The sequence below is a fragment of the Camelus bactrianus genome, chromosome 14, assembly GCF_048773025.1.
Source record: "Camelus bactrianus isolate YW-2024 breed Bactrian camel chromosome 14, ASM4877302v1, whole genome shotgun sequence".
Classification (NCBI taxonomy): Eukaryota; Metazoa; Chordata; class Mammalia; order Artiodactyla; family Camelidae; genus Camelus; species Camelus bactrianus.
This window is the reverse complement of record NC_133552.1, coordinates 46713976-46785862: the sequence shown is the minus strand read 5'-3', so window position 1 is coordinate 46785862 and position 71887 is coordinate 46713976. Positions and strand designations below refer to the sequence as shown.

General features: G+C 40.9%; 2 protein-coding genes and 1 pseudogene across 3 annotated transcripts; all 3 read left to right on the top strand.

Moving 5' to 3' along the window:
• The first annotated feature begins 18435 nt into the window (after positions 1–18435).
• Positions 18436–58312, top strand: OBI1 (ORC ubiquitin ligase 1). Of its 2 annotated transcripts, XM_045509143.2 has the most exons (7): positions 18463–18586; positions 21157–21223; positions 30817–30952; positions 33108–33199; positions 35265–35513; positions 38326–38414; positions 55579–58312. In XM_045509143.2, the coding sequence occupies exons 4-7, from the start codon at positions 33131–33133 to the stop codon at positions 57092–57094; spliced, it is 1923 nt and encodes a 640-aa protein (XP_045365099.2). In that variant the 5' UTR covers positions 18463–18586; positions 21157–21223; positions 30817–30952; positions 33108–33130; the 3' UTR covers positions 57095–58312. The 2 variants fall into 2 exon arrangements, with proteins under 2 accessions (XP_074234475.1, XP_045365099.2); XM_074378374.1 differs by lacking the exon at positions 21157–21223 and having other exon boundaries at positions 18436–18586.
• On the top strand, positions 44136–44978 carry LOC105083654 (cytochrome b-c1 complex subunit Rieske, mitochondrial pseudogene; annotated as a pseudogene).
• Positions 58313–67520: 9208 nt separating the features above from the next.
• Positions 67521–69890, top strand: POU4F1 (POU class 4 homeobox 1). Its single transcript, XM_074378643.1, has 2 exons — positions 67521–67891; positions 68535–69890. The coding sequence occupies exons 1-2, from the start codon at positions 67769–67771 to the stop codon at positions 69675–69677; spliced, it is 1266 nt and encodes a 421-aa protein (XP_074234744.1). The 5' UTR covers positions 67521–67768; the 3' UTR covers positions 69678–69890.
• The last annotated feature ends 1997 nt before the right edge of the window (positions 69891–71887 follow it).

The following is a 71887-nucleotide window of genomic DNA, read 5'->3' as shown; positions in this document are numbered from 1 at the left end:
GGAAAATGCAAATATGTCCCACTTATTCCTCCTGCTGTAGCTCTTGTGATGTGGGCTCAAGGAATCTTTTAGATGGGGTCCTGAAACCCTTGTGCCCTTGGCTTCTCCTGCCATGGCTATTTCGTTGAGCATTTCGTGTCTTTTTTCTTTTTCTGTTTTTAGTAACAAATGAAATGAGACTCGGGCTCAGTTTTTTTCCTAAACATCCATTGTTCTTACTGGATTCCTATGCTTGTGTTGACATTTATGAAAATGAGCCTTTGCAGACGCCTATTAAAAGAGTAAAGTCAAGCAGCTGCACTAGCAGGCACATCCCGTGTCCTCCTCCCCTTTCCCACTGCACGTCCAGCCACCAAATACAGAAGTAGCTCTTTCCTCTACTTGTAATATTTACTTTATTTTACCTCAAAACATATGCAAATAAAGATTAATTGCACCCAGACTATGTAGATCATTTTTTAATTAGCAGAGTTCACTGTGCTTAGAGAATATGGTGATTAAATAGGACAGCAAAATGGCCAATCTGTCATAAAATTTATAAGTTCCTCAGCCCCCAAAATTTCAACTGAAGATGCTTTTATTCATTTGAACAACTCAGCCTCACAGTAAAAGACAAGAAGCCAACTAATGTGAGCTAAAGCCCCATATTTGCATTAGCATCAGTCAATAGAAGAAAACAACATAACGTATTTTTAATTACATTCAAGGTGTTCATCCTATTAATCTGAAAATTAAACATGCAAAAATGAATTCCATTGATGAAATATTACCTTCTGGTGTATTAGAAAAAGAAATAAAATCACTCTGGATATAAAGCAATGTGTGGTGAAACAGTCTTACAAACTCTTGCACGGTGGTTTCCCGGGAAACCAAAACTCTGCAGATGTACAAACTAAAATGCAGATGTGTGCATTTCAAAGAACTAAATCCAGTTTTTATTCCTAATGAAGTCAATTCATTTTGTGAGTTTTACACAAAATACCATGTCCCTCTAAATTGGAACAAAAATCTGATCTCCTAAGCATGAACAATACCATTTGAAAATTAACATTTATTCAATCAAATTTGATTTTTAAACCCATATAATATATGATCTCCATAGACTGGCAACTAGTAAACCACTAGGTAACCTTGTTCTTTGGTATCTCACCAGGGGCCCTGCTGAATCATCGCCTTCCAGGTTGTGCGCCAACTCTGGAACAAACACAAATGTATATTTCCTTTCCAAATGCCCCACTTCTGCCAGGAAACTAACAGATGCACCAACAAATGTTGCAAGTCTGCCTATTAAACATGGAGCTCATTGAATTTCTATTGCATTTCTCCAGCACAAGTGCATTTGGGGCAAAGAAAGAAATTAAAATGAAGTCAGGTGTCATTCAAGAAAATTACAGTCCCACGGAGGATAGTTTTGAGTTGCAGCTTTGAGTTGCCATGCTGTGCCTTTCACAGCTGCCTACAGTTCTTGTCATTAATAATCAGTAAATAAGATCTGCAGGTGGGCCTGGAAGGCACCCCGAGCCAAGAAGATGGTAGTTAGGGCTTCTGTCTCTAAGATGGGTGGCCAGGCTCATTTGCACAACCCAGCTTATGTTTCCACACAAAAGTGCAACCCTACTTAGCATAGCTTCAGGGAAGCTGCCACAATATAGGGAATGCTAATTACTGTAACCAACTGGCAACGATGCATCCAAAATTAAATGGCCTGTGACTGAGCAGATGAACAATTTTTATGGCCCAAAGATCAGGGAACAGGGATAGTTTGTTAAATTAACTGACAGCCTCTTTGGTTTAAGTAGGTGAGTTGAAGTCATTTGAAAGCCACGTTTGCACGCAGTTACATACCAGTGTCTCTCCTGCGTAAGTACAGTTCCCCCTGCAGTTTTATGTGGGAGTAGGGCTACATTTAGTACATAAAATTCAAAAAGTTCCCCAGTTCAGTTCATAAATGACCAGAAGAAGCTATTCTAAATCCCTACAGGATTGATTTTTCACACACAAAAGTCTGATCGTCTTTAAATTCACCTGAAACTAATTCAAACAGTTGCATAGAGAACTCTACAGAACCCTGCATGAACAAAAGCTTTTAACTGCTAATTTCCAACATTGATCACACTTAGAAACCAAGCCGATTCACTAGCATATCACAAGTTGCTGTTATTATAAGTTCATTCCCAACTGTTAATGCAAATCTAAAAGTCTTCCTGGAAAACAAATACAGAGCTGAGAGCATAGCCTCTAAAATTTCCAAAGTATTGCTTTCAACACTTTTCCATATCGCAGTTGAAGCTAGGATTTCTTAGCTTCAGCACCATTGACATTTTGAGCTGGAGAATTATTTGTTCCTTAGGGTGGGGAAGTAGGGGGCATTGGGGGTGGTGCTAAACGGACTGTCCTGGACATTGTAATATGTTTACCAGCATCCCCAACCTCTACCCAATAGATACCAGTAGCAACACCTCCTCCCAAATTGTGACAATCAAAAATATCTTCAGGCACTGCCAAATTGATGAATAAAATCCTCCCGTTAATTGAGAATCACTGGCCAACAGTTCAACAAATATTTATTGAATCATTATCCCAGACTCTGTGCAAGGTGAGGGATGGGGTTAGGGATAGGTTGAGAAATAATCTGTGTCAAATCACAATACAGTTGTGACCTGGAGGAGAGTGCAGTTTTACAAGAGAGACAGGCACATAAACAGAACGTTTCAACAATGTATGATAAGGGTTAAAATAGAGCGTGTACAGGGTGCTCTGGGAATACAGGGGAGAGGCGAATAACTCCTGAAGGTTCTGATGAGATTTCCTCAAGGAGAGTCTGAACTGGGGCTTGAAGAATAAGTTAAAGTTGGCCAAGTAAAGAAAGATGGAAAGAACACAGAAGACACAAAAAAGACTCACAGGCGTGAAACAGCAGGGTGTGTGTGAGGTTCTGCATCCGTTTCTAAGCAACTCTATCCATTGACACTACAATTTTTAAACGCACCTCAAAAAAAGAAAGGCAAAAACACTGAGAGAAAGGAGCATGGCATGTTTTTTGATGTTCCAAGAAAGTTCTTTCTAATCATTCATTCAATAAATATTAATTTACTACCAACCAGCAATTCAAGGACATATACCAGACCCCTTGCCACCTGGATGCTCACCATTTGGTGACATATGAGAAGTACAGGTATGACTCAGATCAAACTACAACTCTCTGTGTTACTCCAGCCTCTAGAAACTTCTCTTCGTATACTGAATTTCACCAGGAAATATTTGAATCGCCAGATTTCCATGACAGCCTTAGGGGAGAATGTGAAGAAGTTGAGGACATATAACCTACAAGAAACATACAGTTTGGTTGGGAAGATAAAACTCATGAAAAGATAATGAATCATACAAATTATAAAAAGTATCGAAAGGAGGTACAGACTCAGAGTAACGGAAGAGGCAGAAATCATGGTAGATTTCCACGGGCAGGCAAGAACTTGAGAAAGACATGGAATTTGTTTTGACCTTAAATTTAGGGTAGTATTAAAATCATAGAAAGAAGAAAACATTTTAGACAAAGGCAAAAAATGGCAAGTATAATGAAAAGATGTTGGCCCATGGCTGGCCTTGTAAGGATGCCGAGGAGACATCTGGGGAAAGCAATGAGTTCCTACAGGAAGGAAGAATTAAAAGTCGACCATAGCAAGATGTGAAGGATCCTCAAGCTGGAGGATGAGTGTAGTGGAGGACAGGCATGAAGTTAGATGGTAGTTGGCATTTGTGTCTGTCACTGAAAGATGTGTCTGTCACTGTTGACAATAGTTAGGGGGAAATATAATGGCAAGGAGGTGGGAAAGTACAGTGAATATCCAATATGGCTGCAAAGTTCTATTGGCTTTGGGTATCTCATTTTGTGAATGAAGGGATGTCTTTCTTGCCCTACGGATTTCTTATACTTCATGATAAACACCGTTACTGTTTTAGCATTGTGCTAACATGTTCATTGCCATAAACAATTACAAGAAAGTTTGTATTTTGTTAGAAAACATTTAAAAAGCCATGCTTTTTTAACATGTATCATACCTCTGCAGCCAAATGCCAAACCTCTAGGAAATGACTTCTGCTGTTCTTCTCCACGCCTTCAGACTTCAATAAAATGACATCCACTTTTCTCAGCCCCACAGAATAGGCAGTAAATAATGCCTCCCAACCACAGAAGCCTCTGCCCCATACCCCTTAGGGACTCTGTTGCCTGCAGCCAATAGAGTTAGGTACATTCCTGCCTAGAGCAGGTAATAAGCCAGCCCTGCTAGTTAGCATCCTGCAAGTTAACTCCTTCTCTCCCAGAGGCAGGTCTGGGAACTTCCTCCTGTTTTCATTACACTTTCATTAGAAGCACGTAATTTTGATTGTAAATGGCATGGAATTAGATTTAAATTCTGCCTTTCTATGATCCTTTTGCCCCAGCACAGATGCCAGTATTCATATTATATGACTGACCAAACATACAAGAAAAGACATCTCTGCCCATGGTTCTCAAATTTGTGTATAAATGAAAATCATATAGAGACTCACAGCCTAGAAATTCTGATTCAGTAAGTATACGGTTGGAAACAAATATCTGCATTTACTTAGATGGTTTTGATTTTTAGAAAGGTTTTAGAGGAACATGGAATATGTTTATTAAACACTATTCTAGATATCTTTCTGGAATTAAGTCCATTGTTTTTAGCTTTGACTTTCTATTCTCTCCAAAGAAATAAATGTTGCCTCCGAAGTGTCTGGGTGATGACGAAAATGTGTTAGGAGTAGTCAGTACTTTAAAGTCACTGGAGGTATCCTCAAGGAAATCTACAAGCGCAAGTCACAGGCTTAGAATCACATCTTCCCTTCCCACATAAATCACACTTTCAAAGGATGCAAGGGATGCTGAGAAAACACCTGTCAAGGAAACTGCTTTTAGTGAATAGAAGAGAAAATCCTTCCAAATTCTTTGGAGTGGGTTGAATGCCAGTCTTGGGTGAACTTCATATCTGTTGATAGTTCCCATAACACTTCCACCTTACCTGATCTTTTCTTCTACTCCTCTGTTCTTTGCCACAGAAACCATGGAGTCACAAGCGTACAGAAGGAGAAGTGCCTGGATTAAAGGTGGGAACAATTTGACATGGCCCTGACAAGGTGGGCCAAAAGAATCTGCCTCACTCCTGGAATCAAAGTGTTGGGAGAAAGAGAAAACAAACCTTCATCAAAATTAAAACATTTTTCTCTTAAAAGATACTGTTAAGGAAATAAAAAGAGAAGCTACAAACTGGGAAAAAATATTTGCAAAGAAAAAAAATCTCTGACCACAGACTTGTACCTAGACCTTACAAAGAACTTTTGCAACTAAAAAAAGAAGACAAGCATCCAGTCTTAAAAATGGGCCATAGATTTGAGCAGACATGTCACCAAAGAAGATATACGATGGTGAATAAGGATATGAAAAGATCCTTTAGGGAAATGCAAATTAATACCATAACAGATATCACAATGACTAAACTTATAAAAACCTAACCTACCAGCTTCTGGAGAAGATGTGGAGCAACTGGAATTCTCATGCACTGCTTGGGGGAGTGAAAAATAACAAATCACCTTGGTAAACATTTTTCCAGTTTCTGAAATACAAACATACAAACTACAGTCTGACAATTGCAGGAAGGTTGCTGTGTATGTAGCAATGGCATCGCAAGACCTAAGAAACACAAAACGGAGTCTCCTGATCTCCTTTTGAAGTAAGGTTACGGCTGGTATTTTCCCTTCCTGGGGGAGGGAAATGCAGTAAGTCAACCAGCAGAAAGGGACCTGCCTTCAAATGTGTGTCTCAGGACTGGCCTGAAAGCCTGATGCCCAAGTGCCGAGCCTTGCAGATTTCACCACTTCTCCGGGGGTCCCCAGCAGCCTGTCGCCTATTGCTAGCAGCAGCCGGCCAGCAGGGGCTGTCAGTGGCAGCTGTTTCCCAGCTGTTTACAGCAGAGCTACATTGCTTCAGGCTGAGCTTCTGTGCTTTGTCCAACCACCTGGTCTGACTTCCTCCACCTATCTTCTATAAATCTAATGCTGATTGTTTAAGTTTTGATGCTGTTGGGAATGCCATAAAGGCTGCTATTCTCCTTAAGAGCTGAATTACAGTTTTGTGGCCCCCAGAGTGGTGCTAAGCATTCTTCTTGGCCTAAACTTGTCATAAGATTAGGTCACACATCCCAGGAGGCATATCTGGCCCCTAACTCTGCATTTCTGGATTGATTTCAGAGCTTCCTGAACCCTTGGATTCACTCTGGGGGCACTCCTGTTTAGTATTCACTTTCTTATTCTAAGGGAGTATGTCTTTTTATTTCCAAAAGGACCCTGCTAAGAGCAAATGCTGTAGTCGCACTCATTCTCATCCTCATCCTCATCTATCAAGACTTTCCCTTAGCAAGTTCAACCATTCTTCTAAGCCCAAACCAAGTCACTCCTGTGCCAGGAAATCTTTCAATATTCTAGCCTATAGAGATTCATCTCTCTCACTCCTGACTATATGCATCATGTATAATAGTTTGCCTTTTTATTCCATAATCCAATCCATTTTATACACTGTTGATAGGTTGGATTTTCTGAAGCATAACTCTGATCACATGCTCCTTTGCTCAGAAACTTCCACTGGCTCCCAAGAGCTTACAAAGCAAAGTCCAAAGTCATGGGACCCGCTACCATTGGCCTCAGCCCATCCAAGTCGTCTCTTTACTGTTATCCTTACCCAACTCATTTATGCTCCAGCTAAACTGTGGGCTGTTTCTTAATGCTTTTCTTTTTCCATAGCTTATGCTAACACCCCTACCTACAATATCCTTCCCCCTACTTCATATGTCTATATATGACAAGCTGAAATGCTGTTTTCCTATGAAGTCTGCTCTTTTACCCACTTAATAATCCTCCACACCAATTCCTATTGCTGCATATTAGAATCTCTCTTAAGACTCTTGTCATTTTATTCCTTCTTAGGAGTTACTTGTGTATAAGTATCCTCCCCCTGCTGAACTACAAGGTTTTTAAGAATATGTAGGGTCCATACTCAGTTTGTCTTTGTTCATAGTGTCTTGAGTATACAGTAAGAGATTAATAACAATTTTTTTTCCAAGACAAGCTCAATTTTGTCCTCCAGACAGAGACAGCTGGACCAGAGTTTGTAAGAAATATGAGTGTTTGTCCCAGTGTCTGCTAGTTCTGAGTTCTAGGGTAAACCACTTAGCTTTAGTGTCCACAAACATAAAAGTGAAAAAAATAGGATCTTTCCAGTCTGCTCACTGGGCCTAAATAGTGTCAGAGACACAATTATGAGGATGTCTGACTCTCAGTCTTGTGCTATTTCTAGTAAACCATGTATAATAGACACTCAGAAATACTTGCTAAACCAAATAGACTCTGTGACATTTGACTTAAAATTCAAAAGTCACTATAGATTGAGGTTCCCTTTAGAACTTACATGGCTGAGAAAACAGTATTGAAACACTGGTTAGGAGCACATGCTCCATGTCCCACCCCACAGTACATGTCCTATTTTGATCAAGGTCTCAGAACATCTCTGAGCCCACACCAAAATGTAATCTCTAAGAGGGTGAGGACTTTGTGTCTGTTTTATTCATCACTGTGTACCTCAACCTAGATCAGCGCCTGGCAGTTAGTATGAGTTCAGTATGCATTTGTGAAATGAATGAATGCACCTCAGTTTTCTCAAAAGTGAAATAGTAACAATCTCATAGGGTCATCCTGAGAATTAAATGAACAGAAGCACTTAAAGCTCTTGATAAAAGTGACTGGAGTCCAGTAAGCTGGCCATTATTCCTATCCTGAAAACAAATCTCTCATCATCCCTACTCACTGGGGCTGCGGGCAAGGAGAGGGCTGTCTAACCTGAACACCCAGTCTCAGTTACTGTGGATTGCAAATCTAGAGAGAATTAGGAAGCACATTCTGGTAAATGTTGACTGCCCAGACACACCCCTGCCAATCCAAGCATCATCACTGAAGATCAGAACTTGGAACAAGTACAGACAGAGCTAGAGGACGAAAACATGAGAACTAGGCATTAAATGAGAACAAAAAGGGCTCGCTAGTGCTGTACAATGATATTAGATGTCAATTTACTTTATAAACCAAAGAAACACATTTTTCGTACCAAATGCCTCAAAAATTTAATGTAAAATCAATCATATAAATAAGATAGCAGTAGGTTTTTTAGGTTATAGTCTTTTTACATTACAGTGATGTTTTATTAAATGCCACATTTACAGCTGCAGTTGAAGACCAGTTATGAAATTAAATGTGCATGCTAGCCACTTTTTCACCAATTTTTACACCAAGCAAATTAAAACACAGTTAAGTAACTATTTTGGGGAAATGAGAGCAACAGTGTATAACACAGAGGGATAACCAAGATTTTAAATAATATAACAAAGTATAATTACTTTGTTAATAATAAGAATATTGACCTTGACATAATTTAATATCCCCTTGAGGATCCCAGAGGCATCCCAAGATTCTTCAGAGTCACAGAATCATCATTAAAAATTTCAGCTATAATTCTGAAGTATTGATACTGATTATCTGAGCTTCCTGGTTGTTTAAATTCAGTATGAGATGTTAGTCATATAGGTATATGAAGGGAAGTGTGTATGGTGCCGGAGTTGTGTATACATATACAGCACGTATACAATTTGCATACAAAAAGTATACATTTCCTTCCTGCCTTGCTTTCCTTTTCTAGAACATTGCCTACATTTTCCCCTAAAAAGCATAGAATATTCTTTTTTTTTTTCTTAATTGAAGTACAGCGGACATAAAATGTTGTATTTGTTTCTGGTGTACAGCATAGTGAATCAAAACTACAATGAGGTTATCAACTCACACCAGTCAGAATGGCCATCATTAAAAAGACCACAAGTAATAAATGCTGAAGAGGCTATAGTGAAAAGGGAACCCTCCTACACTGCTGGTGGGAATGTAGTTTGGTGCAGCCACTACAGAAAACAGTATGGAGATTCCTTAAAAAAACTAAAAATAGACTTACCCTATGATCCATCAATCCCATTCCTGGACACAGATATGGAGGAAACTCTAATTTGAAAAGACACAGGCACCCCAACATGCATAGCAGCACTATTTACAATAGCCAACACACAGAATATTCTAATAAAACATTTTCACTAGTTTAAAAAAGGGCTTTATGTAGTCATTAAAAAATTTTCCTCTTGGCACATGCTTTGACTCCTGAAGACTTGTGCTTTTACACTTTTAACAGTTTATTTTAAAACAGTGATGTTTTGTCCCTTGCAGATCTATACAAATAATGGTTAAATGACTAAATAATGACAGATCCATTCAAACATCAATGAATTAAAAATTTATTTTTAACAGTATCCTGTTACCTTTCAACAAGGCTGAGTCTTCTGGTGATTATCTGTCTACTCTACATTGACTGCATTGTTCTCTCAAATCTACATAAATATTCTAAAACTGACCTCTCCTAGTTCATTAATCTTTTAGATATAGATTTAAATCAATAGACAAGAGCCGTTCATGGAGAGGTTTGCTGACTGAAATGTGTCAAGATATATTTTGCTTTTCCAAAATAAATTCCTGCAGCAACAACAATTAAAAAAAAAAAACCTGATTTTAATTAGGAAAACTTTTCCCACAACTTACTTACTGATGACAAATATAAACCTAAGAGTTTGGAAGGTGTTCATTCTTCCAGGCAGAGAGTGCCTGTGTTAAGCCCACCATGCTAAGTCTTGAACAAAATTTAAAAATTAATTAAAATTATAATTCAGTAATTGCTAATATTCCACTCCTTACCTTGTTATTCAAGCTAGAAGTCCTGGAATATTCTTGACACCCCTTTCCCCACCCAACAGCCAAACTATTGCACACATCCTGAGAACAGAAGACTCTGTCTCACCCAGCCAGTTCCTCCCCACTCGAGGTTCCCACTGTTCTGAGGGGCCTTATCATCCCCTCTGGCTTCTGGATATTCTAACTATCCTTTCCTGGGGATGCAAAAACTTTCTGACCCCCTACTCTGAAAAGACTTTCTCCTCAAGGTCCCTGCAGCACCGTGCAGACCTCACGCCTGGTCCAGAGTAAGTACTCCACGAGTGGTGGTTATTATGGCTCTATTATCCATCTATATTTGATCAAGTTTTAAATGTATCAGTAATCCCAGAGTGATTCAAGCTCCTTGAGGGCAGATACCATGTCTCACTCAGTTTAATAGCCTCCAGGTATAATACATGTTTTCTGGAACACAGTGCATCCTTGATAAATGATTATTGAATGAACAGCCACTGGGAGTAAGTTCCAGGAGTACAGAAATGGTGGGTGTTATCATTCAAAGTCTGTAACTGCAGAAAAGGAGGTAGGAGATTTGTGTGAGGCACTAGAGGATGGTGGCCATGAGAGCTGGGGCTGGACACAGTAGGATCTCAATATATTTCTATGAAATTGAATTGAACTTGGGTTTTCATGTGGATTTTCTTTGAATTTAGTTCATTACAAATATAACCTAAGTAGCATATCCACTAAAATACATGGCATAATGATGAGTGCTTTGAAGAACATTTTTAACATTAAAACTTTTATGGTTATGAAAGTAATACTTTTATAACTTAAGAAAAGCACAAATAAGAAGTATCATAAATAAGAAAACAGTCTAAATAAACGTAAGTAATAAAAATATACAAATAAGTATAAGTAACAAAAAATATGTCTTAGTTCAGGTTGCCAAAACAAAATACTATTAGACCGTGTCGCTTAAACAACAGAAATTTATTTTCTCAGAGTTCTGAGGCTGGATGTCCTAGATCAGGTGCCACCCTGGTTGAGCTCTAGTGAGAGTTGTCTTCCTGGCTTGCAGACAGCCTCTGTTGTGCTGTGTTCCCACTTGAAAGGTGAGGGTAATGAGAGAGAGAGAGAGAGAAAGGTAGATCTTCCTCTTTTTATGAGGCCACAGTCATATCAGATTAGGGCCCCATCTTTAGAATCTCACTTAAACTTAATTATCTCCTAAAGACCTTGTCTCCAGATACAGTCATACTGAGGGTTAGGGTTTTAACATATGAATTTTGGGGAGATACATGGTGCAGAGCAAACATTATAAATAAAAATAATCTCCCAAAGTTATCATATTGGGAGAGACTAGGTTATGCTATGGTAACACATCTTAGTCACTTATGATAATAAAGGTTTAGTTTTTTATCAGACTATCTGCCTGAGATTTGACTCTATCAAGAGTCAGCCAGGGCTATTTTCCTTTCTGCACTCTGGTACTGAAACTAATGGAGCAGAAACCATCTCAAACGTTACTGGTTACCAAGGTAGAAAGAAAGAGCATCTTGACCTCTAACAGGCGATGAAAAGCTCCAGCCAAGAAGCCACCACACTAATTGTACCTGCATCCTATTTGCCAAACTAGACCCAGAGCCCCACCACAGAAAGAAGAGCCAGGCAGGACAGACCAATCACGCCTCTGGAAGCAGGGAATTAGGCATCACTGTCAACAGTATTCATGGCTACTGTTATAAGTTGAATTGTGTCCCCCCAAAATTCATATGCTGAAGTCCTAACCCCATTTCCTCAGAATATGACCTTCCACAAAGAGAAGGTCATCACGGGTATAATTCATTAAATTAAGATGAGGTCCTACTGAAGTAGAAAGGCCCCAATTCCAGTATGACTGTTGCCCTGATGGGGAAACTTGGATGCAGACTGCACTCTGGGAGAAGGCCAAGTGACTATGAAGGCAGAGACCAGAAGGATGCTTCTACAAGCCAAGGCCCACCAAAGATGGCCGGAAAACCACCAGAAGTGAGGGCGGAGCGTGGAACAAAGTCTTCCTCACAGCCCTCAGGAAAAAAATCAACCCTTCCAATACCTTGATCTCAGATTTCTAGATTCCAGAACTGTGAGACAATACATCTGTATTGTTTAAGCCACCTAGTTTATGGTACTTTGTTGTGGCAGCATTTGCAAACAAATACAGCCATCATAGTAACACTTGTTCACAGCAAAAAACTTCCAGGTATGCCGTTAACTTACGGTGAATTATAGCACCTACTTTCTCACACCCTTAGTCCTCACTGAATATTCTCTTCTCAGGTTACAAACGCTAAACTCTAATAAAACAGCCATGCCTTCATTTTTAAGCCATGCTGAGGACTCTGGATAAGGGTTTCCAGAGAACTATGATTTAATCACAAATTACTACACCTACAAAATAGTTTTGTTTATGTGATGGTTCTAAAGTGATCACATAATTTCAAGCCTTCTTTGAATAGCAATGAAACTCAGCTACTTGGAAGGAATCTACTGTCCTTGCAGAGTCCACTTCAAGTTTCTGGAAACAGAAGAACAGCAGTCTCTAAGGGAGGGTAACGAAGACCATGAACACGGTGGAGTAGGAGAGTCAAGGGTGCTTCTCTGTCACAATCCTGCTGCTGTTTCTGAGACAATGCCACTCATTACCTGTTCCATGATATGGCGGCACCTTTCCCTCTAAACTGAATTTAAATGCTGGCTAGCAGAAGTGGCCATTCCCCCCAGCTTACCCCATAAGGCTCTTGCCCATGGACTTGGTACTCTGGACAGATCCTACTATTTAATTTGTATGATGGTTTGAAAACATTCTTGAGTGAGAATACACACACACACTTTTCTTTTTAATCCTGAGAACAACAACTCAAATAAATTAATATGCATTCTAAAATGGTGATATGGAAATAGAAAGAGATATAGACATAGAGCTAAAAACTGGTAGACTCCCAATCAGTAAGCCATGATGTACAAGGAGCCACAGTGTGCTCAGCGCTGGGCTACATGTGATAATGCAGAATTCTTCATCCTCAGGGACTTTCAGTCTAGTTAGGGAGAGGTTTTCCAAAAATGTAGAATGCAACAGAGGTGCATATGCCTCTGCCATGGCTTAGTTGGGTGCTCTCCCTCTTTATTCCTGCAGGAATTAACTGACTGTACAACTGATGACTTACTAATGTATTTGCCTTCCTGCATTTAGAATGTAACCTTTATCAGAACAGGGTGGTCTTGTCATTCGACCTTTTAGCTTGAGCACCTGTCACAGTGCTTGACCCAATGCAGATGCTAAATGAAAGCTTGTGAAATAAATGCATGAGGTGCAAAATTGGTTGATACAGATCATAAGTGATAAAGAATTTGAAAGGCAAGGGGATTATGAGGAGGCTGGAGCAGACAGGATAAGCATCATGAAAGAGATGAAACTTGAGACTTGGTCATAATGAATGGAGTGAGAGGGGAAAGAAAGAAAAGTCATAGATCAAAGAGTTGAGAATGGTGATGTGGGGAAATGAAGCCATATTTTAAATAATACTGGTAATGAAGGATTCAACTGCTAAAATAATGACTGGGGGTGTTGAGTGTATAAAAGAGGTGTTGATGCTTTACCTAAAGGAGGTAAAGCCAACTTGGCAAGACTTCAGCCAGCTGCTGAGGACTCCATGGCCAAGTTCAAGATGTCTTTGTGGGAGAGGTGCCCAAAGGTGGATTGCAATTATTTATAGGAGTTCAGTAAATAGGATGAACAGGGGCCTGGCTGTGAGTTCCTATGGGAGATTTCACTTTGGAAGGCCTGGTCACACTTAAACTAAGAGCAGGAAGAAAAGGGGTGCTCTGTTAGGCAACTTAAAGACAAAGTAGTCAGGCTTTCAGAGCTGGAGTCCCTATCCTGCTACTTTGGCAAATCCTACAACTTCTCCATCTTTGTGATTCCTCTTATGATATTACTGAGGGGAGTATTTCCTACATATATTCTCCAGCATTCAACAAACATTTGTGAAGTACCACTTAGCCTTAGCTGGAACTAAAATATTCTTTTTAAAAAAGCCTAATTTAAAAGAATCACCCAATTTGCAACATTTTAAAAATATTTAAAATTATAACTTGCTGTCTCACAATGCCAGGCGCTAACCAACAGTGAGAACATCTAGAAGAGAAATGGCTGTTGAAATAGGCATTTTATGGTGGAATAGAAGAGTTGGGCTCACTAGTTCCGTTTATAAAGTGGTTCATTAATAGAAGAGTGGTTGGCACATCACTGATAATCAATAAAATATTTGTTGAATGAATAAATGCTGGCCAGGACATTGTTTGTCTGATTTACAATCGTCTACCCAGCTCTTAGACCAGTGCCTGGCACATAAAACATATTCAAATATCAGTGGAATAATAACAAATAACTAATTACACTTATTGATTTATTCTGCAATCACTTATATTGTGATTACATACAAATTTGATGTGCAGATTCAGTATTAAAACCTCAACTGCTACTCAAGAGGCCAGGATTTGGTTCCAAGACAGCACAGCATAACTAAATTTTCTACTCAAAAGTTAGCTCCATGAGATGTACTTTGTCTGAGTTACTTGTTCCTTAGTGTTTTTAATAAAAACACATTAAGTGAATGAATGCTAACTTCCAACAGTTTATCCTAAAAACACACACATACAACAAAACAAGAAAAACCACTGTGCAAAAAAACCCCAAGTTCCTCCCTCTGTTGTAGCAACAAGCATTTTTCATGCTACCATCATGAGACATTTTAGCTCAGAATTCCCAGTCTGTGAGAATATGGTGCCATCCTTGACATCCATACAATTGGGCCAACACCTCTGATGAATCTTTAATCCAACTTTTATGAGTTTTCTCAGTGTTAACCACAATCTAAGTGGCGGTGTATAAATGTAAAACCAAAAAAAATTTAAAATAAAAAAAAGGACTGTCTTTTAGGAATGAAAAATAAATGTAATCTGAAATCAATATTTATGAAGTTGTGATTAATTGACTGATGACCAAATGATTACAAAACGTCTGTCTGAAACACCTACTCAAATTTATTAGCTTTGACCAAAAAAATTAAAAAACAATCTGAACTGGGTCAATGAAAGAATAATGCATTCCTAATCAATTTTTAATAGCACTTAAGATTTTACATTTTTTTAAACTTGCTTTTAAATAATTTATCATAAAAATGAATCTGATTTAAACAAGGGGTAAAAGGTGTTCCATGGCTATTTGATGGTTTTCTTAGCAAAGAAATTCAATTATGACTGACTTTTTATTACTGAACTACTTTATTAATAATAATACATCTTGCTCTTACACGATGGCATTTAGCCAACAATCTCAAAGAGTCTAAATGAGATCTAGGATTTAGCTCCAATTCTACCATTATCTCGTGGTTTACATTATCTAGGCCTCAATTTCCTCATTTGTGAAAGGAAAGGCCTGCATAGAGTCCTTATAAGATCCTTCCTAGTTCTGTTTGAGATTTACAAGTGTTAGCCATTATATATATAAAAATAGATCTTTTTAAAAAAGTTCTTCTGTATAGCACAGGGAACTATATTCAATATCTTGTAATAACTTTCAATGAGAAAGAATATGACAATGAATATATGCATGTGTATGCATGACTGGGACATTGTGCTGTACACCAGAAATTGACACACTGTAACTGATGGTACTTCAATTAAAAAAAAAAATCCTTCCTAGTTCAAAAAGTTTAGAATTCTAAGAATTTCAGAGGTTTTACCCCATCGCAGGTGTTCTGATAGACCTCCTTAGGTCACAGGATGCCTCGTAGGGCTACTAAGAAGTTGACAAAGAAATTAAGCAGGAAGTCAAGGAGCCATGTAATCTTTGTTTTCCTATTAAAGTAATGGCAGCATGATTTAACGATTTTGGTTAAATAATGTCTATTTAGAACATGATTTGTCAAAAAAGAGAAAATGTCCTTCATAGAGCAGAGGGAAGAGAGAGTTCCTGGCCTTAAAGTATTTGCATTATTTAAAGCAAAGCCTGGGAATTGGCCTGGAATCAGTCTGGACCTAGAGCAAGTCCTAGTCAGCCTGTATTGCTAACGATATTAGCCAGATGTGTGTGTACTTATTCACAAAGCTCTAGTGAGCAGAGCAGGCATGTTAGGGTGCAGTCCGACTTGAGCTTATGCACACAGTGATATAGGAATGAAAATGTTTGCAGGGCTATGCTCCAGCATGTTGACAGTGATTACCACCCAAGATCGAGAGGTGAGGCAGGAGCACAGAGGAAACTTTTGCTTATTGTTTTATATATTTAGAAATGGCTTAATTTTCAAGATGATGCTTATTATTTTTATAATTAGCAAAGTGCAATACAGTCTTCCATTCTGAAGTGAAAAACTAGTAAAGACAGTGTTTAAAGCAGCCTGGGTTTGTAATAAGGGTAGTTTGTGGCTAAAGAAAAATTACAGTTTGTGGACTAGTCACTCGGTACCAGACACTAGATAAATCAAAAACAATCCCGGACCTCAAGAAACAGACAGTCCGTTGTGGGGGCAAGCACATAAATAACCAAATATAATAAAATGTGATTAGCTTAGGGCAGAAATAGCTGTATGGACAGAGCACTGTAACAGCACTGTGACGATGGTAGCAGATGTGGGAAGGGATGTTGGAAAGAGTCTAGATATTAACATCCTATTTAAAATGTACATTATGACTTTTTAAATATATTTTTGTGACTGAGTATTAACACCAATCATCAGGATGATTAACAAGAAATGAACTTTCCCTTGTAGCTCTGGAAAAGACTTTAAAAAGTTGTCTTCAACATGTGTTCCCGCAGCACTGTTTCCAGGGATGGGTGTGAAAGGCAGACCACTCTCAGCCCTACATCCCACTCAGAGGGTGGGAATGACAGGCCCTAAAACATCACCTTAGGTGTAAGAAAGGGAACAGGGAAGAGCACAGTCAGGTGGGGGAAAAGGCAAAATTTGAATGACAGTGCATTATGACCTAGAGCTTTCTCTTTCTGAAGCCTGAGATCAGAGACAACCAGGAATGTGAAAGATGCATTAGCAAAACATGTGAATCCCAGACCCCATATAAATGCAAGCCCAAACAGCCAGGAAATAACCAAACCAGAAGACCTTTAGGCTAGGCATTCTGAAAGAGTGGCAGTTAAACAGACAATCAATATGATTATTTTGCCTAGATCTCCAATTTCAAGCACACGATGGTTTCCAATTCCTGGGAAATTAAGTTACTAAGCTGTTTGGAAGAATTCTGTCACCTGTGAGCTGATTTTGAACTGGGACTGGGCTTACTCCAAGTGAATTACTAGCTGCTCCAATCTCATTATTGTCTGTCCCTTTTATAGATATGATAGTAAATTTACATTGGCCTCATTCAATGAAAACACACACACACACACACACACACACACACACACACACACACACACACACACACACACACTTTACCAACAAGAAGCTAAGAAGCAGAGAGGTTAACAAATAGTTTGAAGCCAGTAGAGCCAGGAGGTTGTTCAGAAAGGGATTTCTACCCTGGCAGTCCAAGTCCAGAACCCCCTTCTTTTAACTACGAGGTTGCTTCTTGTAACTATACTGTATTTTCCCCAAAAGATTAATAAAGGTAGTTCCACTGGTTTTCTAAATCTCCCACTCACAGATTGTATGTTTGCATAAATTGATCACACTGGCTCTTCCTCACTTAAAGTAGATTGCAGTTAAATTCCAAATCTGTTATACTCAAGATTCTTTCAGGAATTTTTAGAGTTTTTCTTTTTCTTTGGTAGCTTCCTACTATAACTTCCTGCTAACTTACAACCTTATACATTCTTCTTCGGAGTTCAAACAGCAGTGGTACATTCCATGACCAACCAGGCGCCTGAAATGGTTTGAAACGCTTGTGCAAGAGCTGTCGGGGAGTGTGGATACTATTAGCAGCTTTCTCACATGTGGTGTAAATCAGAATCCACGACTCCGACACTGAAGTCTCTTTTAGATAGAAATCAAAGGACCAACAGTGAAAGCTTGTCTTCAGGGAAAGCTGCGATTAAACGTAGCCAAAAAGTCTGAGAAACAAATGAGACAATCACTGTTTGTTGTTTTTAAGTGACATTTAATCACCTAAGAATGGAAAGAGAGCTGAGCGCAGCAGAAAGTTGCTTTGAAAAATTAAAATGTAGAGATAACGTCTTTCCTTTTCCCTTTTTACTTGTGCCCCGTGTTTGCAGACTGTGTGAGTTTAATCTTTAAGCGGAAAACTCTTCCCTCCGCCCCACCCTCCGGGAAAGGTTCAGAGATTCAAAGTCGCCTTTCCTCATCTTCCTCTCCTCTCGCCACTATTACTTTTTCATTTAAACTTTCAAAATCCTCGATGCCCGTAGTAAACATCCTTCCTTCCCAATTCTCAGGGATCCTGCAGCTCCCTTAACGGGGGAAATTTTTTTTTTTCAAACTGAAAAGGAAGGAAAGAAGGAAGGGGGAAAGCTCGGGCGGCACGCGTTTGGAAAACGCGTTTTCGTTTCCTCCGCCGGCGCGCCGTGGCCCTGCCGAGCCGCCGTAGCCGGCCGCGCGCGGCCTCAGTCGCGGCGAGGAGCCGCTGTCGGCGGGACTTCCGTGTTGGCGGGATTCTGAACGCTGCCATGGCTCAGACCGTGCAGAACGTTACATTGTCGCTCACTCTGCCCATCACGTGCCACATTTGCTTGGGGAAGGTAATGGGTGATCCCGGGCACGGCGACGAATCGGGGTCGGGAGTGCAGCGGCCCGCCAGAGACGAGGGCGGTCTCCGTGTGCGGCGGGGACGCGGCTCTAGGCGCCGACCTGGGTGAAGACGCCGACCCTCGTTCTCCTCCGGCCGGGGAGGCCCGTCCTGGGGGACGGAGGGAGCGCGCCGTGATTCGTGGGGTCGTCTGTGCGCCTTTTGGTGGAGGATGACAGCGGCCTGGGGTCTGGAGGGAGGGCGGCCTCACGGGCGAGCCCGGTGTCGAAGGAGGCCTGGTCAGAAACGAATCGCGACAATTTACGCCCCTGTGTATCCCCATCAAAGCACCAAAGCACGTTTCGTGGGATCCTCGCTAAGGCCCCTTCGTCCCCTACACCGCGAGAGTGTTATTGTTCTTGGGCCTCCAGTGCTAGTTGAGGAGTCTTTTCCATTTCCAAGATCGTTTCCTTGACTTAACCCGGCCTTGAGAGTGGCCTTTGCTGTGGGTTTAAAATTTGAAGGGTAAATAGTACGTGCTCCTGAATGATGCTTAGAATGAGAGGTGTGGTCATTAAATCTGAGAACGGATCGGTCACGACATAGAATAAATACCCTCTCTTTGTGATGCAAGAGGTATCTTAAGGTGTTTGTGAAACCAGGTGGAGAAAGTAGTTCTGAATTAGAAATGGAGCTTTGAATGTTCTGATGCTTTTGTCTCCTCTTTAATTTCCGTTTGTGCCTCCTGTTCTGTTTTTAAGAGCATTTAAAAAAAAATTTTTTTTACTACGTATATCCAGAAGGATTTTTTTCCCCATTTTTCCCCACCCTAAATTATTTTTGTTTGTGGTGTACGTGTGTGTGTGTGTGTGTGTGTGTGTGTGTGTGTGTGTATGTGTTTACCCCCACACTGAAACTACAGCCGCAGGCTTAGAATTGAGAAATACAAACTTCATAGAGCAAACATTTGAGTGCCAGCCAATACGATAGTCTGCTTTAGGTCTGTGAATTTCCTGAGTTCAAGAAGTAGTAGGAAGTGAGGCTTGAAGAAACTGATAACTCTTGATACCCATCAGAATGAAATTCCAAGAAAGTAGCAAATGTGCTGTGAGAGGATGTAGAGCTGGCTTGATCAATTCTGACTGGCGAGATCAAGGATGGCCTGTGGAGGGTGGTATTTGAGCTGGCATTTGCTACCACTGCCTACACACATGGCTGGAAGGAGGAGGGGGTGTTTCTATTTGCTACAGTCTACATTTGGCTCCTGACTTGAAGTTCCCACAAGCATAAGTTAAATTCTGAGTGAATTTACTTCCAATAGTAGCCTGAAAGGCTGATAAAATATACTTGGGAAATAATTTTCGTTTAGTCTTAGTTGTACACATCATATCTAGTTCCCATTAGTTAGTGGTCTGTCTTTTGCAATTGTGTTGAGAATGTGTTCTGCCTGGTTGACTTCCCATTCCTATGTGTTTTGTTTAGCAAAAGTGACCCTTAATAGAATATAGTGATTTGCAGTTTACAGAATGCTTTTGTATGCAAGTAATTATTTCATTTACTGCTCTCACCAGTGCTTTGAGATAGATAGTCCTGGTTTCCCCACTTTTAGAAAAGAAAACTAAGGCTTTGAGTCTGTTGTTACCATTTGTGTCTTCATTAGGTTACTTCCTAAAGACTCACTTGAGCTCGTACATGACAGCAGACATTTTTTTTTTCTTGCTCTGTCTTGGTTAGCTATATTCTAGAATTAAATCTGATAATAAAAGATTAATGAGTTGTAAATAGGCACTTTTTTCTGTCTGCTATGAAGGCAGACAGATGTGGTGGTTGAGGGCCTGAGTACTATGTTCAGATTGCATGAGTTCTAATCCATTAGATTCTAATCTAATCTAATCTTTTACTTACTAGTTATATGACCTTTTACAGTTACTTAACCTCCCTCAGAGCAGTTTCCTTATTTGTAAAATGAAAATGGTAATAGTAATACTATTACAGTACACTGTGATAGTAATAGTAACATCTATCCTTGCATTTTGGGAAGGATTAAATTAAGTCATTTATATACAGTGTTTATCATGAAGTCTGGCATATAATAATATTTAATAAATGCTAACCTTTACTGGGGGCACTGAGGCAGCCCCTCAAAATGAGGAAACTGGCCTTTTGCAGTAACTGTTCTTCCCAGTTGCCTTGTGAGGCCAGTACATTCACTAGATAAAGATTTACATTCCCAACATCATGGGACCTGTTTGTTCTGGAAATTACCACAGTACCTCCAGAGGTTTTAGCTGGTTCAATATGGCACTGTTACCCTTTGTACAGTTAAGGCAAATCTGAACTGCTTGTGCTACTTAGCCTCCCACACACACCTGTATTTGTAGGGTACTGGAGATGGCATGGTCTGGAGTAGCACCGTGTTCACAAGGGTACTTCCATCTCCCTGACACACAGCATCTCCAGCCACCTCTGAGATCTGTCTAAAGGTCCTAACTGCCTACCCCTCTTCTTGATAGTCATTCTTTTGCTGCCCTCACCTTTTGTCCCATATGGGATTAACTATCTTTATTTTTGATTTTTCAACAGAATTAGGGGCCATTATCCTTGGAGGATTACTGTTAAAACGAAACAGGTGCATATTAAAGGAGATCAGGTAGGGGAGACCTTAAATCTGAAGAGATAAGATAGATGCTGATTGGAATGGGGAAAGGGGTTGGGGAAAATGGAGGGGAAAGAAGCCATGGAGCTAACCTAAGTATGCATGTGGTTAGTGCTTTATCTTTTGAATACAAATGTACTTAAAATTGGAAAGTTTAGATATTTTGCATTTGCTTACCTCTGACTCTACCTCAGTCTTAAAGGTGGATTCTCTCTACCCAGTAATGTTTAGCAACCTTGCCAGTACTATAAGAACTCTATGTGGCCTGAAGAAGTTAGGAATGTCCTGTGGGATGATTTATATATAACATTTCTTGCCTATTCCTCTTAAATTTTTTCCCCATGCCTTGGGCTAGTGGGCCAGCAAGCAGAAATACAGAAATGATGTAGCCTAGGATATCTGTTAAGTGACATTTTGGTATTGCCACCAGAATGGTGCGGACCAATTTATCTCTAGATAATCCCAGGCCTTTATCTCTTCAGTTAGGATTCAAGCAATGAAACCAAATTGTTGTGTGTAATACTTTTATTGATCGAGTCTGTGTTTTGCCGTAAGTGACAGCCAAATGTGGCCAGTTTTATCAAAGGACAAAGGAGGTTCTCAAGAGAAGTGCCGAGTGTAATGTTGTTTAACATTAATATAGCATATCCAGTTATTCCTCACTTGAGTATGAATCTGGTTTCATTCTGGGGTACCATGCTTTAAGATAAATATAAATAGAGTATTTGAAATCACTTGGAAAGAAGTTAAAATTGAGGTTGGAATATATAGATGGAAAGGAATACTGTTGAAATGAATGGACATGATAATGAATGTTTAAATAATTGAAGTATTTTCATTTGGAAGAGAATCAAGCTTTGTGTAGCTCCATAATATTTAAGATTTGTACTTCATATAAATACAAGCTTTCTGGCTGAAATAATCAGAAATGGAATTAGCTTTCTTAGGATGTAGGCTGTCCATCTCTTGAAGTGCTAAGTAATAGGATGGACTATTTCCCACTAGGAACACTTAAGAAAGGAACCCTTTTCAAGGAGGACTTCTTGCTTTACTTTCACCTATATTGTTGATTAAAAATGTTGAAAAGATAGGGCTAGAGACAAAGCCTTAAGCAGCTAAGCGTTCTCACTCTAGGTTGACTGAATTCATTCATCAGTGTTCATCAAGAGCAGTTGATTGGCCACAAGCCATTCACCTCAGTCCATTGAGCCCACGTTTGAGTCCTGATTGCCTCTCAGTTCCCAAGAGTGGATTTAAGAACCAGCTTTGTACATAATTGTCACGAGTAATTTGCTTTGAAAAAAAAGCTGTATGGAGTATAAGTTCTGCATTTTCTCTTTTCTAGATTCAGTTAAGTTTGAAGAATTTAGATACTTTCCAAAAAGTATAACAATATCGTTTTTACATAGAGTATAATAAAAAATTAACTCAAAAAAGTGTTGATACATCCTAATAATTTTCAAGGTTGGTATGCAACAGCGAACATATTTACTTCACAGGTAAGGTTCCAGTTTATCCTTGAAGTGTCCTAGGTAGGAGTAAAGGTGGGAGGGGAAGATGTATTCTCTCTCCTTTTACCTAGACAGAAGTGAGCGCCTAGACCAATAGGCATTAAGTAGCTAGTTTCAGGATCACACAGCTTTAAAGATCTTGGACCTAAATTCTGGTCCAGAGCCAAAGATTTCTTGAAACACAGCAAGAACAATTCAGGAATTTTCTTTTTAAAAATTTATAAATTCCTAAGGTTGAGTAAGCAGGCCCCTACTACAGTCATTTGTACCTCAGCCTAATTTTTCAGTCCTTTTAGTTCTCCTCTAGTGAAAGTTTTGACATAGATGCAAGAAAGAATGTTCTTTGGAGAAGAGGGATTAGCTTGTCTCTAGTAAAGATGGCAAAAGGGCAGAGGAGTTGAATTTAAGTGTAATTGCCAGGTCATTTGGTAAAGCTTATCTATTGCTTTTCCCCTCCCATCACCACCTCCCTGTACCTCTTTTCTGTAGCCCCTACTGATGCCAGTGTCTTGATCCTAATCTCTTGCTTCTTACATGCGTGTGTCCTCTATTTCTTACTCCCAGATTACTGTTTACTAAATCTGCTCCAAGGAAGAAAGAACTATTTCTTAGTTGAAAGAGCGCCCAGTTTGCATGTGTAATAGTAGTTGAGTGCTGGCTCTGTCACTTAGAACCTCTGTCATTATTTCCTTGAGCCTCAGTTTCCACAGCTGAAAATGAGTTTGCTACTATCAATCCCATTAGGTGGTTAGGGAAATTCATGTGAATATCCCAGGCCAGTAGTTCTCAATGGTGAGGGGGTGCATTTCATCCTGCAAAGATATTTGGCAGGATGACATCTGTCTAGAGACATGTCTGATTGTGTTCAGAAGGGTGCTACTCACATCTAGTGGCTAGATCCCAGAGATGCTGCTAGCCAAACAGTACAGCCTCCCACAACAAAAACATTTTTTGTTCTAGAATGTTAGTAGTGCCAAAGTTGAGAAACCCTGTCCTAAACCAATGCATAACTCCTATTGGGTTTAAGTCTAGGATGGAGATTAATGGACAACACCTTTAGGCATGATCTTCCCAGGTATGTTTGCTTTTTAAGAAAGGGATTTTGGTAGTAAAGTTTCTTAAAACTGAAACATTTTCAGAGAGTTCAGGCAAGGAAGTTTAGCTAGGAACATTGAATTATAGATTAAACGGTTAATCTTTTTGCACCTGAGATTGCCTCCTTAGGCCCATTCCAGTGAGAAGAGCCCACTTTTCATACCTTGCTTTGTCTTCTATTCCTTCTCCTCACCGGCCTCTGAGGCATTACCCTAGGATATCACTTCAATGGGCTTACTCCAGATGAGCTTGGAATTGTGCATGGCACTTACCTTTGCCATTGTTGTCTTGTATTTTTATTTCATAAGAATACTTACTGTTTTATTGCCACAGATCTCATTTGAGAGTAAATTGGATATAAAATCTAATAACATAGGCAAATTATGACTATTTCTGTATCTTGAGGCGATCTTAGTAAGGAAAATTATGTATGTGTTTTGGTGTTGTATATAACAGGAACAGGGTAGATGGAGATGAGGGGCAGGAATTGAGGGAGGGCTAGATTCTTTATATTTTGCTTCTATGGGTTATGGTCAAATAAATAAGAAGTAATTTGTTTTAGTAGTTCTTTCTCCTTTATAGGTTTCTGTTCTCCTAAAGTAAATTTAAACCATTGTCTAGAAATCATAATCTGGGAAGTACATGGTCCAGATAAGTGGATTAGTCAACTGTTTCAAAATCCAACACAATGACTGTGATAATACTAGGTATGGAGCAGTGGAAATGATTCTCCTTTGGGTGACATTGCCAGTGGCTCTTAGCAGACAGAGCCAAGTAGTCTGCCTGCGGTTGCTCTTCTGTATCATTTTGGCAGATTAAATGGAAAGGTTAAACTTTTGCTTTTTCACAATTTGGCAGTGGCCATTGGCCTTTTGCTTCTTGAGACGCTTTTAGGAGCATTATCTCAGCCTTTAATTTTAATGCATCAAAATTCACTTCTGTTAATCTTAAAGTGTGTAAGGCACTATATCAAGTGTTGTAGGTGGACACAAAGATGAGCAGGATGGTGCCCCTGCCTCCAAGGAGCCTGACATCTAATAGGGAAGACAGGATGTAAACAATTTTCTAAGTACAGTGAACATTAAATCGATGCATAAGGAGTGCCCTTAGAATCAGGCAAAGATCCAGTTAATTCTAAAAAGGATTACTGAAGGCCTTACAGAAGAGGTGACATTTGATTTTCATCTTAAAAGCTGGGAAGGATTTTATTTTGATTGGGGAAGTTGGAGGCCCGCAGGACATATCAAGCTAAAAAGTGAGAGCAGAGTAAACAGAGGCCCTCTACGGTTAGTATTCTTTTTGATGAACATCAGGTAGATCTGTGTGACTGAAGTGTAGGTTTTGTCAAGTATTGGAATAGCAGATCAAGGGAAATGGCTGTTTAAGAACCAGATTACATTGTTCTTTGAATGTTCTACTTAAAAGTACGAGCAGGGGAAAAAACGTTTTGCAGGCAAGCAGTGAAAGCTGCTGCTCTGTATTTTGGAAGGGTATCTCTGGCATCAGTATGAAAGGTGGACAGAAGTAAAGATGTGGAAGCAAGGAAGCTCGGGAGGAGGTCATTGCATAGATTGGGGAAAAAGAATGAGAACCTGAGCTCATTATTGAGGTGAAGATGGAAAAGAAGGGGTAGATGATAGGTAAAAGAACATTTAGAGGTAGATTTGCCACATTTTGACTATTTGGGGTTTTTTTTTTTCTTTTTTTTTTTCACATAACATCTCTGAAATCTGGTTGTTTCTTACAAGCGGTGGCCTCTTACTGTGTAATTGGCAACATTTTTCATTCTTTCTTTTTTCTTAGTGGTACGTAAAATATGGGTACATCTTAAAATCTCTGACTTCTTAGTCTGATATATGGTTCCAGGATTTGGTGACAGATTGGATGGTGAGGATAAGATGAGTCAGAGACAGCTCTGAGTATTCTAGCCCAAGTGGTGAGGTGGGGGTACCAGTAACTTAGGAGGGAGCACAGGAGGAGGAGCGAATGTGTGGGGGCCAGGCTTGGTTTTGGACATATTTTTATGATTGAGGCAGCTTTAAGATCCCTACATGGTGTTGGCTCCTGGACACATGGATATGGTAATTGCCTTTTCTTTCCTTTTCTTTCCTTTTTCCTTTCCTCTTTCCTTTCCTTTCCTTTTGTTTTCTTTTTTCTTTTCTTTTCAAGATTGTTATGTGGAAGTCTCTGTGCTTAACATCCTTATGTTATTAAATCTTAAACAACACAGGAATGGAAAGTGTACTAGGTTAAACCACATCTTTGGATGAGGAAACTGATGCCACTTTAACTAAAGGGCTTACCCAAGGTCAAACAGCTCAATTAGTAGCAGAGCTGGAGTTGGCTCCAGGTTTGTCTCTCAAGCCTAAGCTCTACTACTTACTGAGGTCCAGTTACAGAGGAGTCTTAGGAATTGTTACCATAGGAAAGATGTTAACTATGTGATACATGAGATTAAGAGAGAAAATACAACTATGTCAGGTAAGATGTCCCAGGACAAAACGTTAGAGAAGCTGTACCATCTTTTATATTTTGACTATAAGCATCTCGCTCTCTGATCCTCCTCTAATCATACCTACTCTCCAGCATTACTTCAGCCTTATCAGGACCCATTGGTCATTAGTGTCCTCTTCTTTCTTTCTTTCCCTTCCTTCCTTCCTTTCTGATTCCACATGTGAGTAATATCAAATGATATTTTTCTTTCTCTTTCTGGCTTACTTTACGTAGAATTATCATCTCCAGGTCCATCCATGTTGCTGCCAAAGGCATTGTTTTATTCTTTTTTATGGCTGAGTAGTATTCCATTGTGTAAATATACCACATCTTCTTTATCTAGTCATCTGTCGATGGACATTTAGGTTGCTTCCATGTCTTGGCTATTGTATATAGTGTTGCTATGAACATTGCTGGGCATATTTCTTTTCAGATTAGAGTTCCCTCCAAATATATGCTCAGGAGTGGGATTGCTGGATTATGTGGTAAGTATATTTTTAGTTTTTTAAGTAATGTCCATACTGTTTTCCATAGTGGCTGCACCAAACTACATTCCCACCAATAGTGTAGGAGGGTCCCCTTTTCTCCACGGCCTCTCCAGCATTTATCATTTGTGGACTTTTGAATGATGGCCATTCTGACTGGTGTGAGATGATACCTGATTATAGTTTTGATTTGCATTTCTCTGATAATTAGCAATATTGAGCATTTTTTCATGTGCCTATTGGCCATTTGTATGTCTTCATTGGAGAGTTGTTTGTTTAGGTCTTCTGCCCATTTTTGAACTCATGTACAAAACAGAAACAGACTCACAGACATAATAAACAATTTTATGGTTACTGGGGTAAAGGGGATGGGAAGGGATAAATTTGGGAGTTTGAGATTTGCAAAGGTTAACCACTGTATATAAAAATAGATAAAAAACTAATTTCTTCTGTACAGCACAGAGAACTATATTCAATATCTTGTAATAACCTTTAATGAAAAAGAATGAAAACAAATACATGTATATATATGCATAACTGGGACATTATGCTGTACACCAGAAATTGATTATACTTCAATTAAAAGACCCATTGGTTGACTCTGTGACTGTACCACTTTTTCACTGTCATCATTGTCATTCACATAGTCAACCGTTTGGAAATCCTGATACATACATGACCCTAGTAAATTTACTCTCTTACCTTTCAAAATAACTGCTTTATTTTCCTATTTTCTCAAGTGGATATTCCTCCCTGTTTCTCACTTTGTATCTGGTGACCTCACCTCATATTTAATGACAAAATATAAGCAATTGGAACAGTTGTGATCAAAAGATCTCTCAGCCGCTTTGTATTTGTTCTCATACCCTCGGCCTTCCCTTTTATTAAAATGGAAGACAGATCCTCACTCATGTAAGCCAGAGTCTCCCCCTTGTGCTTTGGATCTCATTCTCCGCTTGACTTCTTAGGGCTTTGCTATTTATGTCTCTAATCCCTCCCCCTTTTCCTCCATCCTTAATTAATCTTCCCTTTTTACTGTATCGTTCCTGTTTTCATTTCTTACCATGGCCGCTTGGCTCTCTCCTTTTTTATGCTCTCTCCTTTACAACAAAACATGAAATAATTGCCTATATTCTCTGTCTTCTTGTCTTCACTTTTCCTTGTCTTGCAGCCTCCAGTCAATTTTTCATCGCTGCTTTTCACTGAAATGGTGCTTGTCAGAAACAGATCACAGTGACTTCCTTGCAGTTAAATCCCATAGTCACTTTCTTTGTCTGTATCAAACTCAGTCCCTCTTCAATATTTGACATAGTTGGCCACTGTCTCCCTCTTGAGAAACTTCCTTCTGACTTGTGTGAGACCATACTCTCCTGTCCTCCTCCCTTTCTCAGTTCCCCTTGCTGGTTGCTCCTCTTCTTCCTCTGCTTGCTGGAATGCCTTGTTCTGCCCATGCAGGGATCTCCTCCAGTCCTGTGGATTTAAATGCCATCTTTATTCCAGCGAGCCTCAGACTTTGCCTTGTCCACTTAGAAGTCAGCTTGGTATCACAATGTAACATGGCCAAAACAGAGTTCTTGATTTCCATCACTTGTAAGACCTTCCCCTCCTCTATCTTTCTCACCTCAGTTCATGATAACACCAACAACTGAGTTAATTAAAATTTTTTTTTGTTTTTTTTATTTTAGGAGGGGAGGTATTTAACGTGTTTTTATGGAGCAGTTACATAGAAAATGCTAATTGCCTTTAAATATGCTTCTAACGAGGGAAGCCTCTAAGGGGTGGGAGAGCATCTTGAACTGCCTTAAATAATGTGCACAGTTTTATGTTTTGAGCCTTTCATCCATTTTCAGATAAGTTTGTGACTTAAAAACGGAATTCAAATCACTGCTCTAAAAGTCCAAGGAGATGACTTTTCTTCCTTTAGCTAAGCTTCTTACTTTGGGGGTGTACATACTTCTAGGCACATTGCAGGAATGCGGTGTGTGTGCTTGTGTCTAGGTGCCTATGTTTGGGGGAAGCTATAGGATAGACATGGCAATATCTCCCTGGTACTTAGTTTGAGAATTTTTTGTTTTTAAAACAATTTATGACTTAAGGATGAAATTAAAACACCCATGAATGTATTATGGCCTGGACTTTGAAATCATGTGAAATTTTAGGAAAAACAGAACCTTCAGAGACAGAGTTCAGGCTTGTCTGCCTCTTAAGACTCTGACCAGGAATAACTCCTAGATAAGCATTCATTCCTTACTGTTGATAGGAACACTTTGGAAGAAGTGCTGTGCTTCATGGTCTTATTATGTCTGTCTGTCTGTATTTTAATTAGTCTTGTCAGTTAGTGGAACAAAATGCATTATCAGTTGAACTCAAAGAATTAGGATTGGTTTCTCCAAGAGGAGGTCTAAATCTATGCTGAATTATCTTCTCTGTTTAGTTTTCTTATGCTAGTGTTTATAATCAAGGAAACTTCTAAAATGTTTGGAAAGCCAGGCTAAGCCCAGAGAGCTTTTTGCACCGGTCCTTAAAATGGTTACCTGCCTGGCCTGGATTATCATACATCTGTGATTTCTCTGAGCGTAGGGACCCCTTTCAGATTGGTGAATGCTCTTAGTATCCTTCTGAGGCAGACATAGCGCAGCACAAGTGTTTTCTCTGCAGAAAGAGGTTGGTTTGTGGTGGCTCTGTCTCTTTATCTGCCCTCTGCTCACTCTGCTTTCCCTTGATCTTCTACTCCCTAATGCAGAAGGACTCTACAGTGATACTGTTGTTATTAGAACAGCAATATATTGAAAGTGGCTATACAGGGTTTTGAGCCCCACAGTAAGAGTACAGTGTGAATCAAGTGAAAGCGTGTTTCTGTGTCTTTTTTGTTTTTGTTTTATATTGTTAAATTTGTGCTATTTGAAGAATATTAAGTCATTATTCCCTCTGGCAAGTTCTCCAATTAATTGAATTTTAAATACTTAATAGCAATTACTTCACCCAACAAACCTTTACTGAGTACCTACTGTATACCAGGCTGTCTTCTAGGCACCAGGGATGCAGAAGTAAATAAGACAAAGGAAGTTCTTGCTCTTACGGAGTTTCCATTCAAATGGGAGAGACACGTAAATTTACAATATATATATAAACAAACATATACTATCAGGTAGAAAACTAAAGCAACTTCTTGCCCTTGTCTACTTTCCCTCTAAGAAAACAGCTACACACAGTCAAAACACCTACATCGTTAACCCTGAGCAAGCCACCTAATTTCTTCACACTTTGGTTTCCTAAGTATATTTACTCTGTTGACCTCACAGGGTTATTAAGAGAGAGAGAATATGCATGGAAAGCCTATTGTTAAATATAAGACAATATAAATGTAAAGTATTATTATTTGTACTTGATTGCACTGAGTCAAAGATTTGTATATTTGGTGTACATCAACGTTCCTGTCAGCGTTGTTTGCTGTTTAGTTTGTAAACCACTTGAGAGTATGTCATGTCTTTTAGGGTTGTTTTAGCTTTCATGCCTCTGGTTTCAGGGACTTTGTAGGAAGGTGTCAATGCTTAATTGTTGGTCACTATTGCTGTTTAATACAGTGGAATAATTTGAGGGAAGGATTTCAAGCATCAGATGGGTATTTGGACTAAATACTCTAAAGAGCCTCCTAATTCTGACATTTTATAATTCTAAAATAGAATAGTTGAAGGAAAATCTCCCTAGCCTTAGTGGAACAAAATGCATATCCTTTTTAGCAATGAGTGTGGTTAGAAACAAAATAAAACTGATTCATAATATGTCAGAAATCTCAGTCTTTGCAGCCAGATATCTAAGCTAGTATCTCTATTACACGTATAAGAAACTGTGTGGTAGCAGCAGCAGTATTTTTGTGACTCCTAGATACTTCCTCTTAAAGCACCTGCTCTGCTGTAGCAGTTTATATGTTCCAAACTAAACCTATTGGGATTCTGTTTATGACTGTTGCCCTGTACTAAAAGTAATGTTTCTTTTTTCAAAGGTACGCCAGCCTGTCATATGCATCAACAACCATGTATTTTGTTCAATTTGTATTGATTTGTGGTTGAAGAATAATAGCCAATGTCCAGCTTGCAGAGTCCCCATCACTCCTGAAAATCCTTGCAAAGAGATTATTGGTAAGGGTCTATTTTATAAACACATTGAAGTAGATCTGAAACAATCTTTAAATAGTGTCTGTTTGGAGGAAGACTGAAATAGGCAATTTTCAGTGATGTTATTTTGCCTATATCATACTGGATGGATTGGTTATTTGCATAATCTGTAATTGGAGCAACTGAGGGACACACAGCGGTATGAGAACTCTTACAGCCTCATGGAACTTACATTCTGGTAGAGGCTGTGCATATGGACCAAAATATTAATGGTTCAAAGCAGCAGATGCTAACAGCCAAAAAAAAGAAAAGCCCAGAAAGTTCAGGCAAGGAAGTTTATCTAGGAACATTGAAAAGGGATTCATGAGGAAGGTGGCCTTTAAGATGGAGATTTAAGGATGGATAAATTTTCAGTTGGTAAAGATTAGGGCATTTAATGCAGAGAGGATAGCATGCATACAGCTTATGTTTTTGGAAACAATCAGTAGTCTAATTTGTTTCTGACTGTTGAAATAAGACTAGAAAGGTAAATTGAGACTTTGGTGCAGAAAATCTTGAGTGACAGACTAAATCAGGGAATTGCTCTGTGATTGAGAAGGGTGAGGTGGGCATGATGGTTTTGAGCAAGGAAACGACATAATCCAAAATGTGCATAAGGACTATTACTCAGGTGGGATATGTAGGTTGGGCTCTCCGGGAGAGAAAGGACATGAGTAGGTCAGGTCCGAGGCTCTTGCCCATGTGAGGGAGAATGTGAGTCTGGATTAAGGGTACAAAACATTTAGTGCCACAGTAGTATGGGTAAGAGAGGGGATAAAACTTTGAAGATTCTTGAAAAATAAAACATTTAAAGAGCTTTTTTACTGTTTAGTTATTACTCTGCTTATGTAAATTTTTTCTTTTAGATTGCAAAAATTAAAAAGATTTTTGTTTGTTTTTGCTTTAGGAAAAATTGAAAGTGAATCTGTCATTCACTTTCGTGTATCTATCATGAATCATAAAAAAAAACCTTTCAGAAGACTTAAGTCATTGTGATAGTCCCAAATTAGGGAAAATAGACTTAAAGAAAATTTTTATAATGGAAAGGGAAAGGAAGATATGTATGCTCAAACAAAAGAAGAACTGTGGAACTTTGGAGAGAAGAGATCTGAAAGGGGACTCCAAGATGGCTCCAGGGTTTCTTTCCTGGGTGCCTGGGTGAAGTCTGATAGAGGAGTGTGTCTCTGCTGTGCTGCAAACTGGAATGTTAACCTCTCTGCCTCTAGTTTTTTACCTGCACCGAACCTCACCAGTGTCAAGTCTTTTCTTGCAGAACATGAGCTTCATTGATAAAAATAATTTGAATGCTTCTTCCCGCAGCTTGTTTTCACATCCCTTCTCTCTTGCCTTCATTTGTTTGTATCTAAGTGATATTTCATAAATTCGCTCAAGTGAAATAGTTCATTTATCCTTGCATTTGCATAGAACATTCTGAAAAAGAACATCTGTAAATTCCTTTACGGTCATGATGCTAAGAAGTACAACAAAGGTAACCATAGCATAAGTGAAGAGCTCTCAGGAAGAAAACATTTTGAGTATGCTTGTAATGAGTTATTATGGGCATACAATTAATGCCGTGATTTATAATCCATTGTAACTAGATTGTTAGAATCAGTGAAGAGACCAGTTAATCTTTTCAGTTGTGTTACTAGTAACTAGATATGTTTGAATGAACACATTGGTTATCATAATGTATGTATCATCTATTATGATATATGCAGATAATATATATTTGATAATTACATATAGAAAACATTGATAATATATTATTTATACAACTTATTGGTTAAATATAATCATTGGTTTTATCATTAATAATTGTCTGATATTCAAAATTTGCAGTTGTCCGAATGTGGTAATTAATAAAATATAGCCTTTGCCTTCATTGAGCTTACAGATCAGATACATAGGTAAGTAAACACAACACGATATTTTACTGAAAGTATTGCTTCTGGTGTTAAATTTGAGATTTGTCTCTTCACAAGATTGAAGTGGAAAAAAGGCCTAGGTGGCAGCCCCAAGTGGATATAAGGGAAAGGGTAGAAATTAAGCTAGAGAACTATATAGAACAATAAGAAAAGAGTTCATTTTCATTCTACCCAAATCAGAATGAAAAGTTAGATTTTTTTTTCTCCTGTAGGAGGAACAAGTGAAAGCGAACCTATGCTAAGCCATACGGTCAGGAAGCACCTTCGGAAAACTAGACTTGAATTACTCCACAAAGAATATGAGGTAAATAATAGTTAAAGTGCTAAATGCTGACAGCATTGAACTCAAGGTAAAACTGACCTCTCTCAGTCCCTGGACTTCTTAGAGTAAACATCTAATGAAATCTTTAAATGATAGTTTAAAAATATCTTAATTGACAAGTTCTTTTTTCTTTTTCCCTTTTCTATTTCAAATAGAGGAGAGGAACAGATGGAAGTACTGTTTTTGCTTCTTTTAATTTTAAATTTGTCCTTAACAGAAACATCATTTTGTAAGTTGCTCCCTCAAGAAGTTAAGAGATAAGGGAAACCCTCTTGTCAAAGTCCATCTTCCAGCCCCAAGAGGCATTATGAATTTTCTGTCAAACAGGGACTATAACCTTCATTCTCTTTTTGTTCCTGCCTATAAATTCACTGCTAACTATAAGTCTGATCAGTTCTGATAAAGAAAATATGTCTGTGTCAGCTACCAGCAAAGAGATTTTGGTGTGAAATATGCTATTCTTAATTATTTTTTTACATGTAAAGCAGTGTTTGTATTTTTTAAATAAAAGTTTTATGTATTTAAGGTGTACAACATATTTTGATATACATAGTGAAATGATTACTTCAATCAAACTAATTAACATAGCCATCTCCTCACATCCTTTTTTTCTTTTGTGGTGAGAGCACCTGAAATCTGGTCTCTCGGCAAATTTCCAATGTACAGTACAGTATTATTAACTAGTCATCATGCTATCCAGTAGATCTCTAGACTTATTTATCCTCCATCCTGCAGCATTGTACCCTGTAACCTGTCTCCCTGTTTCTCCCACCTCCCGCCCCTGGTAACAACTGTTTAACTCTCTGCTTCTATGTATCTAACTTTTTTAGATTCCACAAATGTGTGAGATCATGCAGTAGTTTTCTTCCTATGAGGGTGATTTGACATGGTGATGGAATTTTTCTAAATTAGCTTCATGCTAATGGACTATATATATGTTTGAATAAACATTAAGCCCAGTTGTCATTTCATATTGAGTAAATGGGGGGTGTTAGGGCTCTCTTCTTTTGACATCAAATATCTTTATGTTATACTACGTAAATGGAAACTACTTCAACTGCCTCAAAACATTTTGAAATAAAGTGAGGCATAAGTAAATGACTGAATAAATTCATTCATATATGTTTTCCTGTTTGTATTTATTTATTCATTAATACATTGATTCAAATAAGTAAAGTGATTTTCTGATTTTATAATGCTATTTAACTTGAAATATATTGTAATTTAAAATAGTAAATACTGCTATCTGTGTTAATTCTAAAATGTATTCTTACATACTTAATGGGTATTTACCACACTTAGATACTAATCACATTAACCCTTTCGGAGATCACTAGCATACTGGGGTTTATTTTCTAACAACAGAATTTCTAATGATCTTAGATGAAGTATCCATTATAAACGAGTAAATGTTATCGCAGAAAAGAGTTCTAGCCCAAATGTTTCGTTATTGGATTTAAGGTAATAAGCAGTTCCACATGGGGAAACCTAATTCTTGGAATAGTCACAGTGGTAATTGAAGAGTCAGAATGTAGAAAAGTTAAAAATTAACTAGCGGTATTATTCTGAAATGGAAAGTAAAAGGAAATGGTATATGGCTTTACTCCTACTTCAGATATAGAAACAAAAATATAGATATCAAACAAAACTATAAATCACTTTGATCAAGACTGTATTTTTAAATTCTCAGTGAAGCAATTAAACATGCCTCAGAATTTTCTTCTGAGGAATCTACTTCCTTGTTGAACTCATGTGACTTTTCTTGTTTTCTGAGTGTCTTAAGTAGAATCAAAGATTTGACAAATTTTTTTAAATCACAAACTCGTTAAAATAAAAGCAAAGGAAATGCCAATTTTTATCAGTCAAAATGCATTTTGAGAATTTCAGCTGTATGTGACTTTCTGCCTACAGGACTGTTCTGATGCGTAAAGAATCCATGTATCTACAGAATTTTGAGTATAAAATTTAAAGGCACATTGGCCTCAGTTTAGCATGTGTATGTGTTTAGTGTCTGTATTTACCTGATGACTATGCAATACCTTTTCAGGATGAAATAGATTGTCTGCAAAAAGAGATAGAAGAGCTTAAGAGTAAAAACCTCAGCCTGGAGTCACAGATCAAGACTATTCTGGATCCTTTAACCTTGATGCAGGGCAACCAAAATGAAGACAAACATTCAGTTGCAGATAATCCAAGTAAAATTGACCCAGAAACTGTAGCAGAGTGGAAGAAAAAACTTAGAACAGCGAATGAAATCTATGAAAAAGTGAAAGATGATGTGGATAAGTTAAAGGAGGTAAGTTAAGATTGTTTTTAGAATTCTATAATGTTTTAAGTACCTTCAAAATTATAAATAGCTATATTATCTTGGGTCATCATTAGATGATTCTGGGGAAAGGACAGAAATCTCTGGATGAGCATTTATAAACAATGGGAAATCTTTTTCTCCTTAAATGTCATTAGCTGCCAAGAAATAGCAGGTGGTTCCGTTTGTGACTATAAGTGGAGACTTCAGTGCTGCTGTATGAGTGTGCGTCTTCTTGTGGAGGAGTGACATCAATTTAAAGGATGTGTTTCTATTTCCCCTCTTTGTGGTTTGCCTTAGTTTTTTTTAAGCTTATGTCAGTAACTGCCCTATATGCATAAAGATAAACACATATCCATTTTCCTACCTATAAAATGAAAGGTTTGGATAATACCTTTCTAGCACTACCATTCTTTGATTTTTAATATTGTAAATAGTTAAAGACTTAATGACTAATTCCATGAGAGCTATGAGTTGCAGCTTTAGACTACTCCATACAGAAGAATATTGTGGCTCATGAGGCAGGTTCATTTTTTTCAATTATCTTTCCATCTATACAAGGTAGAGAAAGCATAGGTGCAAAGGGCAAACCTCTTGGATGTTCTGGTCTAGGATAGGAGATGAGAGCCATGCCATCAGCACTAGAGGTAATAATCAAGTGTGGTAGAGCTTTGTTGGCCAAAGGGACCTGCCTTTAGCTTGGCTTCAGGTTTATCCACAGTGGAGTCTTGGGCTGAACAGAGATGGTTTTGTAGTATCCAGGTCCACAACCACCCATTCAGCCTATCTGCATTCTCTTAAAATATTATTACTGTGCTGAGTTACTAAATCTTGCCTCCTGAAATCACTAATGCCTCATATGATATATTAAAGATATGCTACCATATACTGGCCCTCTGAGCCTCAGCAAGATTGAATAGCAGAGGTATATTTGCAACTTAGTGTAAATACTAAGTCAAACGGCATACCCACATATAAAATAAATGCCATTTGTGTTCAGAAAAGGCCAAGGTGAGAGAAAGAAGGGAACTTAGTGCTTTCAGAGAAAAAAAGAAGCTACAGACATAATTTCACTGAGTTTGTTACAAGTTTAGGGGAAGTGTGCAGTTTCTTTGTATAGATGGCCAACATTAGCATGTCAGTTTATCGCGAAGAGAAGAGGACACAAACAGGAAAGACAGCTGGGACATTACAGTATTTGTCAATCAGCCATGTCTTCTTTAGCTCCATAACTAAGTGCAATGTACTTAAGTAAATGAAATGGACTTTTTTCCTTATGTTTCCAGGATTAGGTGAGTTTTGAACCATTATAAACCCAGTGTTGAGAATGCAAAATAGCTATAGTCTTCTTTACTTTTTTAGGTGCAACAAATAGAACTCTCTTTTTTGTAACTTTTACCCTCCTAATTCTGAACTTGAAAATATCTCTGATAGTTGAGGAACTGGCCAGCCCATAATGAGAGTCTTAGAGAGCCACAGGACTGGTGAGAGACCTTAATAGAGGGGATGGGGAAAAGAAATCAAATGGGTTTCTAATTTAAGCTTGTCATTCATCATCAAAAAGCATTCTCTAAGTGCCTCCTCTTATGGTGCTACGCTTGAGGGCTTAATTCATTGTTTGTGTGTATGAGGAAGTAAATTACTTTCCTTATATCAGTCACTTAAAGAATTAACCCTCCGCAGTCCTGATTGGTTTGCATCCATAAAGATAAGCAGGTGCTCAGAGGCCAAAAGAAATCTGGATGAGTCTAAGAGAGCTAGGCTTAGTGCCCAAGTGTCCTCTGTCCTGCTTCTCTTGTCAGCCTCTTGGGGCATATGTGTGTAGGTGGGCAAGTAATACAGTCAAAAGTTCTAGAAATGATGGGTCAGATTTTTAAAATGCGTTTTCAAGTTTTGTTGGTTTAAACTTTTTTGTTGACAGTAGTTCTTGTGACTCATTCACTTTGAATGTTAATGTTCTAGTCAATGAATTTCTTTCACAGGTTAGTGAGATTGGTTTCTAGTCTAGGGAGTCTTATTTTATGTTGGAATTCAAAAAGGCAATGGCTGGGGTATTTAAGGAAAGTAGCTTTTAAGAGGACTCTAAAATATAGACACTACTTTTCAGGCTGTCCAGAATCAAAATTGAACTTCTAGATTTTCTAGCAATTAATGTTGTCAGGCAATTTTTAGGTATTGTGCAATTCAAAAAAGAAAATTATACTTGGGATTTTTTTTAAATCAAAAGCTAATTCATAGAATTTATCAGGAAATATTGACCCAGTTTTGAGAGTCCCAGAAGCTGTGAACCAGAGCATTTGCGAAAGCCTTTTTGGAAAAAAACAAGCAAGTGGTTTAATCATACTAGGTATGTTATCACTAAAAGTTATTTTCAAATAGTAACCTATAGTCAATCTCATAGCTCAGGATTAACTCTTATCATCAGTATTGTGAATAATTGCATGTGATAAAATATTACCATGCTTAGAGTATTTAGTTATGTGGAAAAGGGGGAAAAAAACATATTTTCCATTACTTTAGTCCCTTAATGACCCCCTAATGACTCTAAGCTAACTAACATAGCTCCATTTATTTCCCTGGATAGATTTGCAAAGTGCTTGGGGACTATGGATTAAAAATGCTTGGTTGTGTTCACAGTTTCACAAGTCATTCGCAGTGGTGACTTTTAAATTTCAGAAGGCATGTTCTAGTATTCAGTTTTTTATTTTATTTCTCTAAAAATATATAGGTGGGTCATGTCATAACTTTTATGAGGCACTTTTGTTTTAACTTGTGCTTAATTATTTTCAACTCTTTTTTTAAGGCAAATAAAAAATTGAAATTGGAAAATGGTGGCCTGGTGAGGGAGAATTTACGACTGAAAGCTGAAGTTGATAACAGATCACCCCAGAAGTATGTATATTGCTCATAGAGCAGTGTTTCAGATTATGTCAGTGTTTTAGAAAAAGTTGTTATTATAGTTTGTGTTTTTCATTTGACTCTTTTCATTGAAGCATGTAAGTTAAGTAGAATGTTTTACCTCTAAAGTCAACTATGTGCTTATGCTGTTGGTAAAATCTTAGTCTCAGTTAAGGCTAATTTTGAAGAAAGGATTTCCTTCTTGTCCTTTTCCTTATTTGATTAGCAAGAGGATTGTTTTAGGTGACCTAAGACAGGTGAGCCTTCAGTTGGTTTTACATATAACTACTGTTTTATGGTCCTAACAAAGAATAGAGAGAGTAACATTATTCCCTTAGACCTTTTCTGAAATAATAGTAACCATAGTTAAAATTCATATAATGCTTTCTCTTTGCCAGGTACAACAACCTGTGGTGTAGAACTATTATTATTCTGCATTTACAGATGATGAAATGGAAGCAAAGAGAGATTAAATTAATTTTTCTAAATCTGCACAGCTATTCAGTGGTGGAAATAGAATTTGAACCCAGGTAGTCCTGCCCCAGAGTCTGTGCTCTATTACATTACACTGAAAACCATTTCTCTACTACACTACCCGTTATACTGAAAGCCTGTCTGAAATCGAATTTAAGACATCATTTGTTGAATTTTGTACTGATTTGAACTGTACAATTAATGAATTTATTCTTCTTTTATAATGGGATAATTTTCACTTCATTCCAAAAGTTGAGATTGTAACCCTAGTGACCCACTTAACAGTTAGTTTGTTTAAAATTATAAGAAAGAGTTGAGAGTTAAGACTTGGAGATTGAGAAAAGATGGCAGCTAGCACTTGAGGTTATTCTTTCTCTAGGAAAAAAAAATGACAAGTGAAAAGAGAATATGTCCCCCATCACTCTGTGGGGTGGCAGATCAGAACCCCACGCTTTCTTTCTGTCCAGCCACTAGACTCATTTCTTCCTAGTGGAAAAAGACAAGGCAGGCCTAAACAAACAGTGGAAATTTACCCTCCCAGAAGTAGGTCTCTGCTTGTCATTTGCAGAGGAGAAAATATTGCCTTCAGTAAAACCAAGTGTGGTATCAGGAAATGGTAGAAGTAAACCATAATTACTCAAAGCTGAGATAACTAACCAATGGAGAAAGAAGCAAAGCTTTTACTTTTAAATAGTTCCTTCCCCCGTGCTCTCCAATCTCATTTTTCTTTCACTTCAGATAATGTCCTACTTTGACAAATTAGTGAAATAAGCTTAGGAAGTATTGCTGTTACTGTGTGGTGGTTTGAATCTCTGCTCTTCTCATTTATTGGCAGCTCGCCTTGCCCATCATAGTAATGCTTGTCCATTAGCCATTTCCCACAGCGTGCTGAATGGAACTGAAGCCATTTTGTTTGTAGCTTTTATTTCTTGAAAAGTTGCCCACCAGATTTCAGATTTAATGCTAGTACTTGGATGTGTGTTTTTAAATATCCATGACTCCAGCCTGGTGGACAGCTGAAGAATCTCACCTGAAGAAACCTCACCTCTGTCTGTTCTAATAAGCAGCACGCTTCTGAATCCCATATAACTTTGAGATCTGCTGTCTTTAACTTCCATTTCTTCCCTTCAAGGGAAGGGCATAGTTTCACTTAAAAAACGATTTGAACTGACCCCTGTTCCAGATCAATTTGCAATGCATTGAGGTATTAAATGCATTGCATTTGATTTATAGCCTTGTTTACTCTGCATCACCAAACCCTAGTGGGATTCAGAGAGAAGCTGACCACAGCTGAAAATACCCAGATCTGGTTTACCTGAGGAGAACTCCTATTTGTATTGAAAAGAGTATGAAATTTTAGGAGTTTAAAAGTAAATGCTGCAAGCAAATAAAAACTATCCATTCCATCTCGTTTCCTTGATTAGGAAGTGCCTTGACCACTTTTTTTTTCTCTTGTCTACTTGGTTAGGTGTCAAGTTGTACTTTTTATACACATGGCTTTAGTTTCTGATGTATCTTTCAAATTGTGCAGACATATTCTACAAATCATTCAGAAGAGAGAGCTTTACAATTTAGACACTAAAAAATCGGGAAGGTGTATTTATCAGCTTGGACTGCCATAACAAAATACTATAGACAGGGTGACTTAAACATTGGATGTTTATTTTCTCACTATTCTGGAGGCTAGAAGTCCCAGCTCAAGGTTCCACAGTTTAGGTTTCTGGCGAGGGCTGTCTTCTTGGCTTGCCAGACAGCCACCTTCTCTCGATGTCTTCACATGTCAGAGAGAGAGTGAGTGTTTTGGTCTCTCTTCTTACGAGGATACCAGTCCTTTTGGAGTAGGGTCTCATCTTTATGATCTCATTTAACCTTAATTACCTTCTAAAGACACTGGGGGTTAGGGCTTCAACACTGAGTTTGGTCGGGGGGCGGGGGTACCACAATTCAGTCCATAGCAAAAGGTATTTATTTTCAGGACACTCAAGCAAATATCATGCTATTGACCCAAAACTAGACTAACATCTGGTGTGAACAATAGGGACTTAAACATTTACATTTGTCTCAAGGAGATAGTGTTGTATAAAAGTAATATATTTTATAATTTTTTAAAACAGTACTATAATCTTCAAAATGAAACCTGGATTATCATTTATTTCTGCTACTGTTTTTATAGTCTATCTTTTACCCTCCATTATATCCAGTCTTAAAGTGTACCTGGATATTTTTCCTTTCTCAGCTTTAACTTAAAAGCCCTTTTGAGCAGTGTGACAAATACCCTACTAAGCATACTCTTCTAGGTTTCAATAATATCCATTCTATTCCTTGTCAAAAATTCATTGTCCTGATATCTAAACTGGTGGTCAAGAAAATGTCATCTTTTTCTTTGATTTGATGTAGCTACTTCCTGAATTCGTCTTTCTCTTCTAATTTCTTTCACCTGGAGGAAACCATCTGTCCGCCCTTTCAGTTATCTCTAATAAGGACTCCTAAGAGAATTGGACTTGATATTTAGAACTCAAGAGGTGGTGATAATGTCCTTTAGTTTACAAGGTTGATATGTGAGGAAAGCTCATTCTCCCAGCCAGCACAGAAATACTGAAAGTTTATTTCTTGACAGTGTACTAGATGCTTTGAACTATACAAAATAAACACTCTTTCTGACCTCTAAAGTAGGTTAGATTCCCTTACTATAATTTCTCCTACTGCTTTGTACTTTCTCGTCTTAGCATATATCACAGATACTAATAATTAATGTTTTATGTAGTTATTTGTTTCACTGCTTTCTTTTGTTTGAGCAAGGACTGTGGTTGTATTCACATTGTAGCCCTGTATTTTATAGAGTTCTGGCTAATATTCTTCTTCTAATATGTTGAGTAAATAAATAAAACTAAGGTTATGAGGAAACACAAAAATCCAGAATGTAATGCAGTCAATAGGAATAATGACTAGATTTCTTCATTAAATCATTGGCAAAATGGGAGAGGAAGTCTAACATACAATAAAAGAAAACTTAAGAGATACAATAACCAAATGCAGTGTACGAATTTTGTTTGACTATTGATTAATAACAAAACAAATATCAAAAGACATTTTTGAGGCAATTGGATAGATTTGAACGTGAACTTGATATTAGATAATATCAAGGAATTTTGTTTAGGTCTTGTGATTACTTAAGAAAATGTCCATATTTTCTTTTAGAAATGCATACTAAGATATGGACTACAGAATATTTTAACAAAAGAAAAAAAGGGACATATGAAATGAGGCAAAATCTTGATAATTGTTGAATGTGGGTAATGAGTATATGGAGGTTTGTTGTACGATGTTCTCTGTACTGCTGTGAATGCTTGAATTTCTTTACAATAAAAAATTAAAACCAACAAAGCATGGTCTTTGCCTCCAAGAAGCTCATAATTGAATGAAGGCAAGAGAAGAAACACGTAAAACAATTAAATACTAAGCAGTTACTATGCCAAATGAGACAACAATATGAGTTCAGAGAATGTCGGTTGCAGTGATGAGTGTCTTCATCTAAGAGGTGGGACTTGAGCCCAGCTTTGAAGGATGGAGATTTTAGTGAAGAGGAGGAAGGCATTCTGAGCGAGAGGAAACAGCTTGAGCTGTTATGAGTACTAAGAGGTCCCTTCAGCTCTAATTACTTGTCTCCAGAGCAGCCACAATTCATGCTCAAGAAACCTGATGGCTACCTTTTCAGACTCATCAGAGCAGAAGTCCTCTGTGTAATTTGCACATCTCTCTGTTGTGACCATCATCATCCCACTTAATAGCTGCTTACCACAGCTCCACTACATCCAGTACTCCACTGCATTCTGCTCCAGGCAGAAAGGCCCGTTCTCAGTCTCCTACTTAGTAGGGGATGCCAGGCGTGTCACACGTCCACGTGGTAAGAATCAAGAATAAGAAGCTGAAGGGAGGACTTCAGTGCTGCATTTCCCATATTCCTGAATTCCTTTGGCTTCAATTATTATTCCGAAGCTGTGCCAGGAAATGTGGATATATTTGTCCTCAATAGAGTTAGGAGTTCCTTAGTGACTTTTTTTATCTTGAAGAGGTATGAAGAATTGACATGTAAAGCAATTGAAAGTCCCATGCCCTCTCTCCGAGATCTCTCTGCTCAGTTGTCCCTTTTTGCTCCAGGCGTGCCAGGCAGAGTGCGCCATGTTGCCACCTATTATGAGGCTTCAGCAGAGCAGCACTTCTTGCCCTCAGCTACTAACCCACTTTAATAGCATTGGGTATAAAGTTCCATATACGAACTTCCGTAGGTCATTTCTGTCAGACTTGGTTATAGTTGGATTAATGGCTTTTTTTTTTTCTATAAATACGTATTCGGGAATGTCACTGAGTCTTTAGTGAGATCTGTGGATTTGATAGTGTCTCCCTGCAGGCATCATTTTTACTGCCCAGCAGCCCCAAGGCTTATCATTCTGGACCAGTCTTCACCTATGTGTTAGCTCCTTCTGGGGGAAGATGGAGGCTCCAGATACTCTCTAGACAGTGAGCAGTATTTCTCGTTATTACTGCGTGGAAAGAAGTGCTTTGAGGAGGAAAGAATAGGCTTCCTAGATCGTGACTTGTGCTTTCTTCCCTTCTTGCTGTATTTGTGTTTCTGGAGCCATCTCATCGACTCACGTGGCTTTAATAGTCATCCACACACGTATCAGAGATTGCAGAATAAAATCTAAATCTTTGGCCTCCCCTTTTCTCCTAAAATGTAGATTCATGTTTCCATCTGTCTGTTCTACACTTTCACTCAAGATCCTATACCTTAAATTCACCACAAAGCGTAGTGGTTAAATAAATGGTTATTAGTTCTGGAGACAAACAACCTAGATTCAAATTTCCCGCCTCCCTTTACCCAGTTCATTTTTACCATACACAAAATTGTTTTTATGAGGTATAAATCAAACTATTAAATCTTCTACCTAAAACTGTCCAGTGTTTTCCTAAAATAAAATCCAAATTCTTCACCAACTTGTCTCTGCTTTCCTGTTCTACTTCAGTCTCATTCCCCCAGCTCATTCTGCTCTAGCCATCCTGGCCTTCTGTTTCTATACATTCTGGGTTTCCCCCTCTGCGTAGAATGTTCTGCTACCACATCTTTGTGTAGCTGTCTCCTTCTGTCATGGGATTCAGAGAAGCTTTTCCTGATCGTTCAGTCTAAAGCAGCCCTCTGAGTTTGTCCCTGTGACCAGCTTGGATTTTGGACCAGCTGTTGCCATGTTGTCAGTCACTGCCTGTTTGGAGAGGTTCGTGCCCGTCCTCTTGGCCACGTCCCTCGGGGTGGCAGGAGTGCCTCAGCCCCTGCTACAGGCTGAGGTGCCCATGCTAGATGTAAAGTGGTCCTTCCTGTGCTGGGAGTCACTGAGTAGCCAGGCTATGGGTCAGCTTTTGGGCTCTTCCGAGAGCCTCAGTGTCCCTGCTTCTGTTCATTGTTCCCATATAGAGTTCTCTATCACTGCACTGAAGTGTTAGATAGGACTGAGTCTGCAAAAGAGATCAGTGAGGCTAGAAAAGGTTCCTCCTGTTTGATAACTGCAACAACTACTGTGGTATTCCATATGCTGCCCAGAATGTCATCTCCCACTTTGTTTCCACGTGCTTCTGCTGATGTGTTGGCCATGCTGAAAATTGAAATTGAGTTACCCGACATTCCAGAAGACAAGAACATGACTTTCAAATGGAGAGGCAGACTCTTGTTTGTGCGTCATAGAACCAAGGACATGGAGCAGAAAGCTGCAGCTGAAGTGTCCCGATTGAGGGACCCACAGTATGATTTAGAGCAAGTAAAGAAACCTGAATGGCTTATCATGATAGGTGTTTGCACTCGTGTTGGTTGTGTATCCATTGCAAATGCAGGAGATTTGGGTGGTTATTACTGCCCTTGCTGTGTGGTTCACACTATGATGCATCTGTGGCAGGATGACGAAGGGGCCTGCACCTCTCAACCTTGAAGTTTCCCTGTATTAGTTCACCAGTCACAATATAGTGATTGCGTTAGAGACCTGGACTCAAGTCATAGACTTCTTTCAGTCTTCATGTCACCCCAGAAGCAGTATTTGAGAACAAGCCTTCTGTACTTCAAGCTAGTTGATATGAAATATTTTAAGAATTGCTAATAATGTATTTGCAAACATTAATGTGAATTAAGTTGAATTTAATGTTGAATGCTTTCAAGCATTCACCTAATAAAGCCACTATTAAACATTAAAGAAAGAGAGGGAGAGAAAGGAAGAAAGAGACAAGGAGAGAAAGAGAGAAATAAAGAATGAGGAAAGGAAGCAAGCAAGCAAGCAGCCATCTGCTTTTGCACCTTCTCCTTCCTTACTTAACCGTGGTAGTAAATTAATGGCACAGTGAAGCAGTGTAGCAGGTGGTTCTGATCTCAGGCTCTGGAGCCAGAGTCACTAGCACTGAACTCTGGCTCTGTCTGCTCACTAACTCTGTGATTTGGGGGATGATATTTAACCTTCTTGTATCTCAGTTTTTATCTTCTGTGAAATGGGTCCATAGGTTGTAGGGAGGTTTAAATGAATTAAAACTTGAAATGTACTTATAACAGAGCCCACAGTTAATGCACAACCGATATTATAGTAGTATTGTCTTCTTAGCCCTTATCCCTGTCTGAAATTACCTTGTTCGTTTAATTGTGTGACCTGTTGTTCTGTCCCTTTCATTCTAAACTCGAAGCTCCATGAGGGTAAGGACCTTGCTAGCTATCTCCAGGAGCTGAAAGACTTGTTGAATTACTAAATGAATAGATAAATAACATTCGATAAATTGCTCAACCTTTTGAAGCCATCACTTTCTTTATGTAAAATGTGGAAATGTATTATTTTGAGGATTAAAGGAAATAATTTTTTGTTCTTGGCATAACACGTAGCACAAAGAACTGGTAGAGGTGTGTCTGAATAATTATATCCATTATCCATCCCACACAAAAGATTATTTATCCTCTTGCCTTGTTCCTATCCTCCTTAATGGCTTTACTGCTCATCTGGTTGTCTAAGATAAAGACCTCAGTCTTCCTATGTTTCTCCACCCCTTCTCCTCATCCCACACCTAATTGTTCAGTAGATTCTGTCCTACCTGTGAAATGCCCCTGTAATCCATCTTCTTGTTCCCACTAGTTCAGATCCACTTAGATGATTTTGTGCATAGCCAGTGTCAACAACCTTCCAACTGCTTGCTCTTCTTTTCTTCTCCCAACCCTCGATCATCTGCTTTTCTTGTTGCCTCAATTCTAGAATATAAATTTGATGCTCTCTCTCCTGATTGATAACCTTTGGTGATTCTTCATTGCTCACAAATTAAAGCCCAGATTTCTTAGTATAGTATGCGAGCCTCTTTACTAATATGACATCAGCTTAGCCTTCTTAACTGCTCTCCAGCCTTCCCCTTCTTGCACTCTGCTTTAGTCCTGCTGAATATCTCCCTTGGCCCAGATTTGCCCAGGTTCTGTTATCACATGTACCTTTGCTCATGTCCTTCCTTTTGCTTTCCCTGGTCCTCCCCATTAGTCTCTCTGTTTTTATTCTGCCTGGTAAATTCCTACCCGTCCTTTGAAATTGAGCACAGTTGTCAGTTTATCTATGAGGCTCTCCAAGATTTCCCACTGTCCTTACATCAAATTGTTTTAAGGATTACATTGGATACTGACCAGTTCCATGACTGTCATGCTCCGTTAATCTACCAGCTCCTTGAAACTAAGACATATTTTTAAAAATGCACAGTGTGGATCTATGTAAAGTGTATGTGTATTTTCCCTCTGGGCCTGGCAGAAGGAAGGGGTCCTTACACCCTAATACTCCATACTACTGCTTGGAGGGAACTGACCAGGGAGTTAAGATCTTGAGCTTTCTTGAAGCTTAAAATATTTAGGGCTTAAGACGACAGGAAGTCAGAGATTCCTCCATTCTCCAAATGAGGAGAGCAGAGGGATTTCCTGAAGTCTTCCTAAATTGCCCTAGAAATTGAGAGTTAGAAAAAGGAAGGAGGAGGCAGTGTCAGGGCTTGCCTGGCTCTAGGACAAGGTTTCTGGTCGGAGGCTCCTTGCTTGAACCAGGTTTTCCGGCCCTTGTCTGTTTCCGTGCTGACCCTGAGCTGTGGCTCATCCTGATTCACACGTCTGCTCTTCCTAAACTGCCTCTCAAGATGTGCCAGTTCTGCTCCGACCACGCCAGGCTTCCAGCTTCCTCGGCAACACCTCTGGTCTTGCTGGCCTTCCTTGGCTGTTCTCTCTTCTTGACCTTTTCTGGCCTTTTTTGTTTCTCACGATTCTGCTCTGACGAACACCATGATTCCTGGTATTTGACCCTAGCCTGATCTGTTGACTGATTCTGCTGTGCCCTTTGGTTTTCCCAGAAGGGGAACTTGTAGACTGTCAGGGGAGCCTGATGTTACCCTGGGGCCAGACTGTGACAGCCCGTGTGCTCGGGCCCCTCAGCCGCCGGAGGGGCCCTTCTCTGGATATTCAGCTAATTGGGGGTGGACAGTCACTGCAGTTTTCTGTCAGCTCGTCTTTGTTGTATTGATAAGATATTTTAGGAGCCTGCAGTTCATGCTGATGACTAAGCGGTAAGGTTGTCAGAAAGATTATGAACTGCTTGAGAGCAAGGGTAATGTCTTCTACTCCTTTAGTTTTCCTTCCTCATAGCCCTCAGCATACATTAGTTCTCAGTAACTGTCATCTGAGTAATAATTACAGAGTGGCTGAATCAGTCTTCTGTTTTATTTTGTTACATATTGTTCCTTATGCCGAGAGAGAAGAGAGAGAGAGCAAGATTTAACTATAGTGAAAAATGTATAGATACTATTAGTTCAGAGAGTTTTAAGTACGCTTTTTTCTACCCAGCAATAGTTGAACTCTTTTGTACTATTGAGATGTTGTTGTTAAAGTTAATGTATTTTGGGAAAAGGTGTAAATCCTTTATTCCTCTTAGAACTATACAAAGATATGAAATAGCATGTCTCAAGGTTTTCTCCTCTCTCCTTCCGTGAAAGATTCGGATTGCCATTGATCCTCATGTCAACTTCAAGACTGATGTTTTAGACTAGAAAATTAGGGTGTTTCTACATAGAAATTGAAATAAAATATATTTATCAAATAGAATGGAATTTATTCCACAGTAAAGAGTAGTTCGTCTTCATAGGCAGTGAATATAGATGTGGGCTGGCCCTTTTTAGAGACTTACCACAGATAAGAATCTGTTCCTCTTCAATCTACATATGCTGCCCAACACTTGTTGTTTCTATTAAAAATTTCTAGGTATCTCAGTAAGACTTTTCACCACAATTTTGAACTACAAATGCATCGTTAGTTTAAATAAAATTAACATACACACAAAATTTTCTTTAAAATTGTGTTAATGATATGAGCTATTATTGTTAAACTCTGCTCTCTATTTGAAAGCTTGCAAATCAGACTCTACCTTAATTTTTTAAACAGTGCTTTTGGGAGGTGGAAGGAGGAGGAATGTCTGCAAGGGCCTTAATTATTTTGTCTAGTTCCACTGTCCATGTGATTTTTGTCTTTAGAGGAAAACTGTGGCCTTTTTTTGTTCTTGCAAATATTGGATCATTCTGTTTTATAGTAAAATTAAGATGCAACATAACATAGCTTGTGTTTTTTATTCCTTACTATTAGACCTTGAGATAAGTAAGTGCCTATTGATGTTTAGGTCCTAAAATTTTGCATTTAAAATTTTGCTCATTTCACATAAGTAGCTTTGTTTCCTTGTAGTTGAAAATACCTGCTGATTGTGCACGAGGTAGATGGGATGATCATGTCTGCCGTTTGCACCTAGCACAATTAAAGATGGAGCTTACAGTTTATGCTCCAGATTTCGTATTCTTATCTCTGGTTACACTAGTCACCCTCTGCTGGCATTTGCCAGGGTGATCTGTCTGTGCTATAGTTTCTTGCAAGATCACTTTGATAAATGATTTTTGGAAATTTGAAAATACTCTGGACCTTATGTCTAGAAATAATGGGTGTTTGAGAAACATTAATTGACTTTGTACATACATATCTGTATGTCTTCCTACATCTTGTTTTCTTTTTTCCTATCCATGCTCTGTTAGCAAATATATATATTAATAAGTATTACAACTGTGCTAGTCCCTTGACTGTGTATACAGATTTGGTATGCAGTGGACAGGCTTACATTTTGGACTATGTCATAGTATAAATGGTGCTGACATTACTTAAGAAGGGATCTCACGTTCAGGCATCTCATATGGCTTCATATATAGTACATGGACTCAGACAGACTTGAATTTAAATCTTCTTCCTGATGCTTTTCTTTATAACCTAGAACAAGAGACAACCTTTTTAAGCTTCTTGTTTCTCATCTTTAAAATAAGAACAACAGATCTTCATAAATTGGATGTAATGATTAAGTAAGTGACCAAGCACATAGCAATGCACTTGACACAAGTAAACTTTTAGAAATGGCGGCGGCGGCTGCTGCTGTCATTGTCAATAGTAGTCACTTACACTGCTGTTGAAGACTTATCTGTTACACTTACTTTTGGTAATTTCCATCCCTGAAGTTCACTTTCCTTTTTATTTGGATGTTGGGCCAAGGAATAGAAACATGTCTTGAGTCTTTTTCCTGTTCTAAGTATACCTCATGTTATTTAATATACTTTAATGACTCAACTAGTGTGACCAGGATTGGCCATAGGCAATACTTTTTTTTTTTTTTAACAAATTCTCTAGGAATGTAGCATTTTCATTACCAAGTGTTACATTTTAAACAGAGAACACTCTCTTGAGGAAACACTGCCAAGTCGTGGGGCTCAGCAGTGGATGTAAGTGTACAGGCCATTTCCCAAAGCTTCCCTCATAGTTTTATGGCAGAGCACTCTCCCCCGTCCTCCCGACACACACCCAGGGATGAGATAGACGTGGGTAACACACAGCGACTTACTGGAAGCGGGTGAGAGAAGGGCCTTTACCACCAGACACAGGTTTGAGCTCCCGACAGTCCTGGTCCTCCCTGTCCTCTCTTCCTAAATCATGCCCGTACCCATCCTGTGCACACATGCACACAGCAGAGCTCAGCACTGGGATCTCTCTTTTTCCTTCCTACTCCTGTCAAAACTCAGGTCCCGAAGAGCTCATATTACAGACTCCTCACTTAAGTTTTGTGTAATCAAAAAGAGGAGTTTGCAGACTTAAGGAGCCTCTAACTCACAGATTATGCTTTAGGAGAAAACACTTAGGAAAGGGAAAGGAACAGTGGAAGGTTTTTTTCCTCTGAAACTCTCTACCTCTCCCTCGTGTTTAAAATGAAGATATTGTCCTAGTATCTCTGAAAATCAGGGAATGAGAAGATACTCAACTACAGTTTTATAGCCAGGCAACTCTAATAAAATTTACTCTGTGAATGGGTCATTTTTTCTTAGGCAAGTTTAACAGTTCTTTTAAAAAAAAATTGTTGAGACTCACTTAAGTTTACTTGGTTTACCCACATACCAAGTGTTACTTTAGTGTAGGTAATCCTCACTTTGCATGATTATATAGAACCATAAAAATGACCATTCATCCTAAAGCCATGCAAAGCAATCTTAATCATCAATGAGAAAAATCAAATTGTTCGATAAACTTGAATAATTTTTTGTCAAAACTCTGTCAGTGACTCTTACTGTCATTTATAAATGTATATGAAGACAAAAAAATAGTAAAGCTGGTATTTATTTAGTGCTTTAATATTTATGTAGTACAATTTAAGACATTAGAAACATTGAGAAGTGAAATGTTTTCTTTCTTTATAGAAAACTTACGGAGAATAGTCTGAACAGCAGTGCCTGCCTTCTTATCATCTAGCTTACGATACGCAGGTAGCAGACTCTAACGCTTTGATGAATTGTGGTTGGTACTCCTTAGTTTGCATCAGCTTTAACATTTTATCCTTTTGTGCTTTCAGTGTCATGAAATAGCTCTACGTCGCTTTAATGTGAAGTTTTTTTGCCAGCCTGTCACTTCCTCTAGACATCTTTATCCTTTTCATCACAACCACTTCTCTCATTTATGTCAAGAAGTTTGCCTTTCCCAAGTTCCTCCGGCGTACCTAGGGTTTCTCGAATACTAGCAGTTTGAGCATCCCCACGGTCAGCTATTCTTTTCTAACTAAATTTGCATTAGATTCTTATTTTACTAGTAGCGTTAGTCAGCTTTTCCATTCTTTGTTGTACCTCGTGTTTGTTGGCCAAGTCCGTCGTTTGATTATCCACTTTCATAAAATGTCGTGTGGCAGCACGACTCCATGTATTGCTGTCTTGTGTGTGAACTGAGTAACAGGTGCACAGGGACTCATTCGTCACTTTCAGGCTCTGAAAGAAGTGACCTGCCTGGTCACTGATTGTGGTGCATGCTTGTTATTTTTATAGTGCGTTGTGACCTGAGAGGCTAGCAGTGAAGTTTTTACTTTATGCGGCTACTCACAGTCAACATAATGTGGTGAATCTGAACCACGTTGTTAAGTGACTGGTGCTATACAGCTAAACTGTGGCAGCTGAAATTTGTGCATATAGGAGCCATTTACATCAAGGACCTCAGTACTGAAAACCTGCCAGACAGGCCAGATCACAAAAGCTGGTCCAGATCCAAAGATTGCTTTCACTTTGCTTCACTCTTACTTCAGGTCCTAAGGAAGGAAAAGATTTTAGAATCAAAGGTACGTGGGAAGCAGATGGGCTTGCTTCCCCAGCGCCCCTCTTGTTCCCCAAGAAGATGCTTCTGAAGTTTGCTGGTCTCAGCAACCCACTGCGCTGGCTGCATGAATCCCTTTTGTTGGGGATACCATTGAGAACTAGAGAGGCAAGGCCACGAACGTTTTCACTACTAGTTGATGGTTGCATGGCACTAGAGGTTAGTCCTTCTGACACTTGGTTCTGACATTTATTCTTTTACCACATTTGCTTTCTTACCCCCTTCAAACACATCCTGTTCCTCCTGGATAATGGGCGATGACAAAATGTGGTCTTGGGAACTTTTCATTGTTAAAGACACCCTTACCCTTGTTATAATACCTCAGAGGCCCAACCAGTAGGACTTTCATTTCTCTTACGTCTAGTAGGGACAGGAAGACTCTTGTACCTCTGTCACTTTTGGACAGGGGAGCCCTCAGCCAGAATGTATCCATCAGTTAACATTGCAAGATGAAAAACCCTTTAAGCTTCTCCTACGTTCTAGCAGAACACACTTCCAGTATCACGTGCAGCCCCCAAACTGCTTTATGATGTTTTCTCTGACATAATGAAGCCTTTGGCCATCACTGCTGCTTTAAAAATCAAAGCCTTTTGGTCTCTAATGGAAATTTGCTCAGGAGAAGGAAGTATGGTAAGTGATGTTAGAAATCCCTCTAGCTTGCCTTGACATTGACTCATGTAATGTTATGAACTCTGGAAATATCTGGAATTAGCGTGGGTAAGAGAGAATTTAAACTCAAAGTTAAATAAACTCTTATCCTCCTTGTTTTCTTCCATGGGAGTGTAGCATTGGGTATGCCTTCGTAACTGTTACTTCTATGTGATCAAGTAAATTGTCCCTTGCCAGATGTATATAGGTATCTAGTGTAAGCAAAAAATCCCTGATACCTACGTCCAAAGTCTCATGTGTCTGCTTTCTCTTGCTAAGGTGAAAGTGGAGAGTTCTGTTTTGGGTGGAGCAATGTAGAACAGCAAGCCTGCGGTTAATGTGGCCTTCTCTGTTGCTCTTCCTGGTGTCAGTGAAAAAAGAAAATAAGCAGTCAAACAAATGTGTGAAACACGTAGTTTAGTAATTTAGTGACTCGTAATACTCCTATGTTAAAGGGGCCCAAGGGCCTTTGGCTTACCTTGTGGTGGTAGCTCTGTCTTGGTGTAAGACATTGATGTATCTTAAAGAAAGCAACATTTTTTCGAGAAATATTTAATGAGAAACTACTGTGTACCAAAAAGGAGCTAGCAGTAAATGTAAGACGTTCAACTCCCTGCTTTCCTGGAGCTTATACTCCAATAGGGAAGGGAGAGACAGAAAACAAACTACATGGATTGATTAATTGATCAGTTCCTTGCTTTCACTGTATATTTCTTCTAGTTTGCCCACTGGCACAGGCCCCTTAATAGCATGGTAAAAAGGTCTGACCATTCGAAGTATTATAGACTTGCAAAGTATTGGAATGGAGCTTTGGGGAATTAGGGCAGTGACCTCTTAGAAAACAGCCAGCTCCATCAGTGACTCCTGCTTGCATGTCCCTCTGCTGTGTGCTTCGTTGCTGGCCATCGTTGCTAGTTCTTATGGCACTTCAGCTTTATTTCTGAAGTAACACAAAAAATACACTTAGGTTATCATTTTAACTTCAACTCAGAACAATTTAACTTACTTCTTTTAAAATCATAATAATAAAAATGGGACAAATGTAGCATCATAAAATGACATTATGTTTGCAATTCCAGGCTAAAACCTAGAAGAAGCTGCTAATATTTGGATGAAACATTCCTTCTTTATCATTACTTCTTACGTAGGCTTCTGAGCTCCCAAGGACATCCTTTGGTAACAGCTAACTTACTATGTAGCAACATTATTTGATTTGAAATCCTGTGACTTTTTTTTTCATCTGAGGATAGCTTTATTATAAAAATTGCACTTAAGGAAAAACAAATTTTATCTTGCTAAGCAAATTTAAGGCTGTCACTTTTGCTCTTTTCATTAAATAAACATGCTGTACAGTTTTTCCATTTAAAAATGTGTTAGTTGTTTGATTATGCCGGAGTACTTAGAGTCAAGAACACACAAATAATTTTGCTGAATGAACTTGAAGATCTTTGTCCACTTTTTAAAATTCTCTTGCAGAAACTACCACTCTGTCAAATACTACATTTACAAACAAAAACGTTTTTCTTTGGTGAAGAAAGAAAAGCTCCCATCATTCATTTAACCAGATACTCGTGGTAGTGAACTTTGTCTTTAGAAGAAGGAGGCTTGTTACTGTGGCTGCTTTTGTTTTGGTTATACCTGTTGGGTTTGTGTTATGTTTTAGAGGTTGAAAGGGAGTATGCTCTTTCTGGGAGTTCAGTTAATTGCAGTGAGTTTATCGATATTTGGTAATGTGTCTTTCAAGGCCCTTTCTAATCCTGAAATTCTATGAATCTATATTCACCTTTCCCCTGCTTTTTTCCCCAAGTGATAAGACAAGCAGGTATCGTGTCAGGGGGAGCTGGAGAGTGAATTGGGCTACCATTTAGGAGGAGGTGTTGGGTACTGAGTGGGAGACAGAACATACAGTGGGTAACTCTAAGAATTGCAGTTAACTGTTGGTTCCTTCTCCTTTTTGTTTGTTGTTTCTTTTTTTAAATAGTGCTACTGGCTCCTTCTCCTATTTATTTATTTTTTAATATTTAGTGCATTTTCTTAATTGTAATTATTTTTGTAATTAGGGAAGAAAGAAAGGAAAATAAAAATCCATAGATAAAAACAATGTTTAGAAGTCACTTCTCAAGTACCTTGCTCCAAAAAGGTAATGTGTGAATTCTTCAAGATTGGCCTATATTTAAGTCATCAAAAAGATGATTAAGTAAAGTCTTTTTAAAAGAACTTTTGTGGAGAGAAGTTATTTTTCATGGAGTTAGAATGTAAGGCTTATGTTTACTGACTCATAAGAAGCAGTTTCCTGAAAGGTGGAATTTTCCTTGGTGATCAGATAGAATTTAAGGTAGATATTTTATGTCCCTTGGAGCTGAGACAGTCTTATTGATCATTGTATCATCAGTTCCAAATATACGACCAGCCATACTAGGTGCTCAAAAATTATATTCTGAGCAGAACCCAGTACCCATTCTTAAGGGAATAATGAAAACAAGATAACCCCCAAGTGAAAGGAGTGAATTTTTGATGTATTCTTTTTCATTTACTCTTCAAAATGTTCCTTTTCAGAAAATGTAAAAATGTTTCTATGTGTAATTTATTGGAACCACAAGCACTGATTTTGTATCTCAGAGTTGGAAGAAATGAAATTGATTTCCCACACAGTTGTAAAATGCCAAAAATACGTAGAGCTAAAATGAATTAAAGCCTGGTGTTCAGAAAGGCCAAGTTAAAAACTTCAGATCAAGGGTGGCTGTGATTGAAATGGTCCAAATAAGTATTTAAAGCCACTCCTGCTGGAACTGCTAAGATTTCTGAATTTCAAATTGGCATTTTATGTTTGACAAGGTGACATTGTATAAGAAATGTATTGTAAAACACTGCTGTATGATAGGAAAATGATTGAATGTAAATATTTCAAGATGTGGACCACTGTTCAAATGTTATCATAAATCTTTGCCATTGTTTTAGGGTATAACTCTTCCTGCATATATGAGCTGAGTTGATAGAGCTAGCTCTTGGAAGGGAAATCATCAGTGAGCCTCTGCCTCACTGCTACCACTAGTGTGACTTGGTCACAAAACTAGTAGGCCTATGCCGTTACTATCATATGCTCATTGTTACATGAATGGGAAAACCCTCCTTTGAAGCTACTACATCTGATATTACTCTTATCCTGCTCATTATGTGGTCTGAAGTGTCACTGTTTTGTGATATTAGAATGGGCAGAGACAATTTGTACTCTTAAACTTTGAAAAGGAAAGAAAAAAGCTTGAACTATAAGGTTAACTATCCATCCATTCCTTGCAGGTTTGGAAGGTTCACAGTAGCTGCCCTTCAGTCCAAAGTCGAACAGTATGAACGTGAAACCAATCGCCTCAAGAAGGCCCTGGAACGAAGTGATAAGTATATAGAGGAACTGGAATCTCAAATTACACAGCTAAAAAATTCAAGTGACGAGAAGGAAGCTATGAATTCCATTTGCCAGAGGGCACTTTCTACAGATGGCAAGGTGAGCAAAGACAGTGAGGAAGATATGGCATCCAAGAATCAAGGTGATGGTGCCAGAAAGCAGCTTGGCTCATCCACCTCAAGTTCTCAGCTGGCAAAACCTTCTAGCAGTTCCGCTAGGCAGGAAAGCATCAGCAAAACAGAACCAAATTGTTCTAAGAACAAAGACCTATATCAAAAGCAGGTGGAAGTAATGTTAGATGTGACAGATACAAGTATGGATACTTACTTGGAAAGAGAATGGGGTAATAAGCCTGGTGATTGTGTCCCCTTCAAAGATGAAGAACTCTATGATCTTCCAGCTCCCTGTACACCTTTGTCCCTTAGTTGCCTCCAGCTCAGCACACCAGAAAATAGAGAGAGCTCTGTGGTCAAAGCAGGAGGGTCCAAAAAGCACTCAAACCATCTCAGAAAATTAGTGTTTGATGATTTTTGTGATTCTCCAAATGTTTGTAATAAAGATTCTTCAGAAGATGATAGAAGTGAAAATGAAAAGAAATCAGAATGTTTTACTTCCCCAAAGACGGGGTTTTGGGATTGTTGTTCCACCAGTTATGCCCCCAGCTTGGACTTTGACAGCTCGGAGGGGAACACGATAGCAAATTCTGTTGGAGAAATTTCTTCAAAATTGAGTGAGAAATCAGGCTCATGTTTATCCAAGAGGTTGAATTCCATCCGCTCTTTTGAAATGAATAGGACAAGAACATCCAGTGAAGCATCAATGGACGCAGCTTACCTTGATAAAATCTCGGAGTTGGATTCAATGATGTCAGAGTCAGACAACAGCAAGAGCCCTTGTAATAACGGTTTTAAGTCATTGGACTTGGATGGGTTATCAAAGTCATCTGAAGGCAATGAATTCCTTGAGGAACAAGATAAGTTGGACGAAAGAACTAAGCCAAACCTTTCCAAAGGTTCTATAACTACTGATCAGTTAGAAAATGGAAATGAATGGAAACCCAACTCTTTTTTCCTCCTCTCTCCATCTGACCAAGAAATGAATGAAGATTTTTCACTCCATCCCAGTTCTAACCCAGGAACCAATGAAATCAAACCCCCAAGCTGTTTGTTTCAGACTGAGTTCTCCCAGGGTATTTTGCTAAGCAGTTCCCACCGGCTGTTTGAAGATCAAAGGTTTGGGTCATCTTTGTTTAAGATGTCCTCAGAGATGCATGGGCTTCATAACCACCTTCAGTCTCCTTGGTCTAGTTCTTTCGTGCCTGAAAAGAGGAATAAAAATGTGAATCAATCCACAAAAAGAAAAATCCAGACCAGCCTTTCTAATGCCAGCCCATCGAAAGCAACTAAAAGTTGACTCATTAGTAAGGTGTCATTTATGTTTTTGTCCTGAAAGGAATATAAGGTTTTAAAATTACTTATTTCCCCTCATAAAAGCTCTAGACAATTTTGAACTGATAATCTTTAGTCAGATATCAGGTCAGAATGGTGGATTAGCCTATACCCAGGATACTTCTGTTCATTTTGAAGAGTTTAGTCTTTTTCATTTTTGACCAGAAAAGGTAGGGAGAGGGTTTCTTTTTAATGAATATTATATGTGTCTGGTTTGGGTATATTTCGTTTTCTTGAATCTTGATTTAACTATTCACATGCAATGGCCTATTAATAAGTCTCAGTTGTTTTCAGAACTTGGATTTCTTAAATAAAACTTTTGATGTTGTCTGCATACTGCTTATAAGACACTTGAGTTCTTTAAAGCTTCTCCCAGGGTGGAAATTATTTTGCCTGCTTCTTTTTATTTATGTTTAGTGATGGCCTAACTTTTATTCAAGGCTGTGGTGGAGAAACAGCACTCAAACTTTAGTCCAATATTCATTTACTTTTTTTTTTTTTTAGGTTTTACGTACATGTTTGCATTTTTAACATTGTGTTTTGTCCAGTTTTTGTGAAAATGTGTTGCTAGTATGAAAGAATACATTTTCTATATGAAAAAATTTGTTTAATGTCAGGTAGCTTTCATTGTTCGTCTTTTTGTGTGTGTTGAAAATCAGAAATTGAGTCTACTTGAGTAAGAAATCACAGAACAGTTGGCTTTGGAGGAGCCTAAACTTGGTAGCATCATTGTTTCAGATATACAGGTGCAAAAGTTCTTGATCCACTTATGTCCCCAGGGAGGTTTTTATGGAGTGGTGAAGTTCTTGTTTGCATGTTACTGTTCTTTGTGGAAACTGTGTGCATGGTAGCATCCTTGCTCGCACTGTCTTCCTTACTTAAGAAAAAGAAGTTTCAGTTCACTAATAGAATATTTTTTAATGTAGGACAATTTTTTTTTTTCCGTGAAGTGTTAAGGGGATGAGAATAGGTGAGCTAAGCACAATTTTTAATTTAGGCTCTGAAAAGGTATACTATTCTAAACATGTTTGGTATGCCTGCATAGGCCTTGAAAATGGCTTGTATGCTAATGACTTGTTTATCTAATGTGCACTGAGCATTTTACATTAATACTGTACTGTTTTACATTAATACTGCATGCTTTTCTATGTGAATTGAATAAAGGATGTCATAAGCACTGTAATCCTTGATGTTGTCTCAAATGTTGAATAAGCCTATAAAGACCAGTAACACTTAACCATTTTAAATTGCTCTTTGAATTTAAGGGTTTGCAAACTCTGGCCCATGGACCAAATCTGGCCTTTATCTGTCTTTGTGAAAGGCCTGTGAACCAAAAAATGGTTTGTACATTTTAATGAGTTTTAAAAATCCAAAGAATATTTCATAGCACAGGAAAATGATCTGAAATTCAAATTTCAGTGTTTCTAATTAAAGTCTTATTAGAACACAGCTCCATTTATTTCTTTATATTTGATCTGTGGCTGCTTTTGTACTGCAGTGGCAGAGTTGAATAGTTGTGACAGAGACCTTCTGGCCCACAAAGCCTGCGATATTTACTGTTTGGACTTTCACAGAAAAATTGGTTGACCTCTGTTACAATAACTCAGGATTCAATGAAACCATAGAAGTATAAAAAATCACTTATGATTTGGAGAATCATGACTTCTACTTTTAGAAGTAATAAGAGCCTCCCCCCCAAAAAAACTAATAGAAAGCATAATTTTTGCTGTCATATTTTTATCCAATAAACATTTGTGCATGATTTCATCTTTTCTGATAATGTTTAAGCTAATGGATATGTTCAGATATATTGCAGTTTAAATATCTTTGACAGTGTGGTTATACATTTGAAATTCTACTAAATGCAGAAATTAAAGATTTTCTGAATAAATTTGGGGGTAAACCTCACTCTAATTCTGTCTCTAACTCTTCTTTACCAGGAATGTGTCAGTTTTTAATCCAAATACAAACTGACACTGTGCCGTGGAAATGCAGAGTGTGTAACCTGACTTACTAATGCCTACCTAGGGTGAGGGTATCTCTGTTGGACTGGGGTGTATCCCAGCTGCTTCAGAAACCCTGCTCCATCCTCTCCAAAACAGTATTTCATACATTATATTAGATTAATCAAACCTGTGACATTCCTCAGTTGAAGGAAATAATATGTGCAGGATTTGATTTTAATGACACATTCTCATTTGTACTTCTAATCTCTTTACCATAATCTGAAATGTCATGACAAATATGATGGTCTCACATTTTTAAATATAATCTATTACATGTATACACTCTAAAACAAAACAAAACAGACAAAAAAAAAACTACCTTTTATTGAAACTAAGTACTTTACTAACCTCTATCTCATCTAAACTTCTTTTCAAACTCTGTGAGCCAAGAATTATTTCCCCCAGTTTACAAATAAGTGAATTGAGGGTTAGTGGTCACTCAGCTAGAATGGGGTTGGAATCGTGTCCTGGAGCTGGGCCTCTGACCCCAGAGCTTGGACTCCGTCTCATGCATGGGAAGCATAGGAGTTCACATTTGTAAGCCAAAGAATGAATGGGTTTGAAGTTTACAAGGATTCTTTTTTAAGCAGTATTTGGGAAGTATCAGCATGTTTCTTTTCAAGTAGCATTTAATTCCTCCCGGTGTCCTGGATCTGAGTCTACTACTAAGTGGAAGCTCAGTGATGGGAGCTGTGTGTGTGCCACTTTTAAGTTTATAGAAATTTGCATTAACTCCGACATTTAGATGAATTTCAAAATAGCACGAAAGCTATGTTGGAAAAAGATGTGCTGGTGATAAAGGGAAGACATATCAATTCATGTCTTTATAAAAACAGTTTCTTTTGACTGCTCATCTTTCTAAAAATGCTACAGCGAAGAGAATGTGACATGCTAGATACTTTTTTTTTAACATGACCTTTAGTGTTCATATTTCAATTTTGAAAATCTTCATCCCATCCAAAATGACAGTCTTTCCCCTGTTTAAATGGATCAACTGAGACTTAAAACTGAAAATGGCAGATTTTAAGATTGATAGTTCCTTAATTTCAAATCTGCTCTGTTTTCCTATAAACTTTTATATTTGCATTGGTTTGAAACCTCTAAAGTTAGCACTGAACAAGGGAAGAAATTTGGTCTTTATTCTTCGTACATTTCACGAATTTGTTTGAATGCTTTTCAATTATTCAAAGTGTAATACACGCACTAGACATTCCCCCTCTCCCCCCACTTTTGCACCTGTGAATGATGTTTGTAGAGATCAGTTTAACTTTATGGAATGTGGCCTATTAGATTAGAAGGGTTTCCCAAGGCCTCATAAGAAGGTCTTTCATTCCTATTCGTGGGAGTCCTACAACAGTCTTTGCCTATCATGATGTAACCCGATCCTTTTAATAATGCTTGGCAGAGAGAAAACCTTTTAAGCAATGATCTCAGAGTGCATAGTGAACATTTATTGCCTAATTCTCGGAACCCCACTCTGAGCGAGGAAGCATCTATTAAGTTGCAGATTTCTTTTAAGAACCCATCTGAAGCTTAGGCTTGGGTGATCTTAAGTTTGATATGACAGAGGCAGTCTAGAATACCTGGAATTGAAGCTCCACTTCTTGAAACATGGTAGAAGAGCCCTAGGTCTGCTGTGTATTAACAGGGAGCAGACCTCTCTAATAAATGTTAGTTGGATTAACCAAGTGTGTAGAAGTGTGCGCCTAGTGTGACATAATTTGGGGATGTAAAGATCAGTACCCTAGGGCAAGGATTTGACAGGCATTTGCTGAAATTTACTTAAGGAAGGAGGACCTAGTTCTGGTCCATTTTGATTCTTAAAACATTGGTGAGTAGAAAGGTGAATTGGGGATAGCGTGGGGCAGAGAGGAAACCACGCGGCTTCACGGACATCCTATATGTGTTGGGCCTTTAAGGATGAGTAAGAGTTTGGTGCAGAAGACATCTGTTCTGCGTGCGTGTCCGCTCTCCTGCAAGTGGGCGCCTATTTATCATAAGACTCTGAAGAGGTGCTGAAGGAACCATTCTCTAACAACAGGGCTCCTGGTTGAAAAAGGTTTCCCCATTGCTCCAGCCTGAGCTGGCAAGTTTTACTTTGGTCCACCTCCTCTCAGCATCCCCTGAGACTCTAAGCTCGCCCTCGCCGCCAGGACGGGCGGCCTTCTGGCGAGACTCTGACTCCCTGGGCGCTGGAAGGCTCAGGAGGTGGCAGGGCTGGCCCATCATCTGTCCATTAAGCCGAGGCTTGGCGCTCCGAGGGCCGGAGGGCGCGACCTCGCTTCACTCACAGGGTCATCTTTGTGCTGGGGGTGGGGAGGTGAGGTCTGGCCCGCCAGCCTCGGCTCGGATCCCGCTTTCTTCCGTCTGATTCCGGCGAACCCCGCCTTCCCGGATTCTCGAATCCTGTACCGCTCCCTCTCCCCACCCCCAGACTCCCGGGAGGATAGACCATGCCCCTCCTGCTGGTGTTTCCTGCGCTCTTGAGGGCGCTCTCAGCCGCTCCCGCCCAAGCCCCACCCGAAGAAAGGACCTGCGCCGCGGTTTCCTTTCATTTCATCACCACGCGCGAAACCTGGCGATTAAGACGCGAAACCAACAAAGAGTTTTCTTTCCACCTTAACCTTGCACACAATCCTTTAACAAATTAATTAATCCTAATGAATTAACACTTCATTTATTTAAACGCGCTACAGTCCATGAATTAAATTTTCATGCAGTGATTAAAGGCTGTTAAAATATGCATGATTTCGTTAAAATTTTATAATAAATCAGGGCAATGTGTTACATGACAAGGCAACTATTTCCCAGTCCCTCGCAAGGGGCTTTGATTTGTGCAGGCAGCGCGGAGGAGGGGCGGCTGGCGGCGGAGCCGGCGAGCGTTGGAGCGGAGCGACGGGACCCAGCTCTGCACATCGGCGTTTGGACTCGCCGCTTCGCGCTTTCCTCCGTGGCGTCTGGACACTCTTGGGGACCCTGCTCCTGCAGGCAGAGCCAAGCTTGCGGAGGACGATGGGAGCCCGCCTCTCGGTCCCCGGAACTGCACTCGTGGGGGGCTGGGGGTCCTCTGCTGTCCTTTTGCTCCAGCCGAGCTGCCTTCCAGCAACGCGTGCGTGCGTCTGGGTCGGAGCGGCGGGCGGGCGGCTATCTAGGGGAGAGGAAGGCGACACAACTTCCATCTCGTCTCGTGGGTTCAGGGGCGGATGTGTGTGTTGTAGAGTTGGTTTGTTCGTAATTTTTAACTAGGGTACCTCGAAGCCCTTTCTCTGACCAGCGCGGTCTCCCTTTTGGAAGGAGCCTGGGCGGGGAGGGGGCGGCTCTGCTTCTCATGGGACTAAACCGCAGGGGTCCGTGGCCAAGCTTAGCGGTTCATTATTCACCTGGACAGCAAAACTGGTTCCGGCAACTAGAGGGCGAGGAAGGCCGGCCGTACCCCTGTTAGGACGGAGACGTAGTCATGCGTCATCCCTAGGGCTTTCACAAGGTAGGTGGGTTTAAGCCCACAGAGAGTTTAGGGTGGTGAGATACATGCATAAATCCCTGCAGATCCCAAGAGTGGTAATGGCCGGCAGTGAACTTTACTGCTGCATCCTTCGGGCCGAAAGGATATGAGTGACATCTTGGAGTGGAGTGGTTGACATCCAGGAAAATGTTCCCAGGAAAGTTGTATTTGAATTAAACGGCCAGAAGAATGAAAACAGTGGTTTTCCGTCAGTCTACTCAAGAACTTTCTCTGCGGGTCCCCAGCTGGAGCCCAGACTGAATGCGGGACTGGTAGTCTTACAGCAGGTGATCACGAGGGTCCTCAAAATCTCACCCACCCCGGCCTTGGGGACGAGAGAGACGAGCCCCAAGTGTGCAGGGCGCGGAAGGACAGGGGCCTGCAGGAAATCTCCCAGCTCCTTCCAGCGAGCTCCTGGCTGTGAACTCGAGCTGAGCAGGGGAGGGGAGTGCGGCGGGCGGCAGAGGGCAGGCCACCGCCCAGGACCGCCTTGAGGGATAAGCGGTCTGGGCAGGCGAGGATCCCGGTCCCCATACCGCAGGAAGGCCGGGGCCAGGATGCGCGAGAGGTAGCTCAGAGAGACCAAGGATCATCGCAGCCCAGGCTAGGCGTTGGAAAGGCCGCCAGGAGGGGAAGTTAAAGTAGGGCCCTAGTCTCTCCTTTTTCCCACCCAAATGAGAGTGAGCAGTAGGGTGCCGGACTGCCCAAGTGCTGCCCCTCTTCCGAGAACCGCCCCTCCTCCACCGCCACAATTCTAGGCCTTCTACTCCCCTTCCTATCAATTCCCACTGCTTAAAACAACCCAAGAAGCCTCTGAAGCCGGCTGACTCGGCTCTGGTGGCTTTCCCTGCGCTCAAGGCGCTGACTGCATGTTATGTGGGCCGATTTTCTAGGCAGGTGCCTGCGGGGAACTTGAAGCCCCGAATCTGGGAGGAGCAGAGTTCCCTCTTGGGGCTCCAGAGCCCAAGGTGGCCAGTCTTGCAGGTTGGGCCAAATCCCTGGGTTTGGACAAGAACGTGGGGCCGGATTCCGCCCCCCCCCCTTGTACACACACAACCTCCACGCACTTCACTGGACATCCTCAGGACCAAACCGTCCCAGATGCAGATAAATGGGTTCAACCCCAGAGGTGTGTGAGGGGAGGAGGAGGGGGCAGGTAGGGGCTGCCAAGTCCAGCGCCAACTTTCCCCGCGCCCCTTTGGAAGAGAAAGGCAGCCCAGCGGGTGGTAGCTGTCAGGCGCGCTCCGGAGCTGTGGAGGGGGCGGGGTGGTCAAAGGCCAAGAGCGTTCACCCCCAACGGTGCGGGTCCTTGAGCAGCGCCTCTCCCGCCACTCCAACCTACCCACGTCTGCTCCCTGAGCTCGGGAGAGAAGCGCTGCCAAAGGAAAGGAGAAGTGCGGCCTGCCAAAGGAGGAGGAGAAAATTAATTAATGAGGGAAAGAAATGTGTCTCTGATCCAGATGATAGACTCCCTGTCCCTGGGGGCGGAAATTCCTTGGAAATCAATAGCTGTGCATTAATTATCCCCCTCTTGATAAAATGCAAAGCTATGAGATTGGGGGAGGAGGGAATCTGTGTTGGTCATGAAACAGGAAGGAAAACAAAAAAAAAAAGCTGCCCAGGAATCTATTCCTAGGCTCAGACCCCATGTGGGCATCACTAGCTCAGGCCAGGGCCAGCTAGTTACTGCAACAAAGCCGTGACATATTGGTGGACGGAGCCCCAGTTCACCACTCTTTCCTTTCACTGCCCTGGGGTGAATAGGGGAAGACTTGAAATGGTCCAGAGCCCTACCTGCAGATTCACCACTGCGTCCCACTCTCTTGCCTGGGGCCGAGGCCCAGCAGAAATGTGGCAGAATAATTCTGCAAGCATCATTCCCCACCCTACCCCATATTCCTGTACAACTCCCTCTCATGGCACCTATCACACCTGTACAACAAAACACCCCTTCACCTGGAGCTACCCCACTCTTATAGACTGCCACCACCTGGAGAGCAGATAGCCATATTTTATACTTCATTTTATCTCCCGTGTCTTGTCCTGGCTGAGATTGGTGCTCAGCAAGCATTTGAGAAAGAACAGTAGGGTAGAAAGTAAATGAGGAAGGAATGAAATAAATAACTTTAGGAAAAGAACAGGCTGGAATCAAGATATGCAGCTCTGTGAGGGGACAACACGCCCCTCTTCCTATCTGCACTTCCTTTTTAGGGAGAGAGGAGTGACCTTTAGTGATCTTCCAGATTGCTCCCCCCACTCCCACCCCTCATTGGCCCAGGCTTGCTGAAATCTCTGGCTCCTGACCCTCTCCAGTTGTCTTCTCTCCCTTTCTGCACACTATTGTTCAATGGGGCATTTCACTCTGTGACCAGCACCTTTCCTAAGCACCATGGTGGACTCAGGTGTGCCCTAATAGGGCTTTCAATCTATTAATTGGGGAGGGGGTGAGTTGGGACTTGTACCCAGGGCCCTACTTCTAACCCCTAGGAAAAACGAAGTATTCTGAGCAAAGGTCTGGCCCCACCCCCAAGGTGGACAGGGGCTCCGGTTGTCCAAAAAGAAGCGAACTAGGAGGGGAGTCTCGGCATGATGGTGAACTCTTGACCTCAGGCTGGAGACCTCCCAGCTCGATGTCGGAGGGTAAACCGAGATGAACTTTGGGTTCTCAGGGGCTCGCCTCGCTCTTTCGGGATCCACGTGGCCCCAAACCTGTGCTATTTGCATTTCTGTTTGCCCTGGATCCTTCAGGACAAGGAAAAGCCAGCGTTTCTTTGGGTGAGAGTAGGGGAGGCGGAGAGGCAGAATCCAGGCGCCCGTCCTCTGCGGGGCCCTCCCCCTGCACACACACCCCCCCCCCCACGCCAGCAGGACAGCTCAGCGAACCGCCGCGATGGGTGTCAGGAAGGATTAAGTTAAGCCTGGACACCCGGTGCGACGACTACCGTAGGACTCACTCGCTCCCTCCAGCGATGTCCTGCTCATCGTCCATTCCCCGTAGAGATAAAGTTGCATTTAGCACTCCCAGGGGACCGCGTAATGGATGGAAACGAGACTTCTTCCCACACTAGCAAGTGAACATCCTTCTTACTCCCCTCTCGGGCTGCAGCCGGCGGGTGGAAAGGGGCAGGGGGAAGATAGAGAGAAAAGAAAAGAAAGAAAAAACCGTGGTGACGCCTGTGGGGCTTTTCTTGGAATTTGAGTCATGAGTGGGTATGCTAAATACGCACACGTCTATCCAAAGAAAAGATCCCCGCGAACGCAAATTTAGGTTTATAGAAATGCGATCTAATCTTTGGTGGAAATATACACCTCCTTGGTGTGGGGGAGACCAGAAAGGTTATTTATCTGATCTCTGCCTTCCATAAGCAGCCCCTTGCCGCTCTCGCCAGTTCTCTCGCCGCAGATGTGATAACATCTGGGCTGTTATTATCACCCCGGGCAAGCGCTGCGTCCCTGGGGACTCGGGCACCAGACCTGTGGTTCCCCCGGGAGGCCTTTGATCTGCCTGCCACATAAGGGCCATATAACAGGTTGGCTAATTGATTTATTCTTCTTAGGTTTTGATTTCACAATAATAAAATAAAGGCTGATCCAGAGCTTGGGCCCCGTTCTTTTAAATTGGTTCGAATTAGTATTTTAATCACACTTTCCTATAAACTGGCTTGATCCTGATTCCTTTTGAAGGCATGTGTGTGTGTGTGTGTGTGTGTGTATGGAGAAAGAGAGAGCAGGGGGCAGGGGGTGTTGGTGGTGGTGGTGATGCAAACAAACCAAAACGATGGAAGGCAAAATAAAGTTCTCTTCAACATCTTATTGCATTTTCCCGTTTTTCTGAAACTATTTTCTTTTCCTGGAGTTTTCAGCATAAAGTGTGTGTGTGTGTGTGTGTGTGTGTGTGTGTGTGTGTGTGTGTATGCGCGCGCGCGCTGAAGAGAGGTAAGGATCCCAACTACACCCTGTTAACTATTTTTCCTTTTGATTATAAGAAGCCTCAGATCACCCGGAGCTCGTTTGAAATGTGGGTTTGTACACGGTTAAAGGAGACAAACAATAAGAGAAATGCACAATTTCATTTCAACAGCCGTTCCCTAGTAGAAAGCACACGCTCCTTGTGGTTCCTAAGTGGCTGTCACTGTCGGTGCCTGACACAGTTATATGCACAACAACAACAACAACAACAAAGTATGTGGAGGAAATTAAATTATATGGAAATCAATAGCATCTGACTGCTTCAAACAAATGTCTGTCACTGCGATTATTCTCCAGGAACCTATTTATAAACCTTGAAAGAAACAGGTTCTTGCCGCAAAAGACAGCACCTTCTGCATTTCTGTGTTATTTATACTGTATACAGAGGAATGCGCGGGCATAATTTAACATACAAATGCCCAGCTGTATACATTATATAACAGCTTGTTAGACGTCCCGGAGAGGAGGTGTGCCTAAGTAATGCGCATATATTCAGGGCTTGCTATCGGGGTAGGGGTGGTGGAGGAGGGAGGGAAACCACCCAGGGGCTAGCGAACTCCTCTTGTCTTTCTCCCCCTAAAAGGTGCCTACCCTCAGACAATAGCTGGCTCTTTTGATCTTTCCAGACCCGCGGTGGGAAAGGTGAGGCGTGCAGTGCGCATGTCTGGGTAGCTACAGGTGCATCACCTGCGCTGTCCTTGCTGGTGGTCACTATAAGAGCGGCTCCCACGCGCGGGTCGCAGCCGGGCGAGCGCGCGCGCGCGCAGTCGCACGGCGCCGCCGAGAGGGAGAGCGCGCGTCAGACAGACGGAGACAGCTGATGCCTGTCAGCGCGGCGGGCCTGTGAGCTCTCGCGAGAGCTCCCCGGACCGGCCGCGAGAAGTGGGGCTCAGGTGTAAGAGGAGTGCATCCCGTCGGCGCACGGGGCTAGAGCTCTCGGAGAAGTGGGATCGCGAGGCCGGTGCGCTGCGGTCTGCGTGGTCAAAGAGAGCGCCGGGCGGAGCGGCGGCAGCAGAAGCAGCAGCGGCCCCCGGCGCGACCGCCGCCTCCGCGCCGCCAGTCGCGGCTGCTGCAGCCTCCGAACGGAGGCCGGGGAAGCCGGCGTGCGCACTTTCCCGGGGACTTTCGGAGTGTTTGTGGATTTACATGCCAAGCCATCAAGATGATGTCCATGAACAGCAAGCAACCTCACTTTGCTATGCATCCCACCCTCCCTGAGCACAAGTACCCGTCTCTGCACTCCAGCTCCGAGGCCATCCGGCGGGCCTGCCTGCCCACGCCGCCGGTAAGCGCCCCACGCCCGCGGACCCGGCCCGCGCGCCTGCCCCGTCCCCGTCTCCGAGACGCTGCATGTCGGGTGCTGATGTGTGCACAGGTCCCGGTGCGGGGATTTGCGGGCAGGGATTTTTAGAGGAATCCCGCTGCGAGGCACGCTTTGTACAACTGGAGCTTAATGTGTTCCCGTCGCCTCGGTTTCGGGCGCCGGCGATTGGAGTGGGGAGCGCTGGGGCCATGACTCTCGACTACCCCCCCCCCCCACTTTCTCTTAATTTCATGCCTCGGAAAGGCGGTCTCTGTGCGTGTTCGGGTGCGTGACACGGATCCCCAGCTGCGAGTTACATTTCCATTTCTTCTTCTTTCCCCCTCCTTTTTCGTCTTCCACGCCGCCGTCACCGGAATGTGTTCCTGCGTCCCCCCTCTCCCCACACTCCCGATCCTTCTCATTTGACCCCCCGTCTCATTCCCAATGTGTCCCTATTCCGTCTTTCCCGGTCTCCACTATCCCCACCCCCGTTGTTGTTATTTTGGTTGCTTTGTGTTTGCCTTTTGCTTGTTGTGCTTTCCGGCTTCTGTGTGGTTTTGTTTTGTTTTGTGGTTTTGCTTTTTTGGTTTTGTGGTTTTTTTGGTTTGGTTTGTGTCGCCTGCAGCTGCAGAGCAACCTCTTCGCCAGCCTAGACGAAACGCTGCTGGCGCGGGCCGAGGCGCTGGCGGCCGTGGACATCGCAGTGTCCCAGGGCAAGAGCCACCCGTTCAAGCCGGACGCCACGTACCACACGATGAACAGCGTGCCATGCACGTCCACGTCCACCGTGCCGCTGGCACACCACCACCACCACCACCACCACCACCAGGCGCTCGAGCCCGGTGACCTGCTGGACCACATCTCGTCGCCCTCGCTCGCGCTCATGGCCGGCGCCGGCGGCGCGGGCGCAGCGGGTGGCGGCGGAGGCGCCCACGACGGCCCGGGGGGCGGCGGTGGCCCAGGGGGCGGCGGCGGCCCAGGCGGTGGCGGCCCCGGGGGCGGCGGCGGCGGCGGCGGCCCGGGGGGCGGCGGCGGGGGCCCGGGCGGCGGGCTGCTGGGCGGCTCGGCGCATCCGCACCCGCATATGCACGGCCTGGGCCACCTGTCGCACCCGGCGGCGGCGGCCGCCATGAACATGCCGTCGGGGCTGCCGCACCCAGGGCTGGTGGCGGCGGCGGCCCACCACGGCGCGGCGGCGGCAGCGGCGGCGGCGGCTGCCGGGCAGGTGGCGGCGGCGTCGGCGGCGGCGGCTGTGGTGGGCGCGGCGGGCCTGGCATCCATCTGCGACTCGGACACGGACCCGCGCGAGCTCGAGGCGTTCGCGGAGCGCTTCAAGCAGCGGCGCATCAAGCTGGGCGTGACGCAGGCCGACGTGGGCTCTGCGCTGGCCAACCTCAAGATCCCGGGCGTGGGCTCGCTCAGCCAGAGCACCATCTGCAGGTTCGAATCGCTCACGCTGTCGCACAACAACATGATCGCACTCAAGCCCATCCTGCAGGCGTGGCTGGAGGAGGCCGAGGGCGCGCAGCGCGAGAAAATGAACAAGCCGGAGCTCTTCAACGGCGGCGAGAAGAAGCGCAAGCGGACTTCCATCGCCGCGCCCGAGAAGCGCTCCCTGGAGGCCTACTTCGCGGTACAGCCCCGGCCCTCGTCCGAGAAAATCGCTGCCATCGCCGAGAAACTGGACCTCAAAAAGAACGTGGTGCGGGTGTGGTTTTGCAACCAGAGACAGAAGCAGAAGCGGATGAAATTCTCCGCTACTTACTGAGGGGGATGGGAAGTGCCGGGCCGGGCAGAGCGAGGAGCTGAAGGGGCGTTTCTGGGGGGCTTTCCTCGGGCCTGCTTCCCCCCGGATTTGGAGTGTCCGTTATCCTGCTTGCATTTGGGGAGGCCCTCCTGGAGCGCTCTACTCCGCCTCCTCTCTGCTGTCCCTGCCCTTACCCTCTCCCACCCTAGAGGACAGGGGTGCTGGGTATGGACACAGGAGAGAAGGGCGGGTGGAGAAGGGGGGAGCATTTGGGTGAGTGGGGAGTTGGGGGAAGGAAAGCGGAGACTGGAGGAGGGGTTTTGAGGAGCAGGATGGATCTGGGGGTTGGGGTGGGGGGAACACTCGGGGAGGGTAGGGAAATGGACAGTTTTTGACCAGAGACACTTATCAAAATCTCCTGGGGACCAAGGAACTATGTACAAAAAACAAACCTACCAACCACCAAAAACTAGACAAATAAAGACAAATTAAAACAAAACAGAACAAAAGCAAAGAAAAATGCTTTTGAAATTTAACTCCGGAGAGCCGTATTCTGCAGCCTCGTTTCCCCCTAAGGAAGAGAAAAAAAGAGCACCACCATTATTACCACAGCCCCAGCCCTACACACGAACTGAGTCAAAAACCGAAAACCAAACGAACCGGAAGGTGAAATTCTGGGTGTCGAAGCTAGTTGTTTTGTCCGTGTGTTTAATTTTCCTTCTAAGACTCACTTACACCCCATCCAAGTCCTCTTTGATTTATTTTCTATTTTGCAATGAGACTCCGATGGCTGCTCTCCTTTGCCAGCCATTGAGTGAGGATACATCTGAAGGAAGTGGGGGTGGCTGCTTGTTTAGTTAAAGTTCAAGTTTCCCAGTGACCCAGCCTCTAATCCTGTGGCCTGGTCCCGGTCGGGTGGAGGTCTGTAGGGAGAACGAGGCAGTCTTTGAGCTGACTAAAAGGCAGAATTTAGAGGCTCCGAGGTATTTATTTTATTCTAGAAAAATAAAACAATTTTAACCAGGTTTTGCTCTTTCCATTTTTGCTCTTATATCTAAGACCTAGAAAATGGATCGTTTCAAAATAAGCTTTTTTCCCCACTCAGAACTTGCTTGCCCTTTCATTTATTTATTTATTTATTTGAGTGTGGTTTATTTTAAACTATATACTGATTATTTTTTCCTATTGATTCAAATAGCCTAACGGGGTAGTAGACGGTAGGAGAGATACTCTGTCGCATTTTCTCCACAGAACAGGACTCATCTTGCTCTTCTAGGTCCCCTTTCCTTCTCTCTTGGAGAACATGAAATCATTGAAATGTTGAGAAGTTTCTGCTTTCACTTGGAGCGGGACTTGTCTATGAGAGAATGAACCAAATCCTATATGAGAGGAAGACAGGTTTAACCCTCCATTTGTTTCAAAAGGGCCTGCATGTTGGGGGGCAAAGCAGAACAACTATTTCATTATTGTTATTATTATTACTATTATTATTATTATTCAAAAGTAATTTATTGCTGGGGATAAATGTTGGGTAGCAAGAACTTTAATTTGCACTATCAATCTCCCAAATATAGAAAATCATGTATAGTATTTCATAGTAATAATTAAGGTACTTTATGAACTGCTGATGGATTTTTAAAAATGACAAAAAAAATTGAAGGTGGTTAGGTAAAATGCCTGCTTGGTGCACAAGTCACTCTTTTGATCTCGGGTGGAGATGGTGTGTTACTATCCTTTAACAAGAACTAAAAAATTGAAAACAGAACACATGAGAAAAGAAAAAAACCCTGCCATTTAACAAGACTGAAATCATGCATGATCTGAAAGGTACAGAAAGAAACACAAGTAGGTCTCACTCTGGTTAGGCATTATTTATTTAATTACGTTGTATATCATTGTTTGCAGCGCAAACATTCTATGCATTTGAAACTGAACACTAAACTGGGCTAGCTTTCTGATAGACCGTTTTGTGGATAGTGTGATTTCACAGTCTACTGCCTGTTTTCACCGAAAACACAACATTCTTGTCATATTCTTGTATTTAGAGGAAAAGGGAAGAAAAGGAAGATTACTGTAAATATTTTCTTTAATGCACACACTCACACAGTGGTTACAAATTGCCCGTGTTAATCCTGAAATGTCTCACGGATTGATCTACCTACCCATGTATGTCTGCTGAGCTTTTTCCTTGGTTATGTCTTTGCTCTATTATCTTTCCTCCTCCCCACTCC

Bases quoted from the DNA above. Each gene is read 5' to 3' on its own strand.
- OBI1 (XM_074378374.1), top strand. From the start codon at position 18,515: ATGGCTCAGACCGTGCAGAACGTTACATTGTCGCTCACTCTGCCCATC. The intron at 30,953-33,107 runs GTAAGGGTCTAT...TTTCTCCTGTAG, and splicing joins TCCTTGCAAAGAGATTATTG to GAGGAACAAGTGAAAGCGAA. The intron at 38,415-55,578 runs GTATGTATATTG...CATTCCTTGCAG, and splicing joins GATAACAGATCACCCCAGAA to GTTTGGAAGGTTCACAGTAG.
- POU4F1 (XM_074378643.1), top strand. From the start codon at position 67,769: ATGATGTCCATGAACAGCAAGCAACCTCACTTTGCTATGCATCCCACC. The intron at 67,892-68,534 runs GTAAGCGCCCCA...TGTCGCCTGCAG, and splicing joins CCTGCCTGCCCACGCCGCCG to CTGCAGAGCAACCTCTTCGC.